Source organism: Arachis hypogaea, chromosome 20 (assembly GCF_003086295.3).
Source record: "Arachis hypogaea cultivar Tifrunner chromosome 20, arahy.Tifrunner.gnm2.J5K5, whole genome shotgun sequence".
NCBI lineage: Eukaryota > Viridiplantae > Streptophyta > Magnoliopsida > Fabales > Fabaceae > Arachis > Arachis hypogaea.
The window spans coordinates 139,571,111-139,643,199 of record NC_092055.1 but is presented as its reverse complement, the minus strand read 5'-3'; the positions used below and the strand labels follow the sequence as shown (position 1 = coordinate 139,643,199).

Genomic DNA, 72,089 nt, shown 5'->3' with positions numbered 1-72,089 from the left:
TTACTTGATGTTGCAGTTAAGTATTTATTCCTTAAAAAATTTCGATTCATTTTTTAATTTAATTTAAGTTCATTTAGTTTTGTTTCACTTGAATTTTTTCTTCTTATTTTTCGCTTTGTCTTCTTTTTTTCATCTTTTTTTTTCTTCACATTTTCCTTCTTATTTCATTTTCTCAAAATTCTTCTTGATTTACTCTCTTAAAAAGAATAAAACCAAGAAAAAAGAACGCAAAAAGAAGGAAAAGGAACACGAAGAAGAATGAAAGAAAAATGCGAAGTAAGAGGAAAAACACGAAGAAGTAGAAGAAGAAATAGGAAGAGGAGAAAAACGCAAAATATTTATGTATATGCTTCACTAATAAAATTGATTTTTGTTGAATTTAAACCAATTTAATTGGAATTAATTGCCAAAAAGACTTGGATATATAGCCGCTCATAATAATAATAATTAGTTAGTACATAAGAAAAATTGTACTAGCTATTATCTAATAATGCCATCTCATTGCTGTAGAATAATACCCTACTTTGTTAATGAAAAATAAAAATAAAATATTCTTCAAATAATCATAGATAATGCTTTGATATTTTTTAATCTTTTAATGAAAAAACATTTCAAATCAAAATTTTTAGTGTAAACTTGTCAGAAATGTAAAATCATTATGTAAACCATATGTGGCCCGAAAAACTTATTGCATGTAACACTCATTTGTGTTTTAAGAATAATGTTTAATTTTTTCCCTGAAAGATTCTTGAGAAATTGTCCCATCAAGGATATGCAAATTGAAGATTGTTAAAGCATTTCTAGTTGCTCCAATAGATTATATACAGTATCTTGAGATTGAGATACCAAGAATTAAGCAACTCATATTAATTGTTTTATTTTTTTTTGGAAGATCAGCTGGCAACATTATATTCTTCCATTGCGATTCATATTTTGAAACAATTTGCTTTCAGAATCATCATTTTACTGGAGGGAGGGGACCAAAGAATATGAACTGTACTTATTATATACATCAATTTTTCCTTTGTGTGATCCATCACTTATCTAGCAATAACATTATCTGACTTCAATTCAGTGTAGATTTCATTTTCGACAACAAAGGATCCTTGGTGTTAGAGAATATATAATTAGTACGTTTTTAATATATTTAAATTGTTTTCTTTAATTTGGTTAGATAATTAAATTTATATTTTATATTATATTTTATTATTCAAGCAATTATAATTGTATTAACTTTATAGAGTTGTAACTAAATTATCTAAATATAATAATCACTTTTATTATTAAAAAAATTGAAATTTGAGGTACATTTAGATGAACGTCCTTAGATGATAACTTAATTAAATTTGTCAAATCATTTGACAACGAAATTAAATCTGTTAAATTATTTGACAACCGTCAATTATCAATTTCGCTTGAAGTTAATGAAAAAGTATAGATAGACAAGAAGAATATTAAACAATGTAAATAATGAATATACCAGATGTTCGAGGAATGCTAGGGGCCAGTAACTTTTGTGATTTGTAACCATCAAATAGCCATCAATGATGGTTTTAATGGTGTGAACTTTCATCCAATGACTCACTTTACTGGTTATTCCTATTTATAATTAAATAAGTGAAGTATTTTTTAATTTTATTGAGCCAATTCTAGAGTCCATTGTTCATACTATTCACAAAAGTTATTGTCTACATAACAAATCCAATATAATAGCAGCCGAATTTTCACAAAAGATAATAGTTTATTATTCAACAGTTCTCATCCTTTTATATGGTAATCCGAAAACAGAAACCAAAAATACTTAGGATGAAATCGCACAAAAGCGAAAAATAAAGAACAAGTAAAAAAAAGGCTGTTACAATGGTTTGAGTACACACAAAAGAGAAGTCTACGAATGATTCGTTGGTTTTATAAGATTTAGTAGCCCTCGGGCTTGTAAGCGATGAAGCTGATGCACTGCACTTGGCGAACGTTGTCGAAACCGATGATACGGACGAATGCCTTGGGGTATGCAGCCTTAGCCTCCTGAAGTTCCTTGATGACCTGACCTGAGTCGGTGCATCCAAACATGGGAAGCTTCCACATTGTCCAGTACCTTCCGTCATAGTATCCCGGTGACCTGTGGTTCTCACGGTATGGAAATCCGTACTGCACACAACAGTTTGTTAGTAGGTTACCAAACAACAAATAGCCGTTCAAATATGTAACTAACCACCAACACGCAACATTCGTGTTAGTTAGTTAGTTAGTTTACAAGAAAGAGCCGTTAAAATATGTAACTAACTGACCCCGACTTCGAATTCCAAGCACGGAACCCATCCCTTCCTTAGAAGGTAGTCTACTTCCTTTCTCAATTGCTCTTCGTTCAGGTCTGGCAAGTATGAAAGAGTCTCGAACTTCTTCTTCCCAAGTGGTGGCCATACCTGATACAATCATTCTTCCAGTAGTGTTAGATACTAACACATTTTGTGATTTATAACTATTAATTAGTCATTATTAATATTTTTAATGATGTAAAATTATATCTAATAATATAGGGTTAAACACTTTTTTTTTTCTACCAAAGATAGAAAACTCGAACCCGCAACCTCTTAATCGCAACCTCTTAATTTGAGTACGAAAAGACTATATCATTTAAATTATAACTCATTAGCTAAGCACTCTTTTTCTTAATAGTTAAATGTTGACTAGATTTAATAAAAGTGATGAGCTCTGAGACTTTCTATTAATATTCATTGCAAGTGGTTGTTATGTTATGATATGTTGTTACCTGCATGCATTGGACTCTTCCACCGTTGTTAGCGACGGAGGTGATGTCGTTGGTCTTTCTGGTGACCGGGAAGCCACCCAAGGATTTCAGGCCACTGAATGGAGCCACCATGTTAGCCTGTGCCGGTGAGGCACGGTTAACCGCGGTGAAAGCAGGGGCGGAGATCATGGAGGAAGCCATGTTTTCCTCTTTTGTTTTTCTAACTTGCTTGAAATGAAAAGCTGCCTCTCTAACTCTGTTTATATAATGGTACAGTGGGATGGATTGAAATCCAATGGCCTCAAGTAGAAGGGATTGGTTGGTGGAGAATTTGAGCCATTGGATTGGGTGAGTGATAGCATTATGGGATATTAGCCACACGAGAGTGGAAAAAATTTGAATGCTAGCCTTATCGTTAGCAACCACTGTGGGAGTGCCACGTGGAGGAAGAGACCATAATCTTATCCTTTTTATTTCCTGGAAGAACGTAAATGTGTGATAGCAGTGGAATTGATATTTTTTCTCTTTTCTTTTGTTTGAGTCATTTCCACACAAGCTTGAAGCTGTAGCCCCATTCCATGTTTGGCCTCAAGCATAATTGATCAACTGTGAATATGTGACCACCATTTCTCATGTATGGGTTTGCTTATCGCCTTTTGTCCCTTTGCTATATGTAACGGTGTAATTTGAAAGGGGAAGACTTTCGTAATTTTTAGGTAAATTTTTGTATATTATTTTATTATTTTAATTTAGATATTTGAATAGATCTTATTAATTAATTCTATAATAAAATTAATATTTATACACTAAAATAAAAATAATATATAAAAATTGGTAAAATACATTTTTAATTAAAACTAACAAAATATAAATTTTAGAAAGTACTAAGAATAATAAAAAAAATTAAATATTTATCTTGGTAGTAATTGAAATAAATCAAAAAAATTTTTATGATATTTTTTATATAGTATATTTTTAGTACTCTTAATACTCTTTTTTAATATGCTATAATTTATTATTATTATTATTTACAATTAATTTTTTGTTTAATTTACTTTACCTAATAGAATCAATAAATCATATTATAAAAAAATAATAAAAATAATACAAAAAATTACAATTATAAAAATATATAATATCAAATAAATAATTAATAAAAAATAAAAAAAATAAATAATAGAAAAAAAGAGTTTATGTAAGCAAAAATAATAAGAATTTTATAAATATTAAATAATATAATAATATATATAAAGGATAAAGTTGGTAAAAGATAAATAAAGATGGAATATTGATGGTTAAAAGTCCGTTGGTGAAAAGTTTGCCAAACAAAAAATTGAAACTTTCAAGAAGGCTAAACGTGCTTCTTCTCTTATAACGCGTTTGCCAAACACACCCTTAATAGTTTAACAGACAAAATAATGTGTGCAAGATTAAAACAACAAAAAATTTCTGAAAAGGTTTGAAAACATGAAAAAAATATTTCCTCAATTGAAATTACTTTAATTTTAAATATAATATTATATTTGGGATAAAAGATATAAAATGAGAATTGAATTGAATTGATTTGGAAATCAATTTTAACGTTTAGATGGTAAATTAATGAAAATTGAATTTATTCAAGTTTAATATTTTATATTTTTATCTTTTATTCTCTAATTATTAATGTTTTAAATATCAAATGAGATATGAAATCAGGATATTGATTAAAAAAAATAAAAAACTCAGTCAAAAAAAAATTATAAAATCATAAAATAAACACACAAAACATAAACACAAATGCTTAAATTATATTCTTATCATATTATATCATATAGATGTTTATAAATATTTTGTAAATATTTTTAATATATTTCAATGATTTAAAAAAAAAAGAATTGGTTTTGCCTATGAGCTAGGAAACTGGGCCAAGGCCCACCACAAACCATACCTACCAGAACCTACTGGGCTGGTGTAGAAATATGATAGGCGAGATATTTTTACAATTAACTCATTTGTGCAGGTGATGCAGGAGGAACTGATCCCAGAGGAGGTAACTAGCTACAGCTTCACCAGGACTATTTGGAAGGGGTTAGTTCCGCCTAGAGTGGAGCTGTTTGTTTGGTTTGTTCTAATAGGAAGAGTGAATACAAAGGACAGGTTGAGCCGGTTTGGAATCATCAGTCAAGCTGATGTTACTTGTGTTCTTTGTAATAACGAGGTGGAAGATGTACATCACTTGTTTCTAGGATGTGTATTTGCTTGGCAGGTGTGGAGCGCTTGGATCTTAGCTTTTGGCCCACGATGGACTTATCCGGGATCAATGAAAGAACACTTTATTAGTTGGACAGAGGAACCGAGGAGGATGGAAGAGCGTAATCACCGGTTGAGGTGCTTCTCCGCGATCGTCTGGAACTTATAGTTGGAAAGGAATAGACGAATTTTTAAGCAAACAAGCAAAGGAGTTAAAGAAATTATCAACATGTCTTCAAATAGTGCTAACGAGTGGAGCGGTGGGGATCCCTTTAGTTGTTGATGGCTATGACGGAGATGACATGGAGACGAATTTAGTTTGGTTATCGTTTTTACTTTTTAGGTTTGTTTAATTTGAGAATTGGGTGACTTTGGTGCTCCACTGCTATTGTGTTGAGCTATTTGCTTTCAAAAAAAAAAACCTACTGGGCTGGGTCTCTTCCTCACTGGCTGCTACACACCTTCACTCTGGTTCTGAGTTTTTTTATGAAAACTTAATAAAGAATACTATAAAACTATGATTTATGAAGCGTATGTTGGGCTGGCTTTCGTGTTTTTATTGGATTTGCTCTTTTTCACAAAAGAAATAAAAAATCCAAGAGTATAATATGGCCCGTTCTGTCTATCTGGTTTTTATCCAATTTTCTAGTTAGAGTTAGGGTTCTTGAACCACACTCTGATACTGAAAGTGCTATCTATCTATGATGTTACAAATTAAAATCCCTAATCTCTGACTCTGACCCCCCCAAAAAAATAAAAAAAATCCAATTTTCTACTTCCGGTTTGTAAATTGGGTGGTTTTATTGAAGGCTGAACCGAATTTAATATCGGTTGTTGGACCGGTTTCTTGATGGTTCAGCAAAAAAAAAGTTGAATTATGAATAATTAAAAAATATTAAATAATAATTTAATTAAATATATTAAATTATTTAATATTTTTTAATTATAAATTTTATATAGAAACAACTATACGAATCTTTATCAAAATAAATACAATTTCAATAATCGGCTTTTTTTTAAATAAAAAGTTCAACACAATAAAATGGAGCATCAACGTCTCAACAAAAAGTACTAAACAGATAAAATAAACTAATTTCTAATCATCTTTGACAAAAGTCATTAACAACCCAAAAAATTAAATATCACTATACTCTTTGTAACTCTTAATCGACCTGTTAATTACTCCTCCAACACCTGATTCTTGATTCTTGACAATTTTGTTATTCTTTTTCAACCAAGTGCTCTAAATAATAACAATAAAATCAAACTCACCAATATTTTATTAATTTGATTGCACAATTGACCTCTAAACCACATAAATTTACGGTCATTCACTTCTATATCCACTTCTTATGATTTATGAAGCGTATGTTGAGACATAAATTGTTATAGTTTATTTTCAACAACCATGTTTACAGAAATAGTTAAATTCATGGTTATATTCGATTTGTAAACCTGGACCCCATCAAGTTTGGAGAGCCTAACTAGCTTGAAGAAATAATATGGCCATGTTCAATGTAACCAACGATGCTTGAAATAATTTACACTAAAAAAAGAAAAATAAAAATAAAAAATTGTTTCTGAAATTTATCAAAATTTTTAAAATATTTTTAAATTATATATTTTTTTAATTTTATCTCAAAAATTTTTTACATATTCTTAATTAACAGCGAAATTTTTATAAAATTTATTACTAATTCAACAATAATTTTATAAAAATAATCTTTAATATAAACAAATCATACATAATTATTATATATTATTGTTAGACAAATTTAATAAAATTTAAAAATATTTTTAAATATTTTGACAAATTAAAAAAAAATATTTTATCAAAAAAAAAAAAAAAGACTAGCATGGAGTTAATTCATCGAAAAAGTAAAAATTGTTTGTGTGTAGCTCCAAATCCCATACCATTGGATCTTTGCCACCACCTATTAAGTTTTCTCAGTTTTCTTGTAGGGGAATTTTGGGGTGTACATAAATCGGGTGAAACTAGATTTGTTCTGACTTAGATCTGACTCGAAATATATATAAAGTATATTTTTTATATTATAACCTGATCCTAAATCTGATGAAATCTAAATATTTTCGGGTCATAATTATATCGGGTCTAAATCGGGTGAAAATCGGATCTTTAAAATTTTAACAATAATTTATAAAGAAACTTATTTATGATACACTTATTTATAAAGAAAAAATTTGTTTTTGAGATTGATATCCATATTTGAATTTGAATTTGTCCATAAATTCTAATTTGATGCTTCTTTGATCTATTTTCTAATTTAATAAGTGTAATTAAAAATAAAGTAATAAATTTATAATTAATATATATAATATTAAAATTAATTTAAAATATGTATATGTTTTTTAGTTCTCTTAATATGTAAATGAGTCAGGTAAAGTCGGATTTATTTTGACCCGAACTTGATCCTAAAGGATGGTTGGATCTATGTTTAAGATCCGTGTCATCTTTAAATTCGATAAAATACATTAAATTAGCTCCTAAATATTTGAATCCGAACCGAATTTTGCAAACTGAACTGGATCATGTCTACCATAGGAGAATCCATAAAATTAACTTTTGAGAGGTTATGATAATGACAATATACTTAATTTAGTCTTTAAAAGTTAAGAGATAAACATCTCTATATCAACCTTTAAATATAAATAATATTTGATAAAATACGTCAAAATCTAAGTTGTAAAAATTAAGGTATTATTCTATTTCATATATAATACTTGTCAATATCAAAATTTAGTAGCACATTCATCATTTATTCTATATACAGATATTTAATACAACAAATTATGAATTTTAATAAAAATATAATAACGGAAAAGTTCTGCATACAAGTCATTAGGGCTTGTATGCTTTACAAGTTTATTAAACAATAAAACTAAAATATGCGCTGCTCCACATACGTTGATTACACGCGCTATATAAGATCCCGCGTATATCTAACTACCAAATTTAAAATATTTGTTTCCTTCTTCGTTTTCGTTATTTTGAGATTTGGTTGTTCTTCTTCTTGCGCGTCTTCCCTCCTTCTTCTCCATCGTTCTTTTCCTCTCCTTTTCTCACTGGTATGTTCTTCGTTTACGTTACCTTTTTCTCTCTCTGCAACTCGAGTTTCGTTTTCTATTTTGATTTGTTGTTTTCTGAAATCAAAGTTTGAACTCGTTTTGAAGATAATGGATCATTCAACCTCAGATTGTCAGCTGAATCCAGGCAAAGTGGATTATGAATTTGAATCTAACGAAGTTCCTGAGGTTTGATTTACATAGGATTAGTATGAATTTTCTTTCAGTAATTTGTATAGCATTCTGTAGTTGAAAAATTGCTGAACATTGACTGTGAAACTAACACATTAACATGAATCTGTCGATTCAATGTATTAGTTGTGATTAATTACCTGGAATTTATAGCAGACGCTCGGGTGTAGATCAGGTCTTTTTTGGGTGTATTTTTGCTAGAAGTGTGGGTGTATCTATACTTTACTGGTTTTTTGTTATTTTAATTGAGTTGTTGTTGTTCAGGTGTATTATATCAGACATGATTGGGTGTGTTTTTAGTTTTTGACATGGTGTATTCTGCAGCCTGTGTATTTACAGTTTATGGCTTTAAAGGTCATTGTGTAGTTGAGTTGTTGCGGTTCGGGTGTATCATATTAGGCATGATTGGGTGTATTTGAATCATATCTACGGGTGTATTCACAGTTTCTGACACGGTGTATTGTGCAGCCTCTCTCGGTTGTTGATGACGAGCTTGTTCCGAAGGTTGGAATGACCTTTACCACCTTTGAAGATGCTGGAAAATTTTACAGGAACTACGCCAAGGCTGCAGGTTTCTCTACAAGAGTTCGGTGCACAAATAGGAAGGGAAACGAGATTAAGAATCAACTGATTACATGTAGCAGAGAGGGAAAATAGAAATCTAAAATATCTCCGACCGAGAAGACCAATCCGACAGCCGGTTTAAACTGTCCTGCAAGAATTTATATACACACATTGAAGGATGTCGGTGCTTGGATCATTTCAAAGGTTGTGCTGGATCATTCACACCCCTGCTGTCCAAGTAAAGCAGAGATGCTCAAACAGCACAGGGAACTAAGCATGTCCATTCGTCGTACGATAGAGAATAACGAGGAGGCTGGTATCAGACCAAGCAAAACCTACCAATCATTTGTTGCGGCTGCCGGGGGTCACCGCGAGTTAAATTTTATCGAAAAGGACGTGAGGAATTACATTACCAGGGAAGTGCGGAATGTTTCCGAACAAGAAGATGCAAAGGAATTCGGGAAATATTTCTTAAGAATGAAAGAGAAGAATCCGAATTTCTTTTTTGAGCTCGAACTCGAGGAGGATCAATCGATTAAGCTGGCTTTTTGGGCCGATGCAAGAAGCAGAGCCGCCTTTGAGTATTTCAGAGACGTCATTTCATTCGACACCACCTACAATACAAACAGGTAACAAACTGTCCCTGTTTATGATGCTAAATTAATTTATTTTTATGAATCCGCAGCAGAGGTGTATATTGGCTGTTTCATTGGGTGAATACGAAGCATTTGTTGGGGTGTAACTAATGATTTTGCATTCTGGACCATGGTCATTTGTTTCAGGTATAATTTGGTCTGTGGTTCTTTTGTCGGGGTGAATCACCACGGTCAGTCAACACTTCTCGGATGCTCTTTGATGAAGAACGAAGAAATTGAATCATTCAAATGGTTATTTCAATGCTGGCTTCGTTGCATGGGAGGAAACACTCCGAAAGGGTTTCTCACCGATCAGTGCGCATCAATGAAAAGGGCTTTAGAGGCCTGTATGCCAACAACAGTTCACCGTTGGTGTATTTGGCACATCATGAAGAAGATTCCAAGCAAATTAAACGGGTACAAGGGACATGCCGATATTGAACAAGAAATGAGCCAAGTTGTTTGGAACTCTCATAGCAAAGACTCATTCGATAGGAATTGGAACGATTTTCTGCTGAATTTTGGTCTTGCGGACAAAAAGTGGCTTTCAGGTAATGTCTTTTTAAAATCTGCAGCAGAGGTGTATATTGCATGTTCTTTCAGGTGTATTTACAGTCTGTGTTTGGGTGTATTATGCAGATCTGTACGAAGACCGTCACATATGGGTTCCTATCTATCTGGATCACCACTGCTGGGCAGGGATGAGAAGCACACAAAGGAGCGAGAGTATGCATTCATTTTTTAACAAGTATATCACTCGGAACAGCTCGCTTATTCAGTTCGTCAAACAATACGATAATTGCCTCGGAAGCAGGGAGCAAGCAGAGAGAGAATTAGATGCTGCAGATTTTCATACGGTCATACCGTGTGCAACCAAATCCTCCATTGAAGCTCAGTTTCAAGATGCGTACACTCATGCAAAGTTTAGGGAAGTCCAAGCGCAATTCAGAGGAAAGGCGAATTGCATCACCAGATTAAGGAATTCCGCTCTAGGCTATTCAGTATACGAAGTCGGAGAACAAGTTTTCAGCTCAATATTCAACAAGTTCGTGGTTACTTACGACTCAGTTGCAGCCGAGGTAAAATGCCAATGCTTATTATTCGAGTCGAGAGGGATACTGTGCCGTCACGCACTAAGCGTGTTAAGCTTCGAACAAGTAAGCCAAGTGTCCCCTAGATATATACTGGAACGATGGAGCAAGAAGGTAAAGAGGCGACACACACACATCAAGAGCAGCCACGACGAGCCACTAATGGAGCCAAGAAGCAAGAGGTTCGACCAATTGGTTTTTCGTTCGCAAAATATTTGCGAATTTGCCTCCGAATCGGAGGAGCTGACTGCAATTCTGCACCGTGCGTACGATAACGTCATGGCCGAGATGGAATCATTAAAAGCCAAAAGAAAGGGGACATCTTCTTTATCCCACGAAGACGCCAACTTGGAATCCGTTAACGAGCTTCAAAGCCCGCCAAGGATTCGAACAAGAGGACGTCCAAAAAATAGGCTAGGTTCAAAGTTGGAGAAACAGATTGCAAATGCCACAAAGAAGAAGAAGACGAAAGTTTTAAGCGAGGTAAAAGTAATGTTCCTTAAATTTGTGGCGATTGAGTTTATTTTTCTCGTTAATAGTTTAGCTAATGTGTGAGTGTTATATTAAGATAAACCTGTTTGATGCTGCATCAGCGGTGCATTCAATTTCCAGCCAATATCAAGGACACGTTATGAATTATCAGTTCAGGGTACCAGCAGCGGGGGATAACTCTTTGGGTGTATAGTTTTATAGAATATAGGTGTAAAAGCACTGTTCTTTTGGGTGTATTTTTGTTAATTCACAATTTAGATATAGACACATATATAGATACATATAGAACAAAAGCTGTAAAAATTCGCAGGTTATGGGTGTATATTTGATTTGATGTTTTTCTTCATATTTTAGTACATGTAATTCATACATTTTGAATACAGCACATACAGTTTGGGTGTATATTTTATGTAATCTTGGGTGTATTATTAGACTTGCGTTGGGTGTAACAGTTTATAATTTGCGTTTATATATGCCTTGATTTTTTTCTTCATATTTTATCACCTGTAATACAGCTTTTGAATACAGCACAGACAGTTTAACAGCACAGATAGTTTAACTATGGAAAAAAATATACATGGAATAGAAGTTGTTGATAAATGGCAAATATTTACATCATTTGTTCAATTTACAAACTACCCAACAGTTGGATTACGCAGTTTCTATATCAGCAGAATTTATCTGACAAAACGGACTCAATAATACAGAGGATGGCTTCGACAGCCTTATAGCACTACTCTCTCTAATTGCCCGATCTCTCTGTTTATTCATCTCACTGAATAGTATCCGGAAAGCATACTCCACTCTATAGTGGTCCACCTCCTCCTACAATTAAAAAGTATATTATGTTTAAACAGCAATATTAATTCAGTAAAGTAATACAGAGTTATATAGTTCTAAAGACAGTTACCTATTTCCAATTATCCCATTTATACTTCCCCTTTTTAATGTTTTCCGGCTCAATTAACTCAAGCCACTTCATAACGTAGATAGCGCAGTCATAGCTAAAAACGAAGAAAATAGATTACAAATCTCATTTAGGAAAGTTTAATGTTCAGAGTCACAAATTTATACCTTGTTTTTTGGCCTGATATTTTAACATATGATGCTTTAATTTCCTTCTCCTTCTCATCTTTCTGCAGAGGTTCCCCGCCGGCATATGCTCTCAATCTTGAAAATACATATCCCTTAAATACCAAAACAAATCATTAATACACCCGAATGAATGCACAAGATACACCCAACTGAATGGACAACATACACCCAACACAACTAACGAAATAGACTTATCTATTAAAGTAAAGAAGACAGAGACAACTTACAGTGAATTTATTAATCTGCTTTCTCTCTTCGCTTGGAGCTTTTTTGTGTAGCGGGTCAAGTATATGACATTTCCACTTCGTTGTATTTATCATCCATAACCACCAATGTCCCGAGTGGCAAACAGGTGCAAAAATCTGAAGGATTGCCACATTTCAACAGTGCGTTATTTTATTTGGCATATAAGTAAATAAGCGTACTAACAAATTTAGCAAACGAAAACTTACATAAGGATGCGAAGTTAATTTTTTTCTATCTATGAAGGGAATAAAACTCGGGTAGTCTTCCACCCTGAATTCCTTATTCGTTTTCGGTGATATGAATTCCCCGTTTGGGTATCCGAAAGTGCCATGCTCTGCAAGAATTGCGAAACAAGAAATGAGATACTGAAAATACACAACTTACACCCAATCGAACGTAAGAAATACACCGAATTCAATACAGAAAATACACCCAAAGTTCGTAGAAGTAACACTTACCACAATATCGGGAGGGGAGACAGTATATTTGTTCTTGAAACCTCTTTTCATTTTTCTGGTTGAGGATGAGGCAGATGGCAGATACAATCTAGAAATATATGCCGAAATCAATTTTACATTAATAAACATTGCAGTTGACTTTGGTGTAAAAACATTAATGTTATTCTAATATTACCTGAGATTCTATATCACTTTTTGCCTGGAGGGATGCAAGGTGCATTCTCATCAGAATGTATTCATGTTGGGCAACGAGAGTGCACATCTCCTCATACTCGTTAGTATTGCCATCTGCGTCTTCCTTCAGTCTCGTCCCCCAGATGTAGCACTTTTGTTTCATATCATCCGTAATCTGATTTATTGCCCCAGGAGTTTCAAACTTCGCAGAACTTTCTCCCCCAGTCCCCCTCTGAATTTGTGGACTTTTGTTTTTTCCCTTCGCCGCACTGCTTGCTATTTTTTGAACCAAATCGTCCAATTGTTCTAGCAAATTTGCAGCTTCAGGAGATTTTGCCCTTTCTGTCTCCTGCGTTGATGCCCCCTCCTGGCTTGAATCAGTCAATCCAAGGCTGAATGATGGCACCCCTGGATCTGTTTTAGGAACATAGGTTGCTGTCCGTGCCATCATCAACAGGGCAGCAGCGTCTTCTGCGGCTGGATGACTGCATCATCATGTATAAGAATAAGAATAAGAATAAGAATATACGGATGATAAGCAAAGATTGATTTTAGTCTGATGAACTTACATTTTAGTTGGAGCTGGGGGAATTGTGGGTGTGGTCTCTTGAAGTTGTTTGGGGGTTTCAGGAGTGCTGCACAGTTACACAAAATTAATCATGGCGTAAAAAAAAACTATTCAGGAACAATATACACCCAAACTGTTGCAAATATACACCCAAACGCTAAACAAATATACACCCAAAACTATTTCTTACGTTTCTTTAGTCCCTTCAATCTGTAGCATAGGGGTTGGTTCAAAGTCTGTCTTAGGTGTTTCTTGAAGTTCCGGCACAGTGGATGTTTGGGACGCCGGCACAAAAACTTGAATCGGGACTCTAAACAAGAAGAAAAATGAAAGGTTAACAACGCCTTTGAAAATAATAAGGTTATAAGGTTGAAATATTCTTGAAAAACTCACATTGCAAGCGCATCCGACGGTGTCTGTTCCCTCACAACCATCATATTCGAATCAGCCGGCTCACTGGCTGACTGTTGAATCGGACTCAACCTAAAATACACCCAAAGAAAGTAAAAAAATACACCTGATCAATTCAAAAAGAAGACAGGCTTTGTTTTTTGAGAACTTACATACTTGCAGTTTTTGCTTTTTTTTCCTGCCTTTTTTTTCTTGAATAAAATAATAAAGGGCTTTTTTTTCTAAAAAAAATATATATACAGAATTAGAAGTAGAAGGTAATAGAAGAACAAAAGTAACGGTTATTTGAAAGAGAAATTACATGCTCTGTGACGGCTGGTTTACACTACTCTGTTCTGTGCGTCCTTGAGAGGAAGGATCATCACTTCCCAAGTTCACAGCCGGTATTCTAAACAGATTTCATGTTATTCACACAAAATATAATACAGGTATAAAATAGACCCAAATGAATGCACAAGATACAACCAACCGAATGGACAATATACACGCAACACAACAAACGAAATATCCCAACTTAATAAACAACATACACCCAACTTGATCCACACAATACACCCAAATGGTTCCACAAAATACACCCCAATCATGATAACAAGATTTTATTAAATAAAGCTTCTTACGTTTCAGAGGAGACATAGCGACCTTCTGTCGATCGCATGTCTGCTTGGTTCTCCCTGCGAAACAAGAAACAATTATTAGCAAACAAAACACACCAAAATCTGAAATAGACACCCCAGCAAGACATACCCCTCTGCAGCAGTTTTTTCAACGTTTCCCCTTAGCCATTCTTCTAGATCATCACTTGATATTTCATATGTCTCACTACATTCATAAAAGAAGATGTTAACAAAAATAATTACGATGATAGAGGGTAATATAGCTTACGAGGTACTGTACCCATCAAAGTATTGATCTTTTTCAGGAGATGAATGCTCAACAACAACTTCTTTCTTTTTGGGTTGTGTTCTGGGTGGAAAAAAGAGAGTACCAATCAGAAATAAAAAATTAATTTTATCACAGAATATTATCCAAAGAAGTGCTTACTTTTTTGGTGATGTTTTTGTCTTTTTCTTTTTCTTTTTCTTCTCCACCGGTGATGATTCTTTGCTCCTATAAGTTAATAATAGACACTTCAGTTAATACACGAAATTGTTATAATGAAGCAAAAAGAAAGGAGTAATAATTTCAGGACATTACTCATCACTTGATTCAGATTTAGATTCTAAATCAGAATCGGACCTCTCTTGACTCTTCTTTCTTTTTCTGGAGTCCATTCTGGAAGGCAAACAATCATTATTTAGAACATCCCAACTGAATGGACAATATACACCCAACGCAGCAAACGAAATACACCCAACTTAATAAACTACATACACCCAACTTGATCAACAAAATACACCCAAATGGTTCCACAAAATACACTCAACTCGAAAAAGAAATTACACCCAAGTATGGTACTTACTTTTTCCCCTTTTTGCTGGGGTATTTTCTTGTTGAATCCTCTGAGTCTTCTTGAGTCTCAGACTCAGAGGTAGAACTGTCACTGTCAGTAGTTGTTTCTTCCTCCGAAGACAATGTTGAACTTGCCTTCCTTTTTTTTTGTTTTCTTGATTTCTTGTTTTTTTTTCTGTTTTCTTTATTTTTTTATTTTCTCTCTTGTTTACGCCATGTTTACAATCCCCTGAAACATCAGATAATTTATTTAGCAGCATTCAGATAAATAAATATACACCCAACATATTATGTTCAACTTACCAAAATTTCCTCTGTTTCTGCATTCATTCTTTCGACCAACTGCTCCTTACTCCAGTTGGCAATCCATGGTTTTGGTGGTCTTTCAGCCCTCTTCTTGCCTTTGTTTTCTGAAAGATGAAAGTATATTATCATCAGGGCAAAGAGGCAGCCATCAATTGCCTTCTTCTTTTTCTCCTTGTAGTCTGTGATGCCCTTGACGATGAAGGTCAAAACATGGCCCCCCAGTTTCGCTCCGAGATGCCGTCCATATGAAAAATTGGGGCCAGGTGCACAGGCGAGATTTTGTTTATCGTTGTTGGCAAAAGGAACGCCATCTGTATATAGAGGATGAAAATCCTCTTGAACATGAGGCGTTCCTCTTCGTTACCAACGCCGATATCCATCATCTCATCGGTAAGACTTTTGAGGGTCTTACCCTGGAATCTTCTAAAAATTATTTTGTCATCCTCAGAAAGTTTCTTATACTCGACTTTCTGAGGAAACAGATTTCCTACAAAAAGGAAAACAACAAAGTATCAAAGTCGGTTCAAATAAACCCAAGCATCAACGTTAAATACACCCAAGCATCAACTTAATATACACCTATAATTTTGAGCTAGTTACCTGTTGCATTGATGCTAAGCGCATGACCTATTTTTTTTGGGGTTATTTTGAAAGAACCATATCCTGTTTCCAGTTTGTTCTCCCCAAGTTTGAAGTTGTTTGCCAGCTCCCTTAACAGTTGGTGATGCACCCTTAGTGGTGGGATGTGCATCAACCCACCGAATCCTAGATCCCTCACAATCACCTTCTTCTCCTCAGTCATGTTTCTGAATTTATCACTTAGGAGATGTGTGGCACACTTAAGGTCTTTTGTTTGGTTTCTTGCTACCATTTTCTTTGAAATAAAAAATACACCCAAAGACATCAGTACGATACACCTATATATATGAGTCAGATACACCCATTGATAACAGTAAGATACACCCATAGATATGATTCAGATACACTCATTGATAACAGTGAGATACACCCATAGATATGATTCAGATAAATCCATATATATCAGTCAGGTATCACTCAAACATGCTTCAATATCAAATTAATTGAGATATCAGTAAGATACACGCATATATGAGTCAGATACACCCATTAATAACAGTAAGATACACCCATATGTAAGAATCAGATACACCCATTGATAACAGTGAGATACTCCCATAGATATGATTCAGATATAGTATCCATATATATCAGTCAGATATCACTCAAACATGCTTCAATATCAAGCCACATTACAAGGTCAAGCAGTATACACCCCCCAATCTACGGAATAAACCCCAAACATCAGTTACCAGAAGATCTAGAACAACAAGAATAACAGGATAACTTAGAACAACAACGTAGAAGAACAGTGTAACAAAGAAGCAAGAATAACAGTAAACCCTAGAACAACGACGTAGAAGGAAAGTAAAACTAGTTTGTAATATGGAAAATATACAGGAATCTTAATGAACTTACGTTGAGTATTGTTGCTTTGTTTTCTCTTCAGATTCTTGATGGAGAGTTTGATGGTGTTTTGACGGAGGTTTCGAACAATGACTTGTATATTTTGAACTTTGATTTTCGCTCGAAAATGGAAGGGTTTCCTTGTTTTTGAAGCGCTTTGAGAAGTGGAAGAAGTGGAAGAAGTGGAAGAGTTTGCCATATGTAACCGTTTGAGTGTTGAGTGCGTGAAGGTGACGCTCCATGTAATCTCTCTTGATGCGCGTGACTTGTATTTGGGCTGGGCCAACTTGTAAGCTTGTAAGCTTGTATGTGTAGCAGGCTCAATATAATAAATAACGGATGAAATATTATTTTGTGCCACATTTTGGCATATTTTGTTACGAAAATATTTGGTAACCAAAGAAAATCAGTAAAAAATAACTATAACTTGTCTTATTTAGTATTCATTAATTGTTGCGATAATTAATTAATGCTAAATAAGACAAATTCTGACTTTTTTTTTTCTACCTACCATTACCCATTTTGTTACCAATAACAACCATATATACTAGTCAGTTTCTTTCATTACCTAGCCTATTTTGTATAGAGAAGAAAACTATACTTTTTGTTCTAGGTATTACTATATGTTATCACTACATCACAATAATATAGAATAAATTTAAGAAAGATGGTTTTATAAATTATATCACACCAAAAGTTTTAAATTTCTTATAATTAATTATTCCTTTTTATTTTCCTTTCAATGTATAATCCAGCGATCAGCGTCCAAGTTTAATTATTAACAATATAAAATTTGATTAACCTAACTTGACCCCATTAAAATCCCACAATTATAAAAGAAATAAGAATCTCCCAAATGATGTTTTTTCTTCCAATTCTAGTACTTGACCTCCAAATACTTAGTACATTTTATATGAACAATTTATTTTTAATAATGACATATTTCTCTTTAAGTGGAAGATATGGACCAAGTCATATGCAAAGAATTTGTTTATGTAATTAGCTAGGCCATCACAAGTGGTAATTTAAAATTCAGTGTCTGTAGGAGGAGTTGAAATTTTGCTAAGTGAGATAGATTCATGAACCTGTAACAACTTACTTTTAATTATGAATTTATGCTAGGTCGTCATTATATCATGTGAGAATTTCTACAATTAATTAAAACTGATTTAGTATTGTTAAGCATTTAAATATCTGTATAAACATTTAAAATGGCAATGTATATTCTCTTAACATGTGTGATTACCAACTAATCAATATCTTAATTTTATCATCACGATGCGGAACATCATTTTTATATGGGACCTTATTAAGACCTGACAAAGATTAAGAAATTAGAAATGACATTGGGGTTTGGATTTTTCTCAAAAGAAAAAAAAAATGTTTTTTTTTTTTAAAGTTGTTATGGATCAATTTTATTGTCTTGTTACTTAAATCTGCGTTTTATTTGAGCTGATATGTTTTGGCGTCCATAGAATTTAATTCGAGAAATAATATTTGTGTTATTTTTTATTTATATCATTTTTTTTAAATATTTTTGTGGTATATAAAGATAATGTTTTTATTTTTATTAATTAATTTTAACACAAAAATAAAAGATATAAAAATTATATACAAAATAATACATGGGTCGTGGGAGTTGATATTTGTCCTTAGAACTAGAAGTTCAATTTACGAGCCAGTTCAAGCTTGACTTATTAATAACTCGATAATCTGAGTTTGTGAGTCGAGCTTAAGCTTAAAATTGATCTCATAAATTAAATGAGTCGAATTTAAACTTTGATAAATTCAATTTATTAACTCGTAAACTAGTTCAATTATATATACATATATCTTATATATATTTAATTTATATTTTTAATATTATATATACACATATAAAATAATAATATATAATTTTACATATATATTTTGATTTGTACATTAGTCAACAGAACAAAAATGGTGCATTTTCAACGTGAATCTTTATCAAATTTCAATCCTAATTCTTATTTTCTAGTCAATAAAAAATATAATTAATTGATGTTGTTTACTCATTTTAGGTTTTTAATTTATAAAATTGATCTTTTTAATATTTTTTAATATATATAAATTATAATTTATTGATATAGAATTATAGGATATGTTCCTGTTATTTGAACCAACTCGTAAGCTCGAACCAGTTTTGAATTTTTGGTGAGCTGAGCTTGAGTTTAAAAAATAGACTCAATTGTTAATGAGTCGAGCCGTGAGTCAAGCGCAATTTTTGTGAGACGAGCTTGAACTTGATCTAACTCAACTCGGCTCACTTCCCGTCTTAAATGTACATTAATTTATTTATGGTGAGATTTTTTGGTCGTAATTATATATTTTGGGTATTTTCTTATTTAGGTCCAGTTTGGATAAACAGTTTAATTAAGTTTATTTTGAAAAAATAGCTTAAATAATAACTACTTATATTAAAAGTAGTTTATAAATAAGTTATTTTGTATTTGGTTTTTTAGTTTTAAAAATACTATTTTAAAAAAAATGTGATAAAAAGCTTTTTATTATAAGAGAAATTTTTTTAACTTTTTTATAAACACTTAAATAATTTCTTAGAAAACGACAATTTAATTTTAAAAATTATATCAAACATTAATGCTACTATTTTTCATAAATCAAAAATTAAAAAAAAAATTTTAAAGCTTTTCAAACACATCGTGTGACTTTATATTTTTCTCTTTTTAAAAGTCAAGCAGTTTATATATCTATATAAAAGATGACAAGTTTAATTAAGCATTTAATTAAGTGTGGAGAATGAAACTTCGTGTTAACGAAAAATTAAATCAAACATATTTCCTTCCTCAAATTACAAATTTCAAACAATCTGCATGATATATTAGTTGTTTTATAACTATAACATTGTAATCTACTCAAATAATATATCAACGTTGTAAAATTGGTCCTTTTATCGCTGAGAATGGAGGAAAAAGCATCAATATATATCCATCTAATTATAAATTTTAATTCGCCAGCAAAATTAACACACACTTTATCGTCCTATCACACTTGTGCAAAAACAGTAGCTGCTATTTTAATGCACTCAATGAAACTTAGCCACTAAAGCCTTCCAAATATTTTAAAATTAAGACTATTTAAAAGTAACACTACTAATCGATTTAGGTGAGTTTAGTAGTTCATTTACTAATTTATTTAAATAATTGTTAAAAATTTAAATTTGATTTTATATATATAATAATTTATTGGTTAAATAATAAATTTTTAAATGAAGCTCCAATTTACGACAGAATTAAAAAATATTGTGAGAGAAAAAAAATCACTACTATAATGACCAAAACCAAAATATTAACACTATGTGTCTTAATTCGAATTTTGTCTTATACACTAGTTGTTTGTCGTTTTTAATTTTACATGGATACATTATATATAAAAAATTTAATAGGATAGATTTATTTTATAATTAAAACTTGTAAATAAATATTCTAAATTTAATTTTTTAAGATATAAAAAAGAATTATATTTTTTTGCTATAATTTCTATTTTGGTCATAAGAATATTCTATTAAAAATAATAAACTTAAAAATAAATTACATAATTAAATAAAATAAGTTTTAAAATTACTCAAATATAATAATTAGATATTGGTTACATTTTAATTATATATTTATATTTATTTTATATAAATCGTTACAATAAATTATTGTCCATTTTAGAGAAAAATACTAATTAATTCTTAAAAATAAAATAATTTTTAAAATTATTAATTTTATTTTTAAAAATTAGAAAGAAGTCATTTCGAGCATTTTTAGTTTTTCAATACAATTTTCTTTTGAAAAAAGTCTTGATTAATATTCTTAATATATTATTACACTTTATTAATAGTAATTAATTAATTAATTAATTAATTAATCAAATCTAAATCCAAAAACCATTGGCTTACATGTGTGTCTGTCTCCTTCTAGTTTCTTCAGCTGCGCCCACAGTCCCATCACCAAACCCAGAAACCAGTCTCTGTTTTTTCTCTTTTTTTTTTTTTTTCTTATCTTTTTTTTTCCTGAAACCGCCTTTCCCTCCCAAAAACCAGGAGTTTCCATTTTCTGATTTCTTTTTTCATTCAAAAACCAGTGCCCGTGGACCCTCTGCTCCACGATATGTGGCGATTCGACCGCACCCCTGACATCTTTGCGTGCTCCCACGCGCCTCCTTTGTTCTCATCTGCATGCACCTGACACGATAATTTTTTACTGACACTTTTACCCTCTCTTTCACGAGCAAATATTCCATAATTTATGTCCTACTGACACCGAAATTCTACCTGGCTTGCCATGCATCACTCAATTATTCCAACAATTTTCATAGAAATATTATTTGTATTATATATATAAAAATAAACTTAACTTATAAAAAAGATTGAAAGTAATTTAGACTCATAAGACCTAATTAATGTGATATAAGATAAGAACTCACATACAAAATTTTTATTTAAAATTAATAATAAAAAATATTAAATAATAATTTAATCAAATTTATAAAATCATCTAAAATTTGAACTTCAGACGTGAATTTTTAGTGATATAATGTCTCATAATTCAGACAATTTGAGAGTGGAGACGCGCTATAACGAAGAGTGGGATTTGTTCCCCCAACAAAAATGGAAGAAAACGAAGTCGTTAAGCTTCGCTTATTAGGACTAGAAAAGTAGAAAGTGATTCCAAATCCAACATGTTGAATATCTTTTTAAAAAAAATTACAAAATAAAAATATGTTGATTAGTAATAAAATGATATTGGATCCATTAAAAAACAAATATTAAAAAACAGCTGCGTCCCCCCTAGAAAGCTGTAAAACCCAGCAGCGGTTGATGTATATAGCCTCCTCCCGCAGACCAATAATTCCAATCAATCTTTTCTCACATAAAAAATGAGGATGAGTTGTAACGGATGCAGAGTGTTGAGGAAAGGGTGCAGCGAGGATTGTAGCATAAGACCGTGTTTGGAGTGGATCAAGAGCGCAGAGTCTCAAGCCAATGCTACTCTCTTCCTTGCTAAGTTCTATGGCCGCGCTGGTCTCATCAACCTCATCAACGCTGGCCCCAATCACCTTCGTCCTGGTTAGTTTCACACTACTGCTTTCATGTTTTTTGAATAGAATGTTCAGTTTTATAACAATTCTTGTTTGGGTTGGTTTTGCAGCGGTTTTTCGTTCGTTATTATACGAGGCATGCGGGAGAATAGTGAACCCGATATATGGATCGGTGGGTTTGTTGTGGTCGGGGAGCTGGCAGCTCTGCCAAGCCGCCGTCGAAGCGGTTTTGAAGGGACTGCCGATCACGCCGATAAATTCGGAGCTGGCGGAGAGCGGCCGTGGTCCACCTTTCAAGGCTCATGACATACGCCACGTGTCCAAGCCTGATAACAACACCGTAACCGCCGCGTCTCACGAAACTAAGCGAGTCAAGACTCGCTCCCGAATCAAGAAGCCCAAGGTGGCCGAGGTTGCGAAGCGCGCGTCGAGTCACGAGTCATCGCTGAGCCACGAACGGGTGGAGGCGGTTGCTACGGCGGCGGAAGGAGAGAGCAAGGAGATCGAAAGTGACGTGTCGGTGGAGACGACTACGACTACGGTTCGGTTCCATGACGAACCGGATTCTGATGCAAAGGGGAGTGGTGGTTCGGCCGAAGTCTGCGGGAACGAGGTTGGGTTGGAGCTGACGCTGGGGTTTGAAACGGTGTCACGTGAGCATGACGTTGTGGTGCCAATGAAGAAGAGGAGAATTGATTTGAAGGATTTTTGTGGCGGGGTAAGTAGTGATAACGGTTCGTGCAAGATGGAGTTGGGACTTCAGTTCCAGGCTTTCAACGGTTCAGTTTTGACTTGATTGATCAGCGTCAGTTCCAATGTGAATTGTAGAATTAGGGATAAAAGAAAAAAACGTTTTCACAGCCCTTGTTATTATGGTTTAATTTTTCTTCGTTCTTTTAAAGGATATGGGTTAGTGTTTTTTGTGTATGAAATGCAGTATAAAGGTAGTCGAAATGTATAGAGAGAAGGAAGCTGATCTTTAAATTTTATAAGAGTTATTTACTTATCTAAAACAACCGGTTTCTTCCATTGCCCAAGTTTCAAAGGACAGACCGAGTTTTTTTTATATATTGTTTTAGTTTTGCTGTTTTGGTGAATCACTCAAATATTTGGTGATTTGGTGTTCAACACAAACACAGCGCTTCCATGATGTGGTTGAACTTCAACGTAAGCTGGTGACGTGACGTGACGTGTTAAACGGGTGAGCTAGCCTTAAAGCGACTCTCTGTGAACAATGACAGGCAACTAGCTCACAATGGTCTCAGAAGGTTGCAGTTCCACATAAATATGCATAACTTTGATTTTGATTCTTGAAATTTTATTTGGTTTTCGTTTCTCATTTTTTACTACAAAGTTTTTAGTCTTCTATTCTCTTAGATTTAACATGTAGTTGTGAATTGTGATATTATAAGGGTAAAAAGATTCAAAAATTATTTGCAAGGATTAAAATATAACATTTTGAAATTTTAAAAATCTAATTCTAATTTAATTAGAATTAACTTTTAATTGTTAGGAAATGAATTACAATCTATCTTTCCACTGCTCAACAACAGTACAACCCCTACAGTCGCCTGTCTCCTCCCAAAAACCAGTAGCTAGGCCAGTGATTTACCAAGTTGTGCTCTCAGAAAGGAAATGATGAGTCCTAGGAGGTTGAAAACTTGAAATATCAAACTCGAGGGAGCTAGTTTAGATTGCGCATTTTGTCATCATTTTTTGTTGTAATTATAGCTTTTGTTGCTTTAGAACACAAAATAATGATTTTGAATGATTATATATTCATATAATTTGATTGCAACTACCATATCTGAAATGCTATTTTCTAATTAATTGTGATAATCCAATGCCCAGAAATTATCTATTAAAAAACTAAAAACATAAGAAAAAATCTATGGTATAGTTAGAGAAAAACATGACTTAGATGAGCAACACCTAACAATCTACTGTCTGAACATTTCAGCTTGAAGCCAGTGGTCATACTCATACACCTGTGGATGTTTTTCAGGATTCACACCATAGACCTTTACAAATATAAATAGGCAACTATTAAATTACTATCTCAAAAACTTATCAATTATCATGCTTGATTATCCAAAAAAATACATCATGATAACATTATAATAAAAACAAAAATATTAGTACACAGGCAGATGGATCTATAATAATGAACAAAATAAGAACTTCCTCCGCCAATACCAATTTTAAAATTTCAAAACCGTAGTCCCCATAATGATACATATATCGTAATGAGGGCCTTTATCATCTTCTACAACCTTAATCTTCATCTGAGCTACTATCTTCGGATGCCCTTTCAACCTCATCTGAGACACTTTTATCCTGCAGGAAATGTTCAAAAATGAGTGCATAAATGCATAACAAAAGAATACACAATTAACTTAGTTACAAAAGATTCTTACTGGCATTTTGTCCCAATTCTTTAGTTTTGAACTTGTGAGCATATAATTGTCTTGTAACGGAGCCCAAGCAGGCTGTTCATCTTCTACCTTGCCTGTACGTGCATTCGCCTGAATAACAAGAACCAGGAAGTTCGATAATAAGCAACAGAAGGAAGAAAGCCACCTAGTACAAACATGTTTAACAACCCTAAATATGGTTGTATAGATCTAACAAGCCTTTGTCATTCCTCTTCAGAAAACATGAAAGCATTTAATAGCATATATACAAAGGTTTATCTTGCATACATCCATCAATGAAGAAAATATAGAAATTCATCTATATATTAATCAAGTTTGAGGCATGTCTAGAAGGAAGAAAAGGATAGACCAAGGAAATTATAGGAGCCCTCTACTTCCAGTGTCCACTCAGTATTCTGCTTAACGTTCCACTGCCTTTTCCCAGTACAAATATCCCTCAAAATTCATATTTTCCAAGATTTTCCTGTCTTACACAGCCATTCTCTGCCAACCCAGTAATTAGTTATGTAGAGTGGGACACAACCTGTTAACCTATCAACTCCTATCACAGGCTCACGTTTTCCCTTCTCATTGGAGGCTATGCTAAGTGTTGGAACAAGTATCAAGAGGGAATATAAAAGAGCTAATGTATGAATAATGCTGTCATTGAGCTGTATGAAACTCTGTAGAATCTATTACGTTTCTTCCCTTTTTTTTTAATTTCCGTAACAGAAAACAAAGATTTTATACCAATGGCAACGAAGAAAAGATAAGTGTTCTGGGCATACAGGAAACCTCAGCCTCTAGCCCTCTAAATATTTTTCTACTCCTCAAGTAACTAAAAAAACACCTAGCTCCACACCATTGTATCTATCTAACAGCGGTCATCTTCAGAAACCCATGAATGATGCAGTTTTTAGGCAAGTACCGCATGCCTCTTGCAAACTTCAGCAACAGATATCGCTCCAAAGATATTATGACTATCGTGCAAATAATCAGAGACTTCCTCCAGGCATATGCCCAATTACCGTACATAAATGTAGATATTTTGTACATATACTGATGAAACAAACAGTATTTTTATGATGCCCCAGCTTCATGATTGCAACTTAATCAAATTCATCCTTTAAGGCATCATCCCGTTGATTGTATTTCATAACCTTAATAGCGACACCTAGAACAAAATACAATAATAAAAGTTCACTTATCATGATGGTAGCAAACCACATGAACACCATGTCACTTAACCAAATTCCATTGTCCTCCCCTCTCCATTATCTTCGTCCTCTTCACAATACTATCTTTCATGGTTTTGGGAGGAGCAGCAATAGGGACAGGACTTCAAAAGCCTAGATACTAGCACCAAAGAACAAGAAAACATGGAATTTCCTATGCATATTATTGTTCCATGCAAAATTCCAGTAGGTGGTAAATCAGCTCAGCATTATGTATACAAGAAAAAGAAGAATAGGAATACAAGTAGGCAACTATCTTCCAACTTCATTCAATATTCTGCCTAATATTCCATTTCCTTTCCCCATTACAGATCTTTCAAGATCTCTCTCCTTCCCACTCATTTGTTACCAATTCAGTATTTAATTAAGCTGAATGAACCATATCCCCTTTCCCGATTTGCTAGTCATAGGAATGTGTTTTCCTTCCTTTTCAAAATTGAACTATATTACAGCCCATAAAGAGGACAAACAATAATAATAATAATAATAATAATAATAATAATAATAATAATAATAATAACAACTTGTTTTTTCCGGTTTGTCATAGTTGATGGTTTAATCCACCAAATGCAGTTTTTGATGGTTATTACCCGTTTGTCCTTGTTATTAAGGCTGGAAAAAAATAGAACATAGGCTGCTTAATAATACCATGAAGTTATTTATCCTAAAAATGAGCTTACGATTGAAAGTATAACCTAAAGGAGAAAAGGGCATAAGGTGTCACCTTTGCTGAGGTGCCAGTTGCTGTAAACGATGGCTTCCCTAGCTCTGAAAAGAAGGCTGCTTTGGTCCGCTTTTTTATCTCTGGCAGCATACACACATTAGATAGTTATAATTGGACATGTCATAAAAAAAATCATTGCCTACATGATGACTAAATTCACTGAAAACAATAAGCATGTGATTAATCATATTTCTTTACATTTTGACTGATTCAAAACTGAGGAATTTACTGGGAATAGAGTGACAGTTTCAAGACAGTACAAACACTCCAATGTATATATCTATTAAGGTGGCTACTTCCATGAAGGCATCTTCATGGAAGTAACCACCATCTATTAGTTATGTAAATCTGTCCCAGAAATGAACGGTTAGCATAAAAACTACTATCAAGCAAAATAGTTGTTAATGAACATTGTAACATACATAGCTGGAAATATATTTGTATAATTGGAATCGAAAAATGATGCATACCAGGTGGTCACTAATAACAAGAGAATCACAAAATTACAAAGCTTTATGATTTTATGCTTTCTCTTTCAGTTTTATGCTCAATTCTAACCATAACTACATGTCTGGTTGCTTATTATAGTAAGAAATCACATAAAGATGGACTCCCATCTGTGAGTTTTGCCACTCTGCAAATTAACGCTTACAGTTTATTGGTTGTAAACATTTTATCATTAGAAAACAGGGAAAGATTGTCAAATGTTTTAATTATTCCTCCTACGATAATGATACTCAAGCAGAGTAAGAATTTGCGATAAATGCTCATGTTAAAGCATGAAGTCATGATCGAGACTGGAATAACCTAATCAGATACAAATATATAAAAACAAAACACTGTAATTATTAAAAATTAAAAAAAAATGAAAACACAATTGCAAATGAGTTAATAAGATGGGAGTCACAATTTCCCTAGATAATATAAAAATAAAACAATTATCTCCGCCCCCAACCAAAAAAAAAAAATATTTATTTCCATGATTCAATTATCAGAACTACACATGAATTTTCATTTTTTAAGTCTCCTTTGTACTCTTATGGCAATAAAAAGATTACCTTTTGCATCCTTAGTCCTTGAGGGGTCTAACCCTTTTTGAGCAGACTGTGCCTTGTTGACCTAAACAGGCATGCATCAAATCTCTGGTTAAATAATGATAAAGATACAGTGCATGAAAGAGATAGAAACATAATAAACAAAACCAAAGTTTGTGAAGTGAAAACTTACAGCATTGAACAACTTGACCACTGAAAGCAACACCAGGTCATCCGTTATCAAAAGTTATGAATCAGTATGAGGAAAATGAAAGTCATCAAAATAAAAAAGAAGCCATAACCCTGAATTTAAAAGAACAACCAATATGGTTACCTCCTTTGGTAGCAACACTTATTAAAAACTTTTCATGTGGAACCAAATAGTTAGCAGGTGTGACATGCCCCTTTTCTGCTAACTGTAACCAGCAATAAGAATATTAATTGCCAAATAGGGAAAGTTTGAAGCAACACACTTAATATGTATATAAATTTTAAACCAAGGTTACATGACAATAAGATCATGGTCGACTTGAACTTTAAAATTACCTTCTGCTTTTCCTTTTTTGCCTCCCCCTTGGTCTCTCTCTCTGCTTCTTCCTCTGCAAGCTTGTCGGCAATAAGCTTCTTGTGCCCAGATAATATTGGACCCTACAGAGTTATCAAGGTCTTATAAAACCACATTTGTATGGTTTATGTAAATATAAACATGTTCTTTGATCACCTTGGTTCTAACTTACCAACAAGTCCTCGGAAACACTCTTATTTATAATATTCCTGAAAGCCATCTTAAATGCCCTAACCCCCTCGGTGAATTTCATAATTCCTGGCTGAACTACACCATCGTCTTCTCCTCCCTCATCCTCAGAAAATTCATTATCCTCATCAGTTGCATTCTTATTCCTCCCTTTTCGTCCTCCTTCTGTTTTGCCCTCGTCTTCAGATGGCTCTTCACTATCTATCTCGTCCCCATTGTGTTTGTTGGTGGTAGTAGGTACACTGGCCTCATTTTCTTCTTCATCTTCATCATCATCATCAGAATTATACTCGCGTGCACGCTTGCGAAAGAGTTTTTTCATTTTCTTGTCTACTTTAACTTTCTTCTGTCCATGTGGCGGTGGCATCAGCTTTGGCTTTTTCTTATGTCCTTGCTTTTTACCAAGCTTCCTCTTTCTTAAAAGTCCTCCAGACTCGCGCAATTGCATTACTTCGGCCATTCTCTTTTATGAATCAACCTAAATCATATAGAAAAACTAGCCAATCATATAAGAAGACTGGAGCAAAATCAGCAGCAGCATCAACATGAGAAAATTAAAAACGAAAAAAAAAAATCTGCAACAAACAGCATCAGCAATAGCAACAGGTAACAAGCAACAGCACCAAAGCTCAATTCAGAACTAATTTTAATAATTTTCAAAGTAATCATTAAAGAAAAATCAGAACCACTAACTACAAGTAGCTTCACATTCATTCTTATGCATATCAAGCAATTGAAAATTTTTAAAACAAAAACAATTACTGTTGAAGAGAAAAAAGAAAACCTACACGAGACGGAGTAGCTAGGAAAGGCAATGCCCGACGAGAGAGAAGAGCGGCGACCCTCGGCGACGGAGGTACGAAGAACGGCGACAGAGTCACAACGATCGGTGGCCTCAGCAGTGTCTCCGGTGCAGAGAAACTGTAAAGATAGACATAGGACTATAGGAGAGATGAGGGTTGAGGTTTAGGGTTTTAATTTGTATAATTTAGAGGTGTACAACCTAAATCGGGTCTAAAGCGAGTTAAACTCGAATTTTTAAAAATTTAACAATAATTTATAAAAAAAAATTATTTATAAAAGCATTTATTTATAAAGAATAAATTTGTTTTTTTTTTTTTACTAAATATAGGAGACTCGAACCCGCAACCTCTTAATTGAGTATGGAGAAACTATGTCATTTGACCTATAATTCATTGGCAAAGAATAAATTTGTTATTAAAAAATAAAATTAATATTTATATTTAAATTTGAATTTAATCATAAATTTTAATTTGATTTTTTATTTATTTTTTAATTTAACAAATGTGATTAAAAATAAGATAATATGCTTATAATTAATATAACATAATATTAAAATTAATTTAAAATATATATACATTTTTTAGTCTTTTTAAGGTGCACATAGGTCAGGTAAAATCGTACTCAACTTGACCTGCATTCCACCTTAAATAATGATCTAAGTATATTTTTAGAAATCCTTATCCGATTCTAAACCCGATAAAATCACACTAAATTTTTTTTTTTTTACCAAAGATAAGAGACTCGAACCCACAACCTCTTAGATGAGTATGAGGAGACTATGCCGTTTGAGCTATTACTCATTGGCAAAATCACACTAAATTAATTCCTAAAATATTTGAGTTTGAATTAAATTTTTAAACTGGACCAAACTATGTACACCTTTAGTACAATTTTAAAACCATTATTTGCTATCTAAAATATTTTATAAATTAAAATATATTAAAATATGAATTTAACTTTTGTCCACTATTAATAGAAATTTTGTGCAATTATAACTATTTTTTTATGACTAATTTAAAAAATAATTTTTTTCGCTAATATGCCTTTTGTGATTGAATGCAGGTATACACTGACAATACTTTAAATTTTTAAAGTACTTTAAATTTTAATTTATATTTTAACATCGATAAAATATTAAAAATTTATTATAGTTTATTTATAATATAGTTTATGTTATATATATTGTAATTTTATGCATAGCAAAAATTTTAAATTAATGTATTTATTATGTGTCTATCTTATTGTATTTTGTATGAGTATTCATGCATTATAGATGTCTATAAACTTATCTATTATATTTGTTATATCAATTTATTTATCTAAACTCCATATCAGTCAAAGGTTGGATAACTTTTAGATAATTTTTTTATACTAATTTCAAATTCTTGTTGTCCTCTTTATTAGTTTGCAAATAGTATACAAATTACTAACCAATAGCCTATCGTTGTGCTCGTTAATCTTTGTTACAACAAATGTACTTGAAAATCGACAAGCTTTAATTAAGTTTAAGGCCGAAGTTTAAACATAAATAAGGATTGGGGTATCTATAATTTGATTGGCGTTGTAAAATAAATAATTAAAGAAGATATAATAACTATAAAATAAAAAAGTATAAATAGAAAATTCTAGTATTAATATTCACTATAATTACTATCACAATATAATTAATATATTTATTAATATTGTAGTAAAAAATATAAGAGATAATAGTATAAAAGAGAGAGAATGAAACATATTTTTATTACTATCAGTTGTTATTGATGTGTGTCATCAGAAGCCTAAGCCTCTATTTATACACGTATGAAATTGTGTTTTTCCACACTTCATTTATTGAAAACAAAAATTTCTTTCATTGAGAAACTGAGCCGTCCATATATTAATGGGCATCCAACTCAGCTTCTTATCACAATACTCCCCTTTGAATGACCATTTAGGATTATACCTCGTTAAAATCTTACTAAAGAAAAACCCAATGAAAAAAAAAACTGTAATGAAGGAAAAAGAGTACAAAATCCTTTGTGATGGGGACTGCCTCATTAAAAACATTGTCAAGAAAAACCCAATGAGAAAAAAAAACCTGACCAAGGAAAAAAGAGTACAGTCTCCCCCTCTTGTCGACATTATTTAATGTCTCGAAATCGGCGCATTCCAATCTCATGTACCAATCTTTCAAATGAGGATTTTGGGAGTGATTTTGTGAATAAATCTGCCAGATTGTCACTTGAGCGGATCTGTTGGACATCAATTGTCCCTTGATTTTGAAAATCATGAGCGAAGAAGAATTTGGGAAAATATGCTTTGTAGCGCACAATTTCATTTTTCTTATTTCGTTTTCTCATAAATACTCATCGATATCCAACAAGTTTTACATCTTCTAGTGTATGGACTACAGGTCCAAAGACTTCACGTTTTGCAAGTGAGCCTAACTCAGCCTTCATGGCTTCTTCCCATTTTGGCCAATCATTTATTTATCGACATTCTTCGACTGATCTTGGCTCAAGATCCTTACTTTCATGCATGATATTTAATGCCACATTATATGCAAATATTTTATTGACAATTGTCTTATTTCAGTCCCATTTCTCTCCTGAAAAGACATAATTTATCGAGATCTCGTCATTTTTACAATTTTCAGGTACCTGAACGTCTTCTGGCGTTAAAACTATATCAGAATTTTGGACAACTGCAGGTGTCTCTACTATGTCTTTTTCAATATGAATCGTATTGACCTCTTTCCTTTTTCGAGAATTTTTGTCTTTGGAACCGACAGGCCTGCCACGCTTCTGGCGTGAATTTGCTTCAGTGGCAATTTGTCCAAATGGGACATCAATTCGAATTGGGGCATTTTTCGCTGGTATATACGACTTGGTTATCCTCTTTGTATCGGAAAATGCATCAGGCAATTCATTTGCTATTCTTTGCAAATGTATAATCTTTTGAACTTCTAGTTCACATTGCCGTGATCGAGAATCTAAATGCATCAAGGATGATGTATTCTAATTAAGTTCTTTTTTAGGAAGCTTATTCTCTCCCCCTAATGTTGAAAATTTTGATTCATCAAAATGACAATCCACAAACCGGACTTTAAATACATCTCCAGTTATTATCTCAAGATACCTCACTATAGAGGGAGAATCATATCCAACATATATCCCCAATTTTCTTTGGGGTCCCATTTTGGTGCGATTAGGTGGTGCAATGGGAATATATCGCACACTCAAATATTCTTAAATAGGAAACATTTGGCTGCTGGCCAAAGGCTAATTGCATAGGAGAGAAATGATGGTAACTCGTTGGCCTCAATCGAATAAGTGCTGCGGCATGTAAAATAGCATACCCTCAAACCGAAGTTGGGAGATTTGTTCTCATAAGTAAAGGTCTAGCAATTAATTGGAGGCGCTTAATGAGTGATTCTGCTAACCCATTTTGTGTGTGAACATAAGCTACTGGATGTTCAACACTTATTTCATTAGCCATATAATAAGCATCAAAAGCTTGGGAGGTAAATTCACCAACATTATCAAGACGAATTGCTTTGATTGGATTTTCTGGAAATTGTGCTTTTAATCGAATAATTTGAGCTAGTAATATCGCAAACGCCAGGTTGCGAGAAGATAATAAGCACACATGTGACTATCTTGAAGATGCGTCTATTAGGACCATAAAATATCTAAAAGATCCACACAGTGGATGAATAGGTCCACATATATACCTTGAATCCTTTTTAGGAATTCAGGGGACTCAAATCCAATCTTTACTGGTGATGGCCTTAAAATTAACTTTCCTTAAGAACATGCAGCACAACAAAATTCACTAGATTTAAGAATCTTCTGGTTCTTTAGTGAATGTTCATGGGAATTTTCAATAATTTTTCGCATCATGGTTGTTCCCGGATGACCCAATCGGTCGTGCCAAGTTATGAACTCATTTGGACTAGTAAACTTCTGGTTTACAATGGTATGTGATTTAATTGTACTAATCTTGGTATAATATAACCCAGATGAAAGTGAGAGCAATTTCTCTAATATAACATTTTTATTTGAATCATGAGTTATGATACATAAGTACTCATGATTTCCCTCATTCATAGTCTCAATATGATATCCATTTTAGCGAATATCTTTAAAGCTCAACAAGTTTCTTAGAGACTTGGTAGACAATAGTGCATTATTTATTATGAATTTTGTTCTTCCGAGAAACAAAATTATAGCTCTTCCGGAGCCTTCAATCACATTGCTTGAGCCAATAATAGTATTAACATATTCTTCTTTTGGCACAAGATGGGTAAAATATATATCACTTTTGAGAATGGGTGTGCGAACTTGCACTATCCGCAAGGCAAATATCTTCACTATAAGTCCTTGCCATTCTCTTCAATGACAAATAATAATAATACAATGAGTAGTATGCACAGATAAATTGAATACTTGATCGGAATTATTTTTCTAATAAACACTGTACATAAAAATAATGTCATATACTAAAATTTTATTTTAAAATTTGACACATTTAATGATTTCAAAATTCCTAGACATTAATATTTCATTATTTATATACATCATATTTAAAACTTAAATACATATAAAATAAAACTTAACAATAAGTTCTTTACATTATTTATTTACATTGATACTTAACAAATTCACATATTAAACTATTCCATCATTGATCAAATGACCAATATTTCCTTCAGGGTCCTCAAAGAAATCAGATACATCATAATGAGTGGTGGAATTTTCAGCAACATCATTTGAAACGAATTTCGTCTCCTTTCCTTTGTCGTCTTTTTTCAAAGATACTTGATAAATATCGACTAGGTCTAGGTGCCTTAGTGTACGACAGGTACGCGACCAATGGCCCTTTCCACCACAACGGAAACACTTATCCTCTGTTGATTTATTTTGCCCAATATTTCTTTCTTTATCCCACTTCTGGTGAGATCCTCTCTTTTGAATATTATTCCTTTTCCTTCCATAATTTTTCTTGTTACTAAAACATTGCCATCTACCTCTTCTGGGGTAATGATTTGCCACATTTACTTTAGGAAATGGGGCGGCACCAACTGGGTGCACTTCGTGATTCTTTAAGAGCACCTCATTGTTGCGTTCAGCAACAAGAAGGCAATAAATTAACTCAGAATATTTTTAAATCCTTTTTCTCGATACTGCTGCTGCAGGAGCACATTTGAGGCATGGAAGGTTGAGAAAGTTTTCTCCAACATATCATGATCAGTTATCTTTTCCCCACATAATTTCATTCGTGAGGTGATTCGAAACATTGCAGAATTATATTCATTTATGGATTTAAAATCATGCAGCGCAAGTGTGTCCACTCATATCGGGCTTGAGAAAGTATCACCGTTTTTTTATGATTATACCTTTCTTCAAGGTCTTTCCAAAGATCTGCATGATCTTTTAATGTGAGATATTCATTTTTCAATCCTTCGTCAAGATGACGACGAAGAAAAATCATGGCTTTGGCTTTATCCTTTTGGAATGCATTATTTTCAGCCTTAATGGTATCTCCAAGATCTATTGAATCAAGATGGATTTCAGCATCTAATATCCATGATAAACAATTGTTTCCAGATATATCAAGAGCATTGAATTCAAGATGAGAGAGTTTTGACATAATAAAAATTTGTTACCTGAGTCTTCCTAAAAATTTGATTAGAATCTCGTGCTAATAACGTGTTGTAAAATAAATAATTAAGGAAGATATAATAACTATAAAATAAGAAAGTGTAAATAGAAAACTCTAGTATTAATATTCACTACAATTACTATCATAATATAATTAATATATTTACTAATATTGTAATAAAGAATATAAGAGAGAATAGTATAAAAGAGAGAAAATGAAAAATATTTTTATTACTATCAATTATTATTGATGTGTGTCTGAGAGGCTTAAACCTCTATTTATACACGTATAAAACTTTGTTTTTTCACACTTCATTTATTAAAAAAACAAAAAAAAATTTCAATGAAAAACTGAACCACCTATATATTAATAGGCATCAACTCAGCTTCTTATCACAATAATTAGAATCCCAAATTTTATTGTCCTCACAAAATAAAATTCTACTTAACAAAAACTACACCAATGTAAATTTTATTTATAAATGCAACCGGGCTAGGCCCATCAATCTTTTTCTTTTCAGTCATCAGACATCCAAAATAACAAATTTGATTATTTTCAAAATGCAACCGGGCTAGGCCATTTTGGAATGCATTATTTTCAGCCTTAATGGTATCTCCAAGATCTATTGAATCAAGATGGATTTCAGCATCTAATATCCATGATAAACAATTGTTTCCAGATATATCAAGAGCATTGAATTCAAGATGAGAGAGTTTTGACATAATAAAAATTTGTTACCTGAGTCTTCCTAAAAATTTGATTAGAATCTCGTGCTAATAACGTGTTGTAAAATAAATAATTAAGGAAGATATAATAACTATAAAATAAGAAAGTGTAAATAGAAAACTCTAGTATTAATATTCACTACAATTACTATCATAATATAATTAATATATTTACTAATATTGTAATAAAGAATATAAGAGAGAATAGTATAAAAGAGAGAAAATGAAAAATATTTTTATTACTATCAATTATTATTGATGTGTGTCTGAGAGGCTTAAACCTCTATTTATACACGTATAAAACTTTGTTTTTTCACACTTCATTTATTAAAAAAACAAAAAAAAATTTCAATGAAAAACTGAACCACCTATATATTAATAGGCATCAACTCAGCTTCTTATCACAATAATTAGAATCCCAAATTTTATTGTCCTCACAAAATAAAATTCTACTTAACAAAAACTACACCAATGTAAATTTTATTTATAAATGCAACCGGGCTAGGCCCATCAATCTTTTTCTTTTCAGTCATCAGACATCCAAAATAACAAATTTGATTATTTTCAAAATGCAACCGGGCTAGGCCATTTTGGAATGCATTATTTTCAGCCTTAATGGTATCTCCAAGATCTATTGAATCAAGATGGATTTCAGCATCTAATATCCATGATAAACAATTGTTTCCAGATATATCAAGAGCATTGAATTCAAGATGAGAGAGTTTTGACATAATAAAAATTTGTTACCTGAGTCTTCCTAAAAATTTGATTAGAATCTCGTGCTAATAACGTGTTGTAAAATAAATAATTAAGGAAGATATAATAACTATAAAATAAGAAAGTGTAAATAGAAAACTCTAGTATTAATATTCACTACAATTACTATCACAATATAATTAATATATTTACTAATATTGTAATAAAGAATATAAGAGAAAATAGTATAAAAGAGAAAAAATGAAAAATATTTTTATTACTATCAATTATTATTGATGTGTGTCAGAGAGGCTTAAACCTCTATTTATACACGTATAAAACTTTGTTTTTTCACACTTCATTTATTAAAAAAACAAAAAAAAATTTCAATGAAAAACTGAACCACCTATATATTAATAGGCATCAACTCAGCTTCTTATCACAATAATTAGAATCCCAAATTTTATTGTTCTCACAAAATAAAATTCTACTTAACAAAAACTACACCAATGTAAATTTTATTTATAAATGCAACCGGGCTAGGCCCATCAATCTTTTTCTTTTCAGTCATCAGACATCCAAAATAACAAATTTGATTATTTTCAAAATGCAACCGGGCTAGGTCCTTTTGGAATGCATTATTTTCAGCCTTAATGGTATCTCCAAGATCTATTGAATCAAGATGGATTTTAGCATCTAATATCCATGATAAACAATTGTTTCCAGATATATCAAGAGCATTGAATTCAAGATGAGAGAGTTTTGACATAATAAAAATTTGTTACCTGAGTCTTCCTAAAAATTTGATTAGAATCTCGTGCTAATAACGTGTTGTAAAATAAATAATTAAGGAAGATATAATAACTATAAAATAAGAAAGTGTAAATAGAAAACTCTAGTATTAATATTCACTACAATTACTATCACAATATAATTAATATATTTACTAATATTGTAATAAAGAATATAAGAGAGAATAGTATAAAAGAGAGAAAATGAAAAATATTTTTATTACTATCAATTATTATTGATGTGTGTCTGAGAGGCTTAAACCTCTATTTATACACGTATAAAACTTTGTTCTTTCACACTTCATTTATTAAAAAAACAAAAAAAAATTTCAATGAAAAACTGAACCACCTATATATTAATAGGCATCAACTCAGCTTCTTATCACAATAATTAGAATCCCAAATTTTATTGTCCTCACAAAATAAAATTCTACTTAACAAAAACTACACCAATGTAAATTTTATTTATAAATGCAACCGGGCTAGGCCCATCAATCTTTTTCTTTTCAGTCATCAGACATCCAAAATAACAAATTTTGACCTCCGCCAAAAAAGATACGGTTTTGACCACCAAAAAATTAGAGTTTTAAAAAACCAATCTGATTGGTTAGTAAGTCTAATAATTAACTTATTAATCTACTTAAATAAATATTAAAATTTAAATTCTATCTTGTGCATATAATAATTTATTGGCCAATAATAAATCTTAAATAGAACTCCGATCCACACATGAGTTCGATACTCAACAACAGCGAATAATTTGAATAATTTATTTTTAGTTAATTGATGTTACTAATATTTGAAATAAAGTTATTATGATATTTTTTAATATTTTTTGAGTTTTTTTCAATAAAATAAATTAATTAGTAACTCAACATGAACTTTAGAAAATAAACTTCTTAAAATAACCAATGCTACGGATTTTATGAATTCATTGGTAATTTTTTATGAATATTGGTCTTCCTATTTCGATATTATGAGTTATTCATGATAATAAGAATGTACATTTAAATATAGTCATAAAAAAAACATTTAAATATATAAATTCATATGTATTTTATTTTTTAATATTTATATATATATATATATATATATTTTTTTTATCAAATATAGGAGACTCGAACCCGCAACCTCTTAATTAAGTATGGAGAGACTATGCCATTTGAGCTATAACTCATTGACTTTTAATATTTATATTGACAACAAATAAAGCTGTAACTAAACTAGAAGTAATAAATATTACATTGACTCCTTCCAAAGTATATGTTACTTTGGACACCATATTTTTATTATTTTAATTAGAATAATGTTACTTTATACCTGAGAACAAAATAAATTAAAAAATTATTACAAATCTTTTTTGAATTATATTAGTAAAACACTATCATATTTAAAATATTATCTTTTAAATTTTTAAATTAAACAACTTAAAAGAATATTAAAAAGTATTTTAATAATATTATTTTAAGTAATTATTTAAATTAGTCTATTATATTTTTAAAATTAGATACTTTAATCTCTTAATTTTTAAAATACACAATGACAAAACACAATGAATTATAAGAAGTGAATTGGTGTTAATCTTATTGATTGTTAATGACAATATAAAAAATAACAAAAAATTAATAATTTGTGTTTAGATTTAATTTTTGTATATATCTATTTTATGCTCCATTTTTATGTGTCGAGCTTCCATTGTTTAAAAAAAATCAATAACATAAAGGCTTGAATTAACATACATGACAATTAATTGTCCACGTGTATAGACAAGGCAAAATAATAATTCCTAAACTATGTTATAAAACTGTGCCATTTTAGAGATATCTAAACGCAATGTTTGATGAATATCCCTTTCGTTTTTTTCTATGTATAACAATATAACGAATGTTGTGATAAGAACGAGCAACGTGGATATCCATTCCTATGTAAAACTCATATTTTCAAAGAGAGAATGAATATTAAATGCATGCTGAAAATTAAGACTCCATGCATGTATAAATAGGGGGTATGGTACGAAATTTTTTACACAATAATAATAAATAAATACTCTCTCTTTTCTTTCTTACAGAGCAATATAAAAATGTCCTCTTTCTTTCTCTTACTATAAACAAATGCAATTCTCTCTCTTTTTACTCTTAATACTTCTATCTATCTTTATATATATATTCATGCAATTCTCTCTCTCTTTACTATTTATACTCTTTTCTATCTTTATATATATATACACATTACAACATATAATATTATTATATATATACAAATCATTATTGAGCTAATTATTTTAATGTTAGAGTCTTATATTAATACATCTTTATTTTATATATCTTTTATTTATTTTACAACACGTTATCAGCACGAGACTCTGATCAAATTTTTAGGAAGACTCAGGTAACAAATTTTTCATTATGTCGAAACTCTCTCATCTTGAATTCAATGCTCTTGAAATATCGGGAAACAATTATTTATCATGGATATTAGATGCTGAAATCCATCTTGATTCAATGGATCTTGGAGATACCATTAAGGCTGAAAATAATGCATCCCAGAAGGATAAAGCTAAAGCCATGATTTTTCTTCGTCGTCATCTTGACGAAGGATTGAAAAATGAATATCTTACATTAAAAGATCTTGCAGATCTTTGGAAAGACCTTGAAGAAAGGTATAATCATCAGAAAATGGTAATACTTCCTCAAGCCCGATATGAATGGACGCATTTGCGTTTACAAGATTTTAAATCTATAAATGAATATAATTCTGCAATGTTTCGAATCACCTCACGAATGAAATTGTGTGGGAAAAAAATAACTGATCATGATATGTTGGAGAAAACTTTCTCAACCTTCCATGCCTCGAATGTGCTCCTGCAGCAGTAGTATCGAGAGAAAGGGTTTAAAAAATATTCTGAGTTAATTTCTTGCATTCTTGTTGTTGAACGCAACAATGAGTTGTTATTGAAAAATCATGAAGCGCGCCCAGCTGGCGCCGCCCCATTTCCTGAAGTAAATGCGGCAAATCATTACCCCAGAAGAGGTAAATGTCAAGCTTTTAATAACAACAAAAATTATGGAAGGAAAAAGAATTATGTTCGAAAGAGAGGATCTCACCAGAAGTGGGATAGAGAAAGAAATATCGGGCAGAGTAAATCAACAGAGGATAAGTGTTTCCGTTGTGGTGGAAAGGGCCATTGGTCTCGTACCTGTCGTACCCCAAGGCACCTAGTTGATCTTTACCAGGCATTTTTGAAAAAGGACGATAAGGAAAAAGAGTCGAATTTCGTTTCAAATGATGCTGAAAATTCCACCACTCATTATGATGTATCTGATTTCTTTGAGGACCCTGAAGGAAATATTGGCCATTTGATCAATGATGGAATAGTTTAATATGTGAGATTGTGAAGTATCTATGTAAATAAATAATGTAAAGAATTTATTGTTAAGTTTTATTTTCTATGTATTTAAGTTTCAAATGTGATGTATATAAATAATAAAATATTAATGTTTATGAATTTTGAAATTATTAAATGTGTCAAATTTTAAAATAAAATTTTAGTATATGACATTATTTTATGTACAGTGTTTCTTGGAAAAATAATTCTGATCAAGTATTCAATTTAACTGTGCATACTACTCATTTTATTATTATTTGTTTTTGAAGAAAATGGCAAGGATATATAATGGAGATGTATGCCTTGCGGATAGTGCAAGTTCGCACACAATTCTCAAAAGTGATATATATTTTACCCATATTGTGCCAAAAGAGGAATATATTAACACTATCATTGGCTCAGGCAATGTGATAGAAGGCTCCGGAAGAGTTATAATTTTGTTTTCTGGTGGAACAAAATTTATAATAAATAATGCACTATTATCTACCAAGTCCCTGAGGAACTTGTTGAGTTTCAAAGATATTCGCCTAAACGGATATCATGTTGAGACAATGAATGAGGAAAATCATGAGTATTTATGTATCACAACTAATGATTCAAATAAGAAAGTTATATTAGAAAAATTACCCTCACTTTCATCTGGATTGTATTATACCAAGATTAGTGCAATTGAATCACATGCCACTGTAAACCAGAAGTTTATTAGCCCAAATAAATTCATAACTTGGCACGACCGATTGGGTCATCCGGGAATAACCATGATGAGAAGAATTATTGAAAACTCTCATGGACATTCACTAAAGAACCAGAAGATTCTTAAAACTAGTAAATTTTGTTGTGCTGCATGTTCTCAAGGGAAGTTAATTCTAAGGCCATCATCAGTAAAAATTGGATTTGAGTCCCCTGAATTCCTAGAAAAGATTCAAGGTGATATATGTGGACCTATTCATCCACCACGTGGATCTTTTAGATATTTTATGGTCCTAATAGACGCATCTTCGAGATGGTCACATGTGTGCTTATTATCTTCTCGCAACCTGGCGTTTGCGAGATTACTGGCTCAAATTATTCGATTAAAAGCACAATTTCCAGAAAATCCAATCAAAGCAATTCGTCTTGATAATGCTGGTGAATTTACTTCCCAAGCTTTTGATGCTTATTGTATGGCTAATGGAATAAGTGTTGAACATCCAGTAGCTTATGTTCACACGCAAAATGGGTTAGCAGAATCACTTATTAAGCGCCTCCAATTAATTACTAGACCATTGCTTATGAGAACAAATCTCCCAACCTCGGTTTGGGCATGCTATTTTACATGCCGCAGCACTTATTCGTTTGAGGCCAACGAGTTATCATCAATTCTCTCCTATGCAGTTAGCTTTTGGTCAACAGCCAAATGTTTCCCATTTAAGAATATTTGGGTGTGCGATATATGTTCACATTGCACCACCTAATCGCACCAAAATGGGACCCCAAAGAAAATTGGGAATATATGTTGGATATGATTCTCCCTCTATAGTGAGGTATCTTGAGATACAAACTGGAGATGTATTTAAAGCCCGGTTTGCGGATTGTCATCTTGATGAATCAAAATTTCCAACATTAGGGGGAGAGAATAAGCTTCCTGAAAAGGAGCTTAACTAGAATGCATCATCATTGATGCATTTAGATCCTCGATTAGGGCAATGTGAACTGGAAGTTCAAAAGATTATACATTTGCAAAGAATAGCGAATGATTTTCCTGATGCATTTTTCGATACAAAGAGGATAACTAAATCTTATATACCAGCGAAAAATGCCCCAATTCGAATTGATGTCCCAGTAGGACAATTAGCCACTGAAGCAAATCCACACCAGAAGCGTGGCAGGCCTGTCGGTTCCAAAGACAAAAATTCTCGAAAGAGAAAAGAGGTAAATAATATTCCTGTTGAAAAAGACATAGTAGAGACACCTGCAGTTGTCCAAAATTTTGATATAACGCCAGAAGACGTTCAGGTACCTAAAAATTGTGAAAATGACGAGATCTCGATAAATTATGTCTTTACAGGAGCGAAATGGGACCGAAATAAGACAATTGTCAATGAAATATTTGCATATAATGTGGCATTAGATATCATGCATGAAAGTAAGGATCTTGAGCCAAAATCAGTTGAAGAATGTCGACAAAGGAATGATTAGCCAAAATGGAAAGAAGCCATGAAGACTGAATTAGACTCACTTGCAAAACGTGAAGTCTTTGGACCTGTAGTCCGTACACCTGAAGATGTAAAACCTGTTGGATATAAGTGGGTATTTGTGAGAAAACGAAATGAGAAAAATGGAGTTGTGCGCTATAAAGCTCGACTTGTGGCACAAGGTTTTTCACAAAGTCCCGGTATAGATTATGAAGAAACGTATTCCCCTGTAGTGGATGCGATAACATTGCGTTATTTGGTCAGTTTATCTGCATATCATAAACTGCATATACATTTAATGGATGTAGTAACAGCCTACTTATACGGCTCATTAGATCGGGATATCTATATGAAAGTCCCTGAAGGACTAAAGATATCTAAACCATCTAATGAATATTCGCAAGGGTTATACTCAGTCAAATTGCAAAGATCCTTATATGGTCTAAAGCAATCTGGACGAATGTGGTATAATCGTCTTACTGAGTATCTGGCCAAAAACGGATTCAAGAATGATGATATCTGCCCGTGTGTTTTCATAAAGAAATCTGCATCTGGATTCATTATAATTGCTGTGTACATTGATGATTTAAATATCATTGGGACTCCTGAAGAGATTCCAACAATTATAAAAACTCTAAAAGAAGAGTTTGAGATGAAAGATCTTGGAAAGACTAAGTTGTGTCTCGGCCTGCAGATCGAGCATATAAAAGGTGGGATCTTTATTCATCAAACAACATACACAGAAAAGATCTTGAAAAGATTTTATATGGATAAGTCACATCCATTAAGTACCCCAATGATCGTAAGATCTTTGGATGTGAAAAATGATCAATTCCGTCCTAAAGAAGAAAATGAAGATATCCTTGGTCCTGAAGTACTATATCTTAGTGCCATTGGAGCACTAATGTATCTTGCTAATAATACGCGACCTGACATATCATTCGCAGTGAATTTACTAGCGAGGTATAGTTCCTCTCCAACCAGAAGACATTGGAGTGGGATCAAACAAATTTTTTGATATCTTCATGGAACGGTTGATATGGGATTGTTTTATCCCTATGGATCCAAGTCACAACTAGTTGGCTATGCAGATGCCGGATACCTGTCTGATCCACATAAAGGGAGATCTCAAACAGGATACCTATTCACATATGGTGGTACAGCTATATCATGGAAATCCACGAAACAGACGATAGCAGCAACTTCCTCTAATCATGTCGAAATACTAGCGATTCATGAAGCTAGTTACGAGTGTTTTTGGCTGAGGAGTCTGATTCAATATATTCTGTCATCATGTGGACTAATTGATCATAAGATAGCTCCAACTGTCCTGTTTGAAGATAATACAGCATGCATTGCTCAACTTAAGGGTGGATACATCAAAGGTGATAGAACAAAGCATTTTTCTCCCAAATTCTTCTTCACTCATGACCTTCAAAATCAAGGGACAATTGATGTCCAACAGATCCGTTCAAGTGACAATCTGGCAGATTTATTCACAAAGTCACTCCCAAAATCCTCCTTTGAAAGACTGGTACATGAGATTGGGATGCGCCGATTTCGAGACATTAAATAATGTCAGCAAGAGGGGGAGACTGTACTCTTTTTTCCTTGGTCAAGTTTTTTCCCATTGGGTTTTTCTTGACAAGGTTTTTAATGAGGCAGTCCCCATCACAAAGGATATTGTACTCTTTTTCCTTCACTAAGGTTTTTCCCACAGAGTTTTCCTTTAGTAAGGTTTTAATGAGACAATAATCCTAAATGGGCATCCAAGGGGGAGTGTTGTGATAAGAACGAGCAACGTGGATGTCCATTCCTATGTAAAACTCATATTTTCAAAGAGAGAATGAATATTAAATGTATGCTGAAAATTAAGACCCTATGCATGTATAAATAGGGGGTATGGTACGAGACTTTTTACACAACAATAATAAATAAATACTCTCTCTTTTCTTTCTTACAGAGCAATATAAAAATGTCTTCTTTCTTTCTCTTACTATAAACAAATGCAATTCTCTCTCTTTTTACTCTTAATACTTCTATCTATCTTTATATATATATTCATGCAATTCTCTCTCTCTTTACTATTTATACTCTTTTCTATCTTTATATATATATACAAATTATTATTGAGCTAATTATTTTAATGATAAAGTCTTATATTAATACATCTTTATTTTATATATATCTTTTATTTATTTTACAACAACTAAAAAACTCCAAACTTCATTTTCTTTTTTTTTATTTTAAAATAAATATAAAGACTGAAATTATTAAAATATTCCATTTATACTTCAATGTTAAAATAAAATCCTAACCCTTGTTTCAGTTTTCATCCACCGCTTTCTCCTTAACCCTCTGCGGCAACTATGCATGAACAGTGTATCCAACCTCCATTCAACTCTGTCGCCGAAAGCACTACCCAATTCGGCGTAGAAGATGTTGCCGTCGAACAAAGCGCGCCACCGTGCCTCCAATCTCAATTCCAATACCCCTTATCAAATGTAATCATATTGTCTAAAATTAAAAATATGGTATCTCTTATAAATATGAGACAATTCTTATCTTTTCAGCTAATTTTTGAGACAAATTAAATCCGTTTAATTAGTTTTTTATAAGGATAAAACATATTCTTAGTTATACAATTTTTTTAAAATTTTCAAAATATTAGTAGTATTTAATGTGGCTCAATTTTATTCACAATAATTAAAATATTTTTACACTCTAAATATTTTTTTACATTGTAAGTTTATTCTGTTTTTTTTTCTTTTTTTTTTTCTTTTACGTACAAAAATAAAATTAAATCAAATTAAATAACAGAAATATTTTGTAATATTTTAAAATTTTAAGGATAAAAAAATATATTTTACTTAAAAATTAATTAGTTAGTATCTTTAATATACCATTGATTATTTAAAATTTGAGATATATTTCTCTTCAAATGTTGAACGTAGAAAAGATAATGGATGGTTTCTGATTAGGGCTGGCAATGTGTAGGGTAGGATAGGGTTTGGACCCTACCCTAACCCTACCCGCGGGTTGAAAATTCTATTAAAACTCTACCATATTCTACCCGCGGGTTGAGAATCTCTCAACCTTAACCCTACCCGCACCCTAAAGTTCTAAACCATATCCTACCCTACCCTACCCGTATAAATATCAAATTTTTTCAAAGTAAATATAAAATTCAATCATTTCAAATTTTATATATATTAATAACATAAAAAATTAACAAACTAATGCTCTAAATTACTAAATTAACTAACTAGTTTAGTGGTTGTTCACTTATTGTAAGTCATTACATAAGAGAGGTTGTGGATTTAACTCTCACTTCTTTCACTATATACCTAATTTTTATAAAATATGTATTATATTTGAGGTGTGGGTAGGGTAGGGTAAGGTACACCCTAAATCCATACCCTACCCTACCCGCAGGCATACCCGGATCGTACCCTACCTTACCCGAACGAGTTGGACTGAGTTGGATACCCGCGAATAGGGTATGAATTGCCAGCCCTATTTCTGATGAAGATATACATATATTACTGCATGGAGGATCTTTCAATAAGAGAAATTGGTTTTATTTGAGGAGCCACATTCTTTGTTGCGTATAATGTAATATTTTACTTATTCTTCTCTAATAGATATTCATTTCACATACAAATCAAGAACTACAAGCAAATTTGAACCAATTTTAATTGAAAAAAAAAATAAATTGCATATCAATATAGAAATATGAGAAAAAGATAAATAGGTTTCTGACCTTTTACTTTACAGATATTTTTTATTTCTGACCATTGAAAAATACTTTTAAGTCCCTCACCTCCTTAAAAGTTGGACGGATTAGTCCCTCCGTCCAAATGCCTCCATCAAACCTAACGAAAAAGTCTGACGTAGTTCCCGTTCTACTTACCTGGCATTATGGCTGTCAACATGGCACATTAGTGGAAGGCCACTTTTAAAAAATGGACAAAAAAGTCCCTCGCTCTCAATGCTACGTCGTTTTGTATGTTACCCTAATCCTCAAATTGATTTGGTTTGTTCGTTTGGACTGGTGGCTAGTGGTGAGGAGAGGAGCTCTGCGTACAGCAACAATGGCTACGAAGGGAGCATCATCAACCTCAAGAAGAAGCATAAGTGGAGTAAGAAAAGAAAATTATGCTTCAAGCTCAGTTTCATGTGTTGTGCATGCTGGAGATGTAAACGACGTCGTCGCCTCGATGTGCTTTGTGGAGTTTATGCAATAATGTATATGTCGAGGACCATTAGCAACCCTAACAGAATCTTCTTGGGTTGCCCATTCTATAAGGTAAGTTAAAAAATTTGTTTTGGTTTGATCTGAAATAGTTGTAGACAGTAAATGATATTAAGAATTTTGACAGGGAAAGGAACCTCATTGCAAATTTTTTGTTTTGGTCGATGAGCATCTTGCTAGAATTGGAAGCAATGGTTGCATCTCTGATAAGAGACATTTGGGTGAGAAACAGGTTGAAGTTGTAGAATAGGAAGAGGAATTGAATAATAGAATGGCTGTTTTGGAGAAGATTATTGCTTTGGAGAAGAAGAAAAACCCATTAGCTTGGTGTATTGATGTAATTATATGTGCTATTTGTGTTGCTTTTTATGTATCTAGTGCTTGAGAAATGAATTATAGAAATCATGATAGAGAATGGATTGTTCTAGGTTTCTCTTGTGTATTGAAACATGCTATTTTGGCTATTTATGGATCTGTAATCTAAACGTAGCTCAAGTTATAATATCAATATGTTAAAATTATGTTTTGAATATCTGAAGAAATATGGAAATGCTGAAGAATTAGACTTAATAGTTCTATACATAAACTTCGAAAGTTGATGTTCAATAACATAAAAAGTTTGTCATAGCCAGAGGGTTGGGATGCCACTGGTGTTGCTGTCACAAGGTTGAAAGGACTTGGGGACTTTTGAAAAATTCGGATTGAGTATTCGTACATACGTTTGTAGGCCTTGCCTTATATGGATGTGCTATGTTCGGATATACCACTTCAACCAGACTAAGAAGGTAATGGCAAATTAACAATTTGTGTATTTAGTGGTCCCATTTTAGTGTGTTTGTGTGTATGTTTCAAAGTCAATTTCAAGCATCTGGATGACGCTTTTGATATATCGAATGATCTCCAATATTTGTGCTCCCAGAAAATAGTGACATAATTCTTGGAATGCAATTTTTTATGGTATTGCATAGGTCATGCATACACGTATAAGGTTACTGCTTCTCTCGAGAAAGCCTTCCAGGTATTACTATATGTGTTAGAATTAGGATTAATTTAAAATTCTCAAATTTAGTCCTTCATTTTAGTTCTAGTGTTTATATATATAGTCTTACATAAATATGGTGTCGGTGTTTCCCGTGCTGCTAATCTTCTCTTGGTATAATCTTAGGATACAAAGAATTTTGTCTATTAATACAAAGTATTTTTGAAACTAGTATACATTAGTTTGATGATACGGAGAATTAACTTTTATGTTGACTTTTCCTTTCTAGGCTGGTGCTGTTCTTAACAAATGTTTACAACCTTATGAATCACATATTCTCTATATTCTTCAGTTTCTGGTATGTTCTTTCATATGAATTGTTATAATTTGGTAGGCTTACCTAAACATGACAAAATTTTTATCTTCTTAAATTAAGTCGATTTTGTTGCTTATATGGTTTTAATGCTTTAATCATAACCACATCTTTATCTTCTGACTGCATTCACCTGGCGATCCCCTTCCCCTTATTTTTGTTAGGTTGATTACAACTTGTATGGCATGTGTCATTTGCACCTATCAAAGATGAAATTTTGCCATCCTATACCAGACTCTTTTTACAAGAAATCAAGTATTTATAGCGAGCATATAATGGTGAGTTGAAATTCTTAAGTTGTCAAAATATCCTTGTTTTCTACTCTTTAGGCTGCAGAAAGGGAAGCCCAACATCTTCTCAAGTGGCTTGCAACTTCTCAAGCTACAGAAGATATTAACTCTAATGAACTCTCAAGCCGTCGTAGTGAATACAGAAGGTCATTGGTGTTGCTGCCACAAAACGACGTAGCATTGAGAGTGAGAGACTTCTTTGTCTATTTTTCAAAAATGGCCTTCCACTAATGTGCCACGTTGACAACCGTAATGCTAGGTAAGTAGAACGGAGCCACGTCAGACTTTTCTATTGAGTCTGACGGATGTATTTGGATGGAGGGACTAATCCGTCGAATTTTAGCTGATGGACTTAAAAGTATTTTTTAATAGTTAAGAACAAAAATATCTGCAAGGTAAAAAACCAGGAACCTATTTATCATTTTCTCGAAAAATATTGTGAATCGGAACTTCATCATGCATGTCTTTCTCCGATTTTAAGTAGAAATATTTCTTGCGGCTGAAATTATCATCTCAAGAGATTTTTCCATACATAATTTGTATTTTTCCTTGTCCATAAACCCCGGATTTTTTATTTTAATAAATAAATTAATTATAATAATTACTGAAATAAATAATTTAAAAAATATTAATATTATCAATAATCTAAACTTTTAACATGTAATTAGTACATAAAAAGATTGGTAGAAGAGATTAAAATGGATATGTTTAATCAATCAGTATTCAAAAAAGTTGATGGGACAGTGGGAAGAGAATTTAAACGATTATCTCTCACTGGATAGTGGGAGATAACCGTTTCAATTCTCTTCCTACTATCTCCATCAATCTCTTTTAACAATTAAGAAACGGTTATTTTTATTTTTCAAAATTAAATCAATCTAATTGGATTATAATTTAAACTAAAATGTTTTATGTATTCTTTTTTATGTATTCCAAAGGCCGTGCCTCTTCATCTCACCACTGTGGAGGTCGCCACCGTGAGGTTAGTGGGCGTTGGCCAACAGTTCTTTTTTATATCTCTTTCTATGAGTTACTCTGTCACATATTTAGATATACAAATACACATGGTGTCTACGTTGAATAAATGTTGCCTCTCTTTTTTCATAATGGTGATGATGAAAAACGAATTGATCTATGTTGCGTGCTTTGTTGTATTTGAAGAACCGAAAAACTTTTCTTTATTTTGTTGTGAAATACGTTTTTCCCAATCTTGATTCATGCCTCTAATATTCCTTCTAGTGGCGCTGATGACAGCAACGACAAGTAGTCCTTCTGGCAAGGACAATGCCCCTAGCTCCATCCTTTGAATGACGCTGTGAGATATCCAGAGCAGGGAAGCACAATCTTTGGAGGGAGGAGAAATAAATTGGGATAAGTATTATTTTCGTCTCCCATGTAATTTTTGATTTAGAATCGTTTTTAATGTTGCATTTCATTTTAAAATCGTTCTTTTTAATAATTTTTTTAAATGACAAAAATACCCTTTTTTCACCATTTCATTCTTCTTGTTCTTCTTCCTTTAGGAGAAGAAATTCTCTTGTTCTTCTTCTTCCAGAAGAACAAATTCTTCTTTCATTAACAAATTAAAAATACAGATTCAACAAAAAAAAGAACACACAACTCAAAATAAAAAATTTAAGAAATCCAAAAACAAAAAAAAAGTAACAGCAACTCAGAAATAAAAACAATAACAAAATCAACAATAAAAATTAGGAAATTAGGAATTATGATGAACAAATCCATTATTCAAATTCAGATTCAACAAATCAAATTCAGATTCAACAAATTAACATATAATAATGATAAAATCAGAAAGCAACAAATTAAAATCATATTAGAAATAGAAGCAGAAGCAGACCCAGAAGATGTAGAAGCAGAAGCACTCAAGCAGAAGCAGAAAGTAGAAGACCAAGCAGAAAATGTAGAAGCAGAAGCAGACAATGCAGAAGCAGAAGCAGAAAGTAGAAGATGAAACAAAAATGCAGAAGCAGAAAGTAGAAGACGAAGCAGAAGCACTCAAGCAGACACAGAAAAAGCAGAAGATGAAGCAGAAACAGAAATCGAAGCAAGAAACAGAAGCGGCAAGGAACAGCGGTGAGGCGGCGAGAAGCAGTGGCGAGAACGCGGCGGTGAAGAGCAGCGGTGCAGAAGCCGAGGCTCTCTCCCTGGCTCGCGACGGCGACGGCAGCTCCAAGCTTCGCCGGCGCCGCCGTCCCCCTCCTCCCTTCCCCCCTCCCGCGTCCTTTTCCCCTTTCCCCCTTGTGTCTCCTCTCCTCTTTGGGTTTTTTCATCTTTTTTTTTTAATTTTATATATTTTTTATTTAAAAGAACTATTTATAAAAAAAATTATTAGAAAGGATGATTTTAAAATGAAATGTAACATTAAGGATGATTTTAAATCAAAAATTACATTAGGATGGTTTTGATTCTGACCCTCAACATTAAGGACCAAAACAATACTTATTCCAAATAAAACCTAGTTAGAACCTTCGTATTTGTAGAGGGATATATAAACTTGAAAAATTAAAAAGATAATGAGAATATTTAATGAATAAAATGTTATTATTTCAATTTTCATCTCTAAAAATTTTGGTCATTTGTGTTGAGTTAAGAAATTAACTAAATTAATTAGTGATGACAAACATTATTTTTGGGCAAAATAAATAATTAGTGTTAATTAATTATACTTACTTATTACTAATTGTTTATTGTTGCAGGCCAAAATTCAATAGCCCAAATGGAATAAAAAACAATCAGCAAGGATATTGGATTGAAAGCAAAAAATTAGAAGCCCAAGGAAAAGCAAAGAAAGAAGCCTAAGGAACTGATGGGCCAATCGGGTTGCTTAATGAAAATTCAATCCAAACCCGTATCCATCCCACAAAGCTTCTCTTGTAAGATTAAAGTCTTCTCTCTTTTGAAGTGCAACGTTCCTCTACTCTCTGACCAAGTCAAATCAACTTCAGAAAAGTAAGAAAGAGAAAGAGAGAGCTTCTTCACCAAGATAGTCATCAAAGAAGCAAGAAAGAGAAACTAAGCTTGAAAGGCAGAAATCATCTCAACAAATCCAAACCAAATCAAGCTTAGGTTATAGGTAAATCTTTTCCTCATACATGCAACTCGGTTACATCTCTTCTTCCCAACCCTCTGCTCTATCCGAAATGGGATACAAGGGAAAGAGGATTTCTGTTCTTCCCTGCTGTGTATCTACGGTGTTAAACAAGACTTGGGGACCAAGTTAGTTTTCAAGGGTTCAGATCATGTTGACCATGAGAAGATCTCTATGGTTGCTGCTTTATGACTTTCGGTCAAGATAAAGAAGTCAGAAGGAAAGTTTCTACTCTGAGGATTAAGGAGAAAAAGTGATTCTGTGGGTTGGTGAAGCTCAAGGCTCAATGTGTTGACCTTGGAAGCAGAACCAAGCAACATGCAAGGAGATAAAAGAAGCTTGCTGCTCATTCAAAAGGCAAGGAGAGAAAACCAGAGTGTGAGAACAGTGTTCTGTTAAGAAGTTTTTCTACTTGGATAATGCTTTCTTTCAAAGAAGCATTCGGCCAATACTGAAGAACTAAATCTGAGGTTTGCGAATATGGTTTTGCACATAGCAAAGAGGCTGCTGATGAAGTCAATTTCCTTCATGTTTTACAGATTGTAATGTACTTTTCAATGTTTATCTTTCTGTAATTTCTTGTGAGAAAAGGCATATTGAGAGAGTTCAAGTAAAAGCCATGAGTGAAAAAAGGCTGAGTGATACACTTGAGAAAAAAGCCTAGAGTTATTTTCAGATTTCTTTAGGTGTGTTTATGTCTTGTATCTTGTACCTGTGAGGTATCCCTTTCTTAATTAGGTTAGCACTAAGAGTGATTAGTTAGGTATTAGCATAGCCAATGTCAAGTTAGGTTAGAACTTGAGTGTGAAAGGATTGGGTCAATCCTGTGAAATTGGTGTATGTAATACTATTAACTATAGTGAAATTCTTCCATAGTTGTGGAGGAGACTGGATGTAGGTTGCATAGCACAAGGTAACCGAACCAGGATACATGCTGGTGTTAGCTTTTCTCTTCTCTGCTGAGTTCTATTTTCTGATATTCATGAGACAAAAATAAATTGTCTCATAAATTTCCGCTGCTGAGTTCAAACAGAACCTAAATTGAAAGTTTGTTTAAAAAAGGGAAATAACAGCAACTAAAAGAAAGGCATAGATTCAACCCCCCTTCTCTAAACCTACCAAAACCTTCAATTTGTGTTTTCATTTTTTAAAAGTATTGAAAAGACTTAAATTTTGTCTCAAAACTGAAATCTTAGTTTAAGTCTCTAATTAACAAACACAATATTAATAAGTTTTAGTCCCCCAATCTCAGTTTCAGCATCCCATATCAAATATCATATTGTCTAAAATTAAAAGTATAATACCTCTTATAAATATGAGACAATTCTTATTTCTTGAACTAGTTTTGGAGACAAATTAGATCCACTTAATTTTTTATAAAGATAAATCATGTTTTTAGATATACAATTTTTTAAAAATATTAGTAGTATTTCATATGGCTCAATTTTATTCACAATAATTAAAATATTTTTATCTTGTAAATCTATTTTTATATTATAAGTTTATTCTGCTTTTTTTTTCTCTTTATGTACAAAAATAAAATTGAACCAAATTAAATAATAAAAATATTTCGTAACATTTTAAAATTTTAAAGATAGAAAAACATACTTTACTTAAAAATTAATTAGCTAGTATCTTTAATATACCATTGATTATTTAAAATTTGAGATATATTTCTCTTCAAATGTTATTGAACGTAGAAAAGCTAATGGTTGGTTTCTGATGAAGATATACATATATTACTGCATGGAAGATCTTTCAATAAGAGAAATTGGTTTGACTTGAGGAGCCACATTCTTTGTTGCATATAATGTAATATTTTACTTATTCTTCTCTAATAGATATTCATTTCAACTACAAATCAAGAATTACAAACAAATTTGAACCAATTTTAATTGAAAAAAACTATATAAATTGCATATCAATATAGAAATATTGTGGATCGAAGCTTCATCATGCATGTCTTTCTCCGATTTTACGTAGAAATATTTCTTGCTGCTGAAATTATCATCTCAAGAGATTTTTCCATACACAATTTGAATTTTTCCTTGTCCATAAACCCCTTTTCCAATCCAAATGCAATTCTTAGCTTTCCAATGTAGCTCATGATAGTTATGGTGAGACTCTGCAAGTCCAAGTCCAACAATATAATCAAACATAAACACACTAAAAATAAGCTAATTTAGCAAAATAACCCTAATTTAACAAACTTATTATGGTATATTCAAAAATCGGTTATATATATAAAATATATGTTAAAATATAAAATAAAATGGATTACAATATATGTATTTATTTACTAATATATAATAATTAATTTGATAAGTGATCTTTTATAGCTCATTTTTAAATATTTTTTATCACGTAAAGACTAAAGAGTGTTGTATTTTTTATTAATTAAATAAATCTTAATTCTCCATTTATTATATTTTATATCAACAGTTTATATTTAGAATTTAAAATTTAGGATTTATGATTACGGGTCTAAGATTTATGATTTAGAATTTAAAATTTAGGATTTAGAATTTATAATTTATAATTTACGATCTAAAATTTAGAGTTTAGAGTTTATAATTTATAATTTAAGTTTTATAATTCAAAAAATATTACAGTCTTTACTTTTCTCTAGAGCGCATTAGTATTTATCAATTTTTAATAGAATTTAATTTTAATATTGTAAGACCTAGAACTTTCGGAAAATAATATTATGAGTTAATTTCAATTTACTTATTTATTAAAGACTTTATTTTTTATTAAAAGTAATTAAATCAAGTTTTGATAATTAAATTAGAAATTTTACTTAATTTTATAATTATTGAATAATTTTCTATATTTAAATTATACAGCTTAACAGTTATAATAAAATAAGAATTTTATACGATTTAGTTAAATAATTGAGATTTTGGAATTTAATACTTTAATTTTTATAAACAAAGAAAATTAATTATATTATTCTTAATTTTAAATTAGAATACATGATTAAATGCCAATCAGTAAGTTGACAATCAAATAATATTTTTCAATGTAATTTTAATGGATTAAATGAGATTTTTAATTGATACTCTATACTCTAATTTAATTAAAATTACCAAATTCTAATTTATCTAAAAATCCCTAATTTCACATTTGCTTTGCCCCAAATTAAATTAAACCCTAAACTCCTTTGCTTCAGCTGCACTGCCACCCCTCTTTCATCCCTTTCAGTATAACACTACTCACCCACAATCCCTAATTCAGTGCTGCTACCCCCTCACACACCTTCACCTCAGCTCCACACATACTCAGCCTCACTACCCTCTCATTGATACAACACACGCACAACTCTGCATTCACCGACGGAAGAGAAGGAAGGAAGCGCAGCGCCAGGGGAGGAGAAGCTCGCCGCCGTCAACCTTGCCGTCGCCGTTCGTGAAGTCCGCGCTAGTGCCGTCGCGGAGGAACGTCCCTGTCATCGCAAACTATCGCCATCGCCGAACAGGATCCATCGTCCTCGCTGGGAAGCATGTTGCCGCTGCTGCTGTCCGTCCAGCCCGAGCCGTCGCCGTCGCTGCCGGTCCGCCTTGGAGCCCTTGCCGTCGTCGATGGGGTTGAATCCGCCGCCGGCTTGAGCTGAGGGAAAGGAAACCCATATAGGAGAGAGAGCAGGGGGCTTCGTGGCAGCTCCATCGCACCACTCCTGCCAAGCCACCGCCAAGTCCTGCCGTCGATCGGAACCCTAGCCACCGCCGTCAAAGACGCCACCACCGCCACTGCTGTCAATTGGGATCAAAATTGTTGCTGTGTTCCCAGAGCTGTCATGGAAGTGGTTGATTCGGTCCCAATTCCTCCATTGTAGAGATTGTAAGCTTTAATCCTTGGCTTGGTTCCATCCTGTTTCTCTGTCTTTCTCCTATTCTAGCTAAGAAAACCTATGTCTCTGTTTAGTACTGCTACTCTGATTTCCTGTTTGTTGTTAGGACCATTATGGTGGTGTTGAGGCCATCAGGAAACTGTTAGAGCTGCTGTTGATAAGTTTGATATTGCTACTTCAATTCTGGTTTGCTCTTCTCCTTGATTACGTTCCATTTGCACATTTTATTGTCATTCCCATGCTTGTTTTGATTTAATTCTAGTATATGCCCTGTTTTAAAATTCTCAGGGCTGTGTTCACTTTCGATACCCATTCAATTTGGATGCTCTATTCTGCTGTAACTACCATTACCATCGTGGATTTATTGCCGCTGCTGCCATGAAACGAAAACGGAAGGGGATCGTCGCGTTTGATTTTCCTTGGATTTCGACACTTTGAGGTAGGGGTTTGTTTAAAAGTCAACATATTTTGGGGTTGAATACTTGATGAGTTTAGTGGATTAATGCAAGTGAATTAATTTCTGTGCTGAAAATGACTTTCTGCTGTGATTGAAATTGTGGCTGAATTGATTATTGATTTATCATTTTTTGAGTTTCTGGCAAAAAAAAAAAATGATTGAACAGGTTGATTTTGAACCTTGATTTGAAAATGATTTTTATTGATTATGCAAAATGGTTTTGGAAATGTTAATTCGAAATGTTGGTTTTGATTGAGCCGAAGTTGAAAAGAGGGGACCCGTAATGGGTGGCAAACTCCAATTTTTAGGGGAGGTGCTGCCGAAATTTTTCTAAGAATTTCGAAGAAGTTTTGACTGTGATTTCGAAGATGGTTTTGATTTAAGTATCTTTAATAAGAGAAGTATGTTTTGAATGTTTTTAAAGATTATTAAAGAGACTTGGATTTTTTTTATGATTTGGTTAACTTGTGGTTTTAAAACTCATTTGTTTTCTAATGATGAAATGAGATTTGATTAACTAGAAAAATACTTTAAAATAGTAAATTGAGTATAAATTTAAGGATTTGGGAATAGGAATGTGAGTTTAAGGTTTTTAATGAAATTGAACATAACAGTTAAGAGGGAGAAAGTTATTTTAAGAAATATGATGAAATATGTGTGGTATTGGTCTGGAGGCGAACTTAGTGTGTTGTTTGAGGGTTGTCCTTGAAATTGAGGTAGGATTTAGTGACAATTGGGTTGTTTGAGATCTGGTGATGATTCTGGTTATAGTGTTGTGGGGTGATGACTGAGATTGATGACGTTGGTTATGATATTGATGACAAGATTTGTGATGAAAGAAACATGGTTGAGAATGATGTGGATCTTGATGAATTATGATTGAAATATTCATATGGCTTATTTATTTGAATTATCTGAGATACGAGTTTCCTTGGGTAAAGTACCGTGGTTTGCCACCACGTGTACCAGGTTGAGACTCGATACTCTGTTGACCCTACGACGTAAGTGTGACCGGGCACTATATAAATTCCCGGGAATGTTACCCCCATTGAGCAATATTGATGATTTGAGAAAAAGCTATGCATAGACTCTTGGGGATGCACGTCGGGGGACAGTCTAAGGACAATTCAGACTTGTCGGGTTGGCTGGATAACCGACAGATGAGCCTCATCAGCCATAGGACAGGCATGCATCATATGCATTTGTATGTTTTGATTGAATGTGCAGTTGTTTTGGTTTGCCTAATTGCTTAGCCATGTTTATCTGCTACTTGTTTTACTTGCTGTACTTGAATCCTATCTGTGATTTCCTTTGTTTGTCTTTTGTGTGTGTGTCTATCTGAGAAACCCTTTTTGGTGGAGGCATGAAGAGGGTGGTTCATGGTTTATGGTAGTGAAGGTTGGGGCAGGTAGACTAGGCGTCACTTGAGTATTTTAATGTATGGTACCACTTGGACAGTAGTGCGAAGTAAGTTGGACAGAAAGTCACTAGGCACGTCTTTGGTCCTTTTGTTTCTTTAAGCTATTAATCCTTCTGATTTGTAAGTTAAAGGAATTTTCTTTAAACACCTTTTAAAATAAGTCTTCCACCAAACTTCTTCAAAAGCTATTTTAAGAATAAACTACTTTATAAAGGAATTAATTCTATCTGCAAGTATTTCTTTACTTTAATGGTATTCCCATCCCTACTGAGAACGTGTGGTTTGTTCTCACCCCAAAATCTTCCACCCTTTCAGTGATAGGTTCGAAGACTCAGTTTGAAGCTGCGGGCGATTATTGGCTTTATCTATGCGTTGTTACCTTCATAGAGTTCCCTCACTTGTTGCTTAAGATTCTTATTTTATACAGAGGGATAGGTATTGTATCTGAGTTTTATTTTAATTTACTTGTACAAGATTTATTATTATTAGTAAATATATAATTATTATTACTTGGTGATATCTGGTATATGATTTTTGATGAATTATAAACAACTTTCTAGCATTTTATTAAAGATTTAAATGCGAGTTCGAACTAAAGGCTCAATATTAAATAGTTAATAAGGAAAACAGGTTAATAACGCCTTACTTTTGGTACGATCATGACGTATTAAAAGTTGGGTGTTACAAATATATATTATTAGTATAAAAATAAATTTATATGTACATTTAATTATGTAATATTATATATAAAAAAAGATAATTATTTTAAATATTAATTATGTGAATAATTATTTAAAAAAATAAATGTAATTAAAGGATAGTGTAAAGTTAGTATATTGAAACTAAACTCTTTTAATTATCAATATAGACTTTGTGGCTCAATTTTTCGTTATGGAACCCATGAATGTGATATGCTTGGATATAGAAATAGGGCGTGCTAGACCAAATTGTGGAACAGTTTTATGTGAGTGGCAGGAGTTAGAACTCGGATCCTGCGAGTTTTATGTTAGCAAAAATTGCTTAACAAATCGGAGGGTCCGATTTGGTAGGAGTTGAAATTTGAATTTCACAGCATGCAAATCAGACGGTGCGTTTTGTATATATATAAGGGAAAGTCTAGGGGTCAGCAGATTTATTAAAATCTGGCCAGTACTTAGTCAGCAAAAGAAAAATAAGTGATTCTCTACTATTAGATGAAATCTCACACTATTAAATATACTATTGATGACTAATTGATAGTTACAACTCACAAAATTTACTGGCTCCTAGCACTCCTCATATATAAATTTTTGTATAAATCCGTATTCTTAACTATAACTCGAACCATCCGACAAATAATAAAGTACTCGTATAATCCGATTTACGGTGTTCTGACACCACAAAGCACCTCTTTTTTTTATAACTGCGTTCAACCTAGCATTTGCCCCCATATTGAAATTAAAAAGCTTAGACTTTTGTAGGTAAACCAATAAATTCCACAACCTCTCCCGTCCCCATGCCCCATGCCCCAAAAAAAAAAAAAGCATAAAACGTAAAACTTAAATAAAATAGTTACACACAGACATTGATGGATACCACCAACTATGATGTACAATTCGGTGGCAACTAAATTGAGGGGGGTCATAATTAATTGGGAAGAACTTATGATAGGGGAAAAGCCAATAACAATAAAGTGAACGTGATTGTCCTTGTCACATCACATTTATATATAAACATTGCGTCCTTTTTTAATTTATTTTCCAGCGGAGAAAAAGAAAGGTAAAAGATATTTTCTATTAATAATCAAATAATAAATACTACATTTATCACATACCTCTGGTGGACCAACTACCATAAAATATAAACCTTTGATTGGATGATTAGCCAAAGCCATTTGTTCCACTGGCCCAATGATGCTTGAAACAGTGGTGCTTGAGTTCCTCAGTGTGCTATGCACGTATCTAGCCGCAGCCTGAAATAATAACCCCAATCCAATAATAGAAATAAATGTTTTTCCCTTCAATATCTTTTCATGTTGGAAACATCTTGTTACTGGCAAACAAATTTATCCAACCAAAAAAGTATTGCGCCATGTTGTGACAAAGAGTAGGTGAAGACTGAAGGCTTATGTGCCGTTGTTTTTACGTAAAATTCAAAATTAAAAATTATTATATAATTATTTAGCGAAATTTATTAAATTAAATATTAATTTTAAATAATTGCATGTGAATTGTTATCAAAAACTTTACAACAACTTTTTAATTGCAGGTATGTCAGCAACAATTTTTGTTGTGATAATCAATTTTTTTGCCAATAGATTAAATTATATGTATTATATCAATCTATTATCATTAATAATTCTCTAATTGTATTTTTTTTTTGTCCTACAAAAATGGTGGTCTTATTCAACTTGTATATAGAAATACTTCTCATGAGATGGGTATGAATTTATTAATTCTACTGTTTAAACAGTTCAGTTTAATAAAGTCTCTCAAACAATACGTACCATAATTCTCTGTTTAATTTTGTACAAGTCACGTGATTCCATAATTTTTTTTTACTTGATTACCAATTTACAATTTTACACTACAGTCATATTAAATATATACTAAAATCAGTTATTATAATATTTTTCTTTGAACTTAGAGAAAAGTTTTACATATATTTTTTTTTCTAATACTTTTATCAAAATAATTCAGATATCATAAAATATTTTTTTTAGAAAACTAAAACAGTTAAACAGTAATAGGTGAATAGTTATATAATTTTTTTATGAAAACTAAGGTGAAGTCGGCTTTACGTAAAGTTGATATTTGAGAGCCGTTAAATGAAAATTTAGTCAAATCAGTCAAATCATCTAACGACTCTTAGGTATCAACTTCACGTGAAGTCGACTGCACCTGAGTTTTCACCTAATTTTTTATAAAGAAGAACATGAATTGTAGTTACTGACCTCAGAGCCCCTGAGTCTCTTGACCATATTTAAGAACATGGCAGTAAGAGGAGTAGCCCAAGAACTTTTCTTTCTAGTAATCTCTTTCTGAGCCTCCCATATGAACTCAAGTGGGTTTGCATATTTGGAATCACTTAATTCTGGAATTGGAACATGCAAGAATGCAAATCTGTTCCCCCACGAAGCACCATTGTTGTTACTCTTTTCAACCATTTCCTTAACAGATTTGTATCCTCTTATGTTTCTTGTATTGAACAAAACAAGTGCTGTGGACTGAGAATTTCTTGATTTCAGATCAATGTCTTGCATGTACAGTCGAATGCCGAAGAAAATTAAGCCAGCTAGCACGTCGTTTATGCTCTATAATTTCATTAAAGAAAAAACAATTATATTATATATGTTAAAATATAAAATACATTAGAAATAAGTTAAATAATACATATATTTATATACAAATATATAATAGTTAATTTTAGTGATTAATTTTAATGTATAAATAATATTTTTGATTATATTGTCAGTCCAATGAGAATATATGTAAATGTGCACATATTTCAATTGTCTTAAAAAAAAGTGATTTTATAATTAGAATCTCGCTCCTATAAATTATATTGTAAAGTGATTTTATAAAAATTTATATAAAAAATAATTATGTTATATATGGATATTAGAAACTCCTATACATCAGTGAATTATATAAAAATATAAAGTTGACTGATATTGATAGAAAAAATTATTTTTAATTAAATTTTTACAATTTTTATATTGTTGTGTGAAGACACTAAACAACTTCATCTTAACAAAATAGTAGCATATTGATAATAATTTTTTTAAATAATATAAAATAATAATTTATAAAAAAGCACACAAAAAATGTGTTTAATTTGTTTTTTTTTTTTAGAATTTTATGAAAGAAAAATTATTTGGAAAGGAAAAACATAATTTTATTGGTTCTATTTTTTCCACTAATTTTAAAAACAGAGACTATTAAAAATAAAAGAAAAAAAATACAAACAAATTAAAATGCACACTAAGATATTATAGCCTTGTAGTAGCATTATTGAAAATATGTTTAATTATTCTGTTAGTCCTTATAGTTTTGTAAAATTTTTAATTAGATCCCTATATTTTTTTTAATTGGATCTTTGCACCAATTTTTTTTCAATTGAGTCCCTACATTTTTTTTCTTTTATTTAAGTTCCTACACCAATTTTTTTTTTTTTTTGTTTGGTCTCTATACAATTAAGCCAATTACTATCAAGAGGGACCTAATTGAAAAAAAAAATTGGTGCAGGAACCCAATTAAAAGGAAAAAAAGTATAGAGACCTAATTAAAAATTTCGCAAAATTATAAGAACTAACAGAGTAATTAACCCTTGAAAATATTATGAACTATAAATTAAAAGTATATTGAGGATATATATTAATTAATTTGACATACATACCACTCCAAGTAGAGATTTGACTTCTTTGATGTGGTCAAATGAAAAAGTGACACTTGAGATGGTAACTTGCCTAAGCTTGTTGTCTTCACCACAAGACCTAATTGGTGTGTGATCATCTTCAACCAAGCTACTTTTTAATATGCTCCATCCAAAATCAGACACAGAGTGGAATGCAGAGGAGAAAATATTATTTTTGAAAATTGTTGAAGATTTGGGTAATAATTTTTTATTACTTGAAGGGAGTGTGAATGGAAGATTAGGGTTATCAAGTCTTTGCAAGCATGAAAGAAGAGCACCCATTAGAGAGTAACCATCACCAAGTGCATGGTGAAGTTTGAACACCAATGTGCCAGCTGCATTTCTTGTTGGGTATTTTATTATGTGAATTTCCCAAAGTGGCCTATTCTGTGGTAAATATTCCATTGCTATTTTGGACATATATTCATCAACATCTTCATCATATAATAATAATGATGATGATGATTTTTCATTGGGAAAATTTGGTACCTTTATGTGATCCTCTAGCTTCACTTCAACCTTCATCCATTTTTTCTCTCCATTTTTGTCCCTTGTCTATTCATCATTTTCACAATTTCATTCATGATTAGAATTAAAAGAATTTTAGAAGAATTCATACAAAAAAAAATCTTTAGAAGAATTCATACAAAAAAAAAAAATTTTAATTAAAAGAATTTAATTTTGATAAATTAATATTGTAAAATATTTTATACATTAATTAAATTATATTTGTTTTTTAGATGACTATTTAGGTAATTAAATGTGTCGTTATTTAATTAGATGCATATGTAAAATTATTTTACAGTGTACCAAAAATAATTTTTTAAACAAAATCATAAATTAATTATATATATGTAAAGAGTTGATCATAGAAATGGGATAAAAAAAAATGTGTAATGAGACCTATTTGAAGAGTTAGAAAGACTATTAAGAACCGGGCTATTAATGAGAAGAGATCCATCATTCCATAATAGGAAATTTTTAAGGGACCACAGTGAAAGGCTAAATGTTGCATTCAATAGTACAATAACATAATATTCATGCATATATGGGAGGACTATGCATGCATCTTCACACCCAATTAAAAATCATTTAAATCAATGTAGGTATAAAATTACTAACACTCTATCAATCATTGTGTTTCACACATTTTAATATTTATTTTATACAAATAATTAAATTAAATAACTTATTTTTTACATATATATATATATATATATATATATATATGAGAGAGAAATATTAAGAAGTTATTAAAATTTTATTGTATTTATTATCACTTAGTTATCAATTTAATTTTTTTAGTTTAATTTTTTTAGTCTAGTAATCTAATAAAATATTTTATCTTATATTTTTAAATATTAATAATAAATTAATGACAAAAAATAATAAATTTTGATAATTTTTTAAAGTTTTTTTATAATCTGTATAAATTAAATGCTTATAAGAAAAGATGTATTAAAAAATTAAAATATGGTAGTCTAATGAAAATAAAAAAACTACCTTTTTTCAATAATCTAATTTTCTAACTTTTTTTGTTGACTACTTTTACATATCTCATTAATAATATTTACATTCCAACTTTGATGACTTCTATTTAATTAAACACGACATATCTGGCCTTTACTTAAAAATTTTAGATATAGCACACAGGCATTTTTATTTTTCAATGATATATATTAAAATTAACAACTAAAATAAGTTATATATTAATATAAAATATATATTAAAAATAAATTAGACAATATATATATTCATATACAAATACATAATAATTAATTTTGATAGCCAATGAGTTATAGTTTAAATGGTATAGTCTTTCCATACTCAATTAAGAGGTTGCGAATTCGAGTCTCTTATCTTTAATAAAAAAAAAAAAACTAATTTTGATAACTAATTTTAACGTATATATAACATTTTTGTTGTTGGTATTATTAACATACCGCGCACTCTGATATTAAATTCTAAATATTAATAAGGAAAAATAACAGAAAAGAACATATATTATAAATTAAAGTTAACAAATTAAAAGAAATATATATATATATATATATATATATATATATATATATATATATATATTTATATACCATGATGGAAGAGAAGCGTGTGTTGATGGGAAGAAAAACATGTTGAAGCAGTGAAAGAGTGTGGGTATCATCGATTGGAACATCAGATTCCAAGACACCAAGAATGTAAACACACAATGAAGTGCTGTTCAAGTATTGCCCAGTTGGACTCACAGGCTCTGCTGGAATTTCTTCCAAATCAAAATCATTTTTCATGCTTCTTCTAGCTAGTGTAGCTATAGATTATAGTGTTGTATTATTCAGATTGTGGTTTTCAGTTCATGAAAATGGCTACATATAAATAAAGAATGTTAGAAGCTAGAAAAGAGAATTGTTGACATTTATTTATTAATTCTCCGGTTTGTTTGGTGGACTCTAATTAATGCTCACATTCACACAACTATGACCATCTCTACCTGTCCATCACGAGGGTCCCATATCAATACTACTAATAAAAAAGAAACATGAATAAATTATGTTCAGACACATTGAATTAGTATATTTTATATTAGAAAATATAAAAATATTAACAAGTAATATAATTTATTTTTTATTTTTTATTATTTTTATTAATTTTTTATAACTATAATTTTATTATTATATTTTTTTTTCAAAATTTTTGAATTAAAAAATGATAATAAATCAAAATTTTATAATTTATTTTAATTTATCACCAAATAAAATATAAAAATATTAATTTTTATGTCTCTATCATTTATGTCCTATATTCAATATCTTATCTTATTTTTAAAATCAAACATAACCCTACATATGTACCTAACTTTAAATATATATATATATATATATATATATATATATATATATATATATATATATATATATATATATAAAATACTATACGCACAATTTTTTTATGGTTTAAATTAGGGGTGCACATGGCCGGGTGAAGTCGGGTTTGATGTGACTCAGACTCGACCCGAAATATACATCGGATCTATTTATTAGACTCGAACCCGGTCCTAGACCCGATGAAACCAATACACTTTCGGGCCACAATTATACCGGGTGAAAACCGGGCCGTTAACATTACATTACATTGATACCTTCTTGTAAGCTAGCATGTAAAAATATCCAAATTTCCAAGACTCCAACCATTAGTTAACATGGTAAAATTCACTTAGAAAAATATAACAAGAAGCAACCATTCTTCAAAATTAAAGCATAACCACAATCAATATTAAAGCATAACCACAATCAATATTAATATTGTCTAATAATACCAAATATTTAAATCAATACGAATAACACAATTTTATGTATTAGTCTAAAGTCTTATGCATTCTAAACATAAAACATTAACTTATAGTCTTATAACTAATAACACAAAATATTAAGGTTTACAATACTTAAATTCCACATAAGAATAGTCATGATCCATCACTAATAACACAAAATATTAATTGTGTATGATGACCGGGCCACCGGGCCGATTTCGGGTGACCCGAGCTATGGCCCGGACCCGACCCGAAATAATGACTGGGTCTATTTTTGAGACCCGTACCCGATCCTAAACCCGATGAAATCACACCAAATTAGTCCCTAAAGTGTTCGGGACCGGGTCGGGCCTTCGGGCCGGGCCAGGTCTGTGCACCCCTAGTTTAAATACTCTGTAGGTTCCTATAGTTTCGCGAAATTTTCAATTAGGTTTTTATACTTTTTTTTTTCTTTTAATTGGGTCCTTGTACCAAATTTTTTTTTTCAATAAGGTTCCTCTTAGTAGTAATTAGCTTAATTGTATAGGGACCTAACTAAAAAAAAAATTTGGTGCAAGGACTCAAATAAAAAGAAAAAAAAATGGTGTAGGGACTCAATTGAAACAAAAATTTAGTGCAGGGACCCAATTAAAAGGAAAAAAAGTATAAAGACCTAATTAAAAATTTTGCAAAACTATAAAAACCAACAGAATAATTAAACCTTTTTTTATCAACCAAATTAGTTTAATATTAACAAAAATTATTCTCATTTTTCTCGTTTACTCAAATTTTATTGTTTAATTTAATTAGACTTGATTGACAAATAAGTTTACATGTATAACATTTCTCCAATTAAAATTAAGGTCACATATTATATTATTTTATAATACTTTTTAATTTAATTGCACCTTTTATTTTTTAGTTAAAAAATATCGTCATGATAAAAAAATATTAAATTAACTACATTTTCAAGTATTGCCAAAATTTTATAGTGAGTATAATTATCATAAGGCAGAAAATTTATCTGCAGCCAACTTCACATGAAGTTATTTTTTTATTGTTGATATGTGTTATTATTTGGTTTGAAAAAATTTAATTTATGAGAAAAGGATAAATAGATCATTGACTTTTTGATCCACGGATATTTAAGTCTTTAAGGATTTGAAAATGCATTTAAGTCCCTAACCTTTTCAAATCCTAGACATATCAATCCCTCATGATTACTTAGATTTGTCAGACCTAACGAAAAAATCAAATGTGACTTCCGTTTTACTGATCTAGTTGATATGGATGCACATGTGAGAGAGTTTTTAAAATGAAACAAATTAGACTCAAGGATCTATGTATCTAGATTTTGAGAATGTCAGAAACTTAAATGTATTTTTAAATCCTCAACGACTTAAATGTTCGCAGACCAAAAAGTCAAGGATCGATTTGTCCTTTTCTCTTAATTTATTGTATACAAAATGGTTTAATTAAAAAAACCAATTTAAATTGGACTAAACAGTTACTTTTATTCTCTTCTTCTTCGTTATACTTTTGACATTCGTTCTCTTCTAATTTTTCAGAATTAATCTCAAATTTTTAATTGAGTATGTTCTTCTTATTCGTATTTCTTAATCAAATTTCTTATTTCAAATGTGTTCTTTAATTTTTGTTTTTATTCAATTTTCTATGAAGGATGAAAATCATTTAACAAATACGTAACTGTTTATTTCATCACATCATTTGATGTTTAGGTCGAAATTGGCTGGATGTTAAACAACAATTTTAAGAGTTTTACGGTTCACATATTTATTTGGTCAATACATATTAATTGTGTTACCATTACTTTTCATATTTAAGTTTGATTTCCTCATTTTATGTGAATCCTATTTTTTTTTCTTTTTTAGTCGATTTCTAATTTTTTCTCCTTTGCCTTCTTATAAAGACATAAAGACGTGAGTTTTGTTTTTTAGAGTGCCAAATTTTACTTTTTCAAATAATTTGTATACATATATTTCATGAGAATTAAATAAATAAAAGTAAAAGATAAATTTAGTTAAGAAAGATGAAAAAGAAGAATGTATCAAATTCATCATTTAGAATAATAGACAGAAAGAATGAAAAAATCTTTAAAAGGTGATTATTTGATCTATCTAAATCGATTTTAAAAAAATAATTTGTATAAAATAAACCAATTTTTTTATCAAGATAATCAAATAATAATACGTGTCAATAATTTAAAAATAACTTTATGTAAAATTAACTTAAAAATAACTTTATGTAAAATTAACTGCTGATAAGTTTCCACCTTATCATAATCATAATAACCATAAAATACAATAATAAATATAACACAAGTCACAATACTCCTAATTAAAGTAGTTTAATTTTTAACCAATTTAAATTGATTTAGTAATTAGTTTATTAGTTCATTTAAATAAGTATTAGAAGTTTAAATATCATCTTATGTATGTAGTAACTTATTAATCAACGATAAATCTTTAAATGAAACTTCAATCCGCAACGGATTAATCCTTTTCCTCATATTAGAGAATACAATAAAAGAAAAAAGTTTAATTTATAACAATTTTCGCAATGAGATTATGATACACACTTGTCTCCATCTTAATTAAATCCATCATTAGAAACTAATAGAGCTGTCACAACTTCAGGTATTTTATTTATTTATTTATTTATTTATTATACACGCGGTTTTTTGTAGCTGTCTAATTCTAATGTCTATGGTACTAGATGTTGGCTTGGTGCTTGGAGTAGTTATACTCTTCAGAGTGCGCTTTTGGCTTATTGCATAATGAGAAAGTGATCGGTCTACTCAAGAAAAAAAGGTTGCGTTGTTACTAAAAATGGAAAAGATAATTAAAAACATGAATAACATTAGTTTATCAACACAAAATACTTTTTAAACACGTTTTTTTTTTATGGACGGAAAAGTAATAACAGAATAAATAGAAAAAAAAATAAAGAATAAAAAACTACTTAAGAAGCAAAATAATTCCTTTAAATACTATTTTTGAATTTTTTTTTCAAGACAATAAGAATTCTATTAGTGAATATAAGTCTTTATAGTCATTTTTATCATGATGTCTACCATTTTGTTTACATATTTTAAAATTAATTAGAGGTCAACACACTATTTCAAAGACATGATGTCTTAGATTTTTAGCATCAAATAATTAACAAAACTAGAGTTATTCTAGAAATTATTGACAAGAGTAAAGGTATCTACATAATCTATTTCACAAATAACGTCTCTTTGCCACAAGTCCCAAACTAGAAGATATAATCAATAGCAAACAATTCTCTTTGTAGAATATTATGATTCTCAATCGTTCTCAAACAGTCTCGTTGTCAACTTCTATTCCAATCTCTACTAACACAAGCAAAACCAATACGATCACCAATACCAGGATAACTTACATCACAATTAATCTTAAAAGTAGTCGTCGAAAGAGAAATTCATGAGCCACTAATAGTAGGGGGAATAGAAACTTGTTGCAACTCAAAAACATTCCGAAACTTATTTTCAAGGACAAAACTATACTAGTTACCTTATTCAGGGGTCAAGACTCATGTGGATGAAAGATCTCATTATTCCTGAAATGTCAAATCCATAAAAAATTAGAAAAGAATCTAAGAGAGTGCTTTTTGCTATGAAGCAAGAATCAGTTCATCAAATTCAGAGGTTGATCATAAGTCTACAAAGTCCACCAAACAAGCTGAGTTTTCAGACAATCCTAAATACAATGAACAACTAATTCCTAACCAAAAAACACCGTGAACAGCTGTTCAGTAAAATTTTCCTCCTAAAGCAGCAATGGACAGAGCCTTCCTAAGACAAAGTTAGGCTAAAAATTTATATTTTTCTGTAACAAGTTGACACTAAAACCAAAGGCAATTCTTTTGGTACTCTTAACCAAACTTCTTCTAACTGAACCACAAGTAACCACTACGAGATTCATAAACCTTTGACGTCGCACCAGACTAAAACCATCCTCCCACTGAACCTGCTTGCACATTCGAATTATAGAAAAAATGTTGTCTTACAAAAATTGGTTTAGAGGAGAATAAATATTCTAAAAGTGTTACTGTCTAGATGACCAAAAATCTAAGATTTAGAGATTCGAATCAGATATGTGAATATAATCTATCTCATGATAAAGTTGTCCCTTTTTTTTAATTAAAAAACCAAAAATTCTAATTTAAATCTCCAATGCACTAAACAAAGTTATCCTTTAAAAAATTCCAAATTTTACCTATACATTTTCAAATATAAAAATATCTGTCTCGAGACTAACTAAAATAGTCTCCAACAAAAAAAAATGGTATTTTTTTGCCAACAATTTAAACCCATAACTTACATGCACACGAGTGACGATAATTCATTTTTGTTTTCAAAACTTTATCCCATTTTGTCAGTTGGTTTAAAATTTTTCAATTAACCACACTTATAAATAATATATTATTATTTATTACAATAAAAAAAATCAACTTATATACTTTATATAGTTAAAGTTCTTTCTAGCTAATTCTTTTTCAAATAAGGGATTGAACATGTTAAAAGGTGATTGAAAGTAATATATTGAGTCATCACCACTAACCATGTCTAGACCCTAAGTTTAAGAAACATTTCAAATAAAAAATGCAATTTATATACCATTAGTTACTAAATTAATTATTATATATTTATATATATATGTATATAATTTATTAAATATATTTTTAATATAATCACCAAAAAATATATTTTTAATATATATTTTATATTATATATTTTATACGAATAATTTTATTATTAATTTCTAGTATACATATAATCTAATTAGTTTCAAATATTATAATAATATTACTGTATTAATAGTTTTAGCTATTTATTTCAACAAAATAAAAAATAGAATATTCTTAAAATCAGTGTTATTAAAATTGAACTAAACTGACTCATTCAATCCAAAAATTAGTGAAACAATAGTCCAGGTAATTTGGTTTATTATTTTGATTGGACAGGCAAATAATTCGATCAAATTTCGTCAATGACAATCAAAATTACTGAAAACCGGAACGCGAGAACCTTAAACTTGCAATACCTCAAGGCTTTTGCAACGTTGTATTTTCAACTACGCCAACATTTTTATTACAGTACATTGCGCTAATAATTATATTTAAATTTTGATTTCACTAAAAGAAATCAATTATAATTTATATTATTTTTACTATTTAATAATAATATATATTTTTTATTGTTTAAATTTTGATTTTATTAAGATTTTATATATTTATTTAATTATTATCGAATTAAATAGTTTGATCTAACGATTAAACTACTAACCCAGTTAGAAATGGCAATGGAACGAGGGGAAGAGCAGGAGATGTCTCTCTAATTTCCGTCTCTGTCTTAGATTTATTCTCTGTTCCGTTTTTGATTCTCGCAGTGAAAAATATTGTCCTTTATCTCTATTTTTCGTAAGATCTCATCTCTCATTCTTAAAATAGTTCTAACTCATTAATTTTTAGTTGATTTGGTTTGATAATTAACTAGTTGATTAATTTTAAAAATTATATTATTATTGTTTATTAATTTTTTATTGAATTAATTTATTTACTTATTTTTAATTTTAAAATTAAATTAAATTTAACTAAATAAATATTGTTACATATTAAATTTAATAAAAAAATATTTTTAACATGGATTTCAAAATAAAATTTTTATAAATTTTTGTGAAAACAAAAATATAATAACATTGGAATAAATATATTAATTTATATAATATTATTATTATTTCGCCTCCTCTTAAACCTGAGTTCGTTTCTGTTGAGCATGAATAACTAAAAATCACATAAACATTAAGAATTGTGTTTTCTAATAACAAAATCACTTCTGCATTTATAAATAAAAAAGTTAGCTAAACTAAAAATTAAAATTTTCTGTTATAAAATAAATAAATAAAAAAATATAAATATAAGATAGAATAATATAAAATTATAGTATTAATGTTCACCAATATAATTATCTTGATATAATAGAAGTGATATATATATATATATATATATATATATATATATATAAAAGTAGTATCGTATGTAAAGAGAGAGAAGAGTATAAAGAGAGAGAATATTGTTATTGATTGTTATTGCTGTGTATATTGTCTCATACCATACTCTCTATTTATACATAAATAGGGTTCATATTTTCAACATTTATTAAATATAAATTCTTTCTTGGTAACATGAATATTCTTTCATGAAAAAAATGAGTCACCCATTATATTAATGGGCATTCACATCTTTCGTACTTATCACAACACTTCCTCTTTGATAACCATTTAGGATTATGCCTCGTTAAAACCTTACTAAAGAAGAACCCAATGGAAAAACTTTAGTGAAGGAAAAAGAGTACAAAATCCTTTTGTGATGGGGATTGCCTCATTAAAAACCTTGTCAAGAAAACCCAATGGAAAAAAACCTGACCAAGAAAAAAAGAGTACAGTCTCCCCCTCTTGTCGACATCATTTAATGTCTCGAAATCGGCGCATCCCAATCTTATGTACCAATATTTCAAATGAGGATTTTAGGAGTGATTTTGTGAATAAATCTGCCAGATTGTTACTTGAGCGGGTCTGTTGGACATTAGTTGTCCCTTGATTTTGAAGATCATGAGTGAAGAAGAATTTGGGAGAAATTAATTTGGATCCTCTAAATTTTGAATTTTTACTTTAGAGGATAAAGTGTGATCTTCTATCATTGAATGGTTTCTCTCTCATATTTACTCTTGGTCCCACTTATGAAATAAATGGTGAAAGATCACACTTTACTCTCTAAAGTGAAATTTAAAATTTAGAGAATCCAAATTCGGGAAAAATATGCTTTGTTCTATCACCTTTGATGTATCCGTCTTTAAGTTGAGCAATGCATGCTGTATTATCTTCAAACAGGACAGTTGGAGCTATCTTATGATCAATTAGTCCACATAATGACAGAATATATTGGATCAAACTCCTGAGCTA

The 72,089-nt window shown here is 31.3% G+C and overlaps 4 protein-coding genes across 6 annotated transcripts; 1 reads left to right on the top strand and 3 right to left on the bottom strand.

Moving 5' to 3' along the window:
* Positions 1-1,721: 1,721 nt before the first annotated feature.
* On the bottom strand, positions 1,722-3,412 carry LOC112783179 (ribulose bisphosphate carboxylase small subunit, chloroplastic 1). Of its 2 annotated transcripts, none has more exons than XM_072230174.1 (3): positions 2,771-3,412; positions 2,281-2,423; positions 1,722-2,148 (listed from the first exon to the last, which is right to left on the bottom strand). In XM_072230174.1, exons 1-3 carry the CDS (start codon positions 2,948-2,950, stop codon positions 1,767-1,769), a joined length of 705 nt encoding a protein of 234 aa, XP_072086275.1. In that variant the 5' UTR covers positions 2,951-3,412; the 3' UTR covers positions 1,722-1,766. The 2 variants fall into 2 exon arrangements, with proteins under 2 accessions (XP_072086275.1, XP_025681773.1); XM_025825988.2 differs by having other exon boundaries at positions 2,289-2,423.
* An 18,401-nt stretch (positions 3,413-21,813) lies between these two features.
* On the top strand, positions 21,814-23,324 carry LOC112782410 (LOB domain-containing protein 40). The gene is made up of 2 exons (XM_025824770.2): positions 21,814-22,323; positions 22,406-23,324. Exons 1-2 carry the CDS (start codon positions 22,134-22,136, stop codon positions 23,089-23,091), a joined length of 876 nt encoding a protein of 291 aa, XP_025680555.1. The 5' UTR covers positions 21,814-22,133; the 3' UTR covers positions 23,092-23,324.
* A 1,001-nt stretch (positions 23,325-24,325) lies between these two features.
* On the bottom strand, positions 24,326-29,464 carry LOC112782409 (uncharacterized). 2 transcript variants are annotated; one of them, XM_025824767.3, is made up of 9 exons: positions 29,245-29,464; positions 28,440-28,934; positions 28,249-28,350; positions 28,037-28,118; positions 27,896-27,915; positions 27,727-27,787; positions 26,669-26,748; positions 24,713-24,820; positions 24,326-24,632 (listed from the first exon to the last, which is right to left on the bottom strand). In XM_025824767.3, the coding sequence occupies exons 2-9, from the start codon at positions 28,914-28,916 to the stop codon at positions 24,570-24,572; spliced, it is 993 nt and encodes a 330-aa protein (XP_025680552.1). In that variant the 5' UTR covers positions 28,917-28,934; positions 29,245-29,464; the 3' UTR covers positions 24,326-24,569. The 2 variants fall into 2 exon arrangements, with proteins under 2 accessions (XP_025680552.1, XP_025680554.1); XM_025824769.3 differs by having other exon boundaries at positions 28,440-28,952; positions 29,245-29,441.
* A 23,928-nt stretch (positions 29,465-53,392) lies between these two features.
* LOC112785116 (wax ester synthase/diacylglycerol acyltransferase 4) lies at positions 53,393-64,163 on the bottom strand. Its single transcript, XM_025828552.3, has 5 exons — positions 63,893-64,163; positions 61,785-62,357; positions 60,340-60,699; positions 59,221-59,358; positions 53,393-53,805 (listed from the first exon to the last, which is right to left on the bottom strand). The coding sequence occupies exons 1-5, from the start codon at positions 64,085-64,087 to the stop codon at positions 53,656-53,658; spliced, it is 1,416 nt and encodes a 471-aa protein (XP_025684337.1). The 5' UTR covers positions 64,088-64,163; the 3' UTR covers positions 53,393-53,655.
* Between the last annotated feature and the right edge of the window lie 7,926 nt (positions 64,164-72,089).

Bases quoted from the DNA above. Each gene is read 5' to 3' on its own strand.
- LOC112783179 (XM_072230174.1), bottom strand. From the start codon at position 2,950: ATGGCTTCCTCCATGATCTCCGCCCCTGCTTTCACCGCGGTTAACCGT. The intron at 2,424-2,770 runs GTAACAACATAT...TGATTGTATCAG, and splicing joins GAAGAGTCCAATGCATGCAG to GTATGGCCACCACTTGGGAA. The intron at 2,149-2,280 runs GTTACATATTTT...TGTTGTGTGCAG, and splicing joins TTCGAAGTCGGGGTCAGTTA to TACGGATTTCCATACCGTGA.
- LOC112782410 (XM_025824770.2), top strand. From the start codon at position 22,134: ATGAGGATGAGTTGTAACGGATGCAGAGTGTTGAGGAAAGGGTGCAGC. The intron at 22,324-22,405 runs GTTAGTTTCACA...TTGGTTTTGCAG, and splicing joins CCCCAATCACCTTCGTCCTG to CGGTTTTTCGTTCGTTATTA.
- LOC112782409 (XM_025824767.3), bottom strand. From the start codon at position 28,916: ATGGCCGAAGTAATGCAATTGCGCGAGTCTGGAGGACTTTTAAGAAAG. The intron at 26,749-27,726 runs GTAATCTTTTTA...GTATGCTGCCAG, and splicing joins AAGGACTAAGGATGCAAAAG to AGATAAAAAAGCGGACCAAA. The intron at 24,821-26,668 runs GTGACACCTTAT...CTTGTTATTCAG, and splicing joins CAACTGGCACCTCAGCAAAG to GCGAATGCACGTACAGGCAA.
- LOC112785116 (XM_025828552.3), bottom strand. From the start codon at position 64,087: ATGAAAAATGATTTTGATTTGGAAGAAATTCCAGCAGAGCCTGTGAGT. The intron at 62,358-63,892 runs GTATATAAATAT...AATGATGAATAG, and splicing joins CACGCTTCTCTTCCATCATG to ACAAGGGACAAAAATGGAGA. The intron at 59,359-60,339 runs GTCAGTAACTAC...TTATTATTTCAG, and splicing joins AGAGACTCAGGGGCTCTGAG to GCTGCGGCTAGATACGTGCA.